This window comes from Enhydra lutris, unplaced genomic scaffold (assembly GCF_002288905.1).
Source record: "Enhydra lutris kenyoni isolate GAN:26980312 unplaced genomic scaffold, ASM228890v2 scaffoldscaffold46, whole genome shotgun sequence".
Lineage (NCBI taxonomy): Eukaryota > Metazoa > Chordata > Mammalia > Carnivora > Mustelidae > Enhydra > Enhydra lutris.
In genome coordinates, this window is record NW_019154130.1 from 9,973,658 (window position 1) to 10,044,495 (window position 70,838).

General features: G+C 50.8%; 1 protein-coding gene across 2 annotated transcripts; it reads right to left on the reverse strand.

The window, feature by feature from the left end:
* Positions 1-10,297: 10,297 nt before the first annotated feature.
* Positions 10,298-55,180, reverse strand: LOC111156507 (T-box 5). Of its 2 annotated transcripts, XM_022517447.1 has the most exons (9): positions 54,713-55,180; positions 52,829-53,013; positions 51,109-51,203; positions 48,800-48,919; positions 47,877-48,024; positions 44,292-44,444; positions 36,023-36,114; positions 20,164-20,390; positions 10,298-10,923 (listed from the first exon to the last, which is right to left on the reverse strand). In XM_022517447.1, exons 2-9 carry the CDS (start codon positions 52,973-52,975, stop codon positions 10,349-10,351), a joined length of 1,557 nt encoding a protein of 518 aa, XP_022373155.1. In that variant the 5' UTR covers positions 52,976-53,013; positions 54,713-55,180; the 3' UTR covers positions 10,298-10,348. The 2 variants fall into 2 exon arrangements, with proteins under 2 accessions (XP_022373155.1, XP_022373154.1); XM_022517446.1 differs by lacking the exon at positions 54,713-55,180 and having other exon boundaries at positions 52,829-53,124.
* Positions 55,181-70,838: the final 15,658 nt, after the last annotated feature.

The window sequence follows — 70,838 nt, forward strand, 5'->3', positions numbered from 1 at the left end:
TCCTGCCAGGCCCTGAGCTAACTCTCAGGAATCCAGACACGAGACATTTAATGTCACACGGGCCCGAGATACGTTTGAAGGCAGGGACCTTGCCGTTTTGGCTTTGAAGTTGGGCACTTGGCGAACACCTAGCATCATGAATGGAGAAGGTGGAAGGTTCAGCAATGAAGCCTTGGATGAGTGACCACCTCTCGGAGCCTCCACTGGCTCCCCTGTAACCAGGGCTGTGTTGGAAATCCTGTAACTTCTCAAAACCAAGTTTGGGGGCTGTGTCTGATCACCCCGTAGAAGGCTCAGCACACAATCAGCCCTCAACCCACAGGGCTCCGGGAGCTCTCTGGGGCTGGCTCTAAACTCAACTGAGTTTGATGGCAAGAGGAGGGAAAGAGTGGATAAGGTCATTGGTCTTCTGGCTTTCCCACCTCTACAAGGGGCAGCCTTGATGCAATGGGATGCAAGTCGGGGGACCCAGTGCAATGACCGCAGAGGCTGCAGCCCCATTGGTGGGTGCCTGGTGGAGGGGTGCCCGGCGAGAAGGTAGAACAGCAGGCCTATTTGAAGGATCCGAGACATTAGCTCAACAGACCGGGCATTGCTTGTTCTCTGTCGGCCCAATTAGCAGCAACTTCAACTTGTATTTTCCATGTAGAATGCGGCTGGTGAGTCAGGAAGAAAGGCGAGCTTCATTATTCGCTTTTTGCTAGCTCTTGGAAATATCAAGAATACTTGGCCCTCCAGACAAACCCCAGCTCCAGGCCCAAAAGCTAAGTCCAGATATGTTATATATTTATTCAAGGCAGCAATTGGCCAGGAAAAGACTATAAAACACACATTTTGAATAAAAGAGGGAGATTTATGGTACATTTGTAAATCTGAGTCATATCTCTCTGCCTCCCCCAGGCCAGGATCCCTTAATCACTAACATACCCCCAGCTTGTACACTCGGTGGGCATGGAATTGCTTCCTTCTGGTCCCGTCCCAGTTAAAGATGTGATGGGGATCGTGCTACTTTATCTGACAGTCAGTAAATGAATTGCCAATTCATTCTGAGCTGCGATGGGGGCTGGTTTTTGCTTTGGGAAGAAAAAAAGTGGGGTCCTTTCATATGTATCTTTGATCAGTCGGGACTTGACAAATTATTTTCATAGGAATTTCTCTGTCCTTAATGCCACAGGGAAAAAATGAATTTACTCTAAAAGAATAGCTTTTATGTTTCAGAAATTAGAGCAATGTAAAAGTTTTCCTGACCTCTCTTTCTTTCCCCTTTTCCTTCCACTGCATTTTTCTCTAGGGAAAGGAGGCAGGTAGCCGAGAGAGCTGGAGAAGGACACTGCCAATGGCTGGGCTTCCAGCAGGTTGAGTTACTTCAAGCCTATAAACATAACAGGAAAATAAGCCTCACCCCTGTATACAATTGGTACTGAGAAAACCAACTCAGCTCTTTTGCCCCAAGCTTCCCTAGTGATAGCTGACTTTTTTCTTCTCTGGATTTTTGTTTTAGGGACAAAGGTCAACCTGAAAATACCTGAATTGTGTTTCAGTAGGAGTCAACTATATTGCAACTATCTCATGACTTATCTGAAGGGAGGGGGCTGAAACAGAAGATCTCTAAGTGATTTTCATATCAAGATTTTTATCAGTTATGGCACAATCTTAAAGAAAAGAATGTATTGAGAGTATTAACGGTACAGAGCTGCCATGAACAGTTGGGCAGGTTGTGCACTGCCACAACTCTGAGAGGCACCATTCAGGTAGACTGTCATTGGGAAGGCTATGCTCTGAGGATTGTGCCATGCTCAGCCTATACAACTGTGGGTGACAGCTTTGAAAGGGAACTCACAGAAGTGACAGGAAAATTGGAGAACCACAATTATAAGAAAGGAACAATCTTGGGGACCAAGGTGGAAGGAACTAAAAGAGAGTTTAGTCAGGGCCTAGAGGGAGTAAGTACTAGCAGTATCAGTCTATTTAATTCTCCACTCAAGATTCTCTCTCTGGTGGGGCATCTGGGTGGCTCAGTAAGTTAAGTGTCCAGCTTTTTTTTTTTTTTTTTAGATTTTATTTATTTATTTGACAAAGAGAGAGATCAAAGTAGGCAGAGAGGCAGGTGGGGGGGGGGCGGGGAGCAGGCTCCCTGCTGAGCAGAGAGCCCAATGCGGGCTCTATCCCAAGACCCTGAGCTCATGACCTGAGCAGAAGGCAGAGGCCTAACTCATCGAGCCTCCCAGGAGCCCCAAGTGTCCAACTCTTGATCTCAGCTCCAGTCTTGATCTCAGAGTTGTGAGTTCAAGCCCCATGTTTAAAAAATAGAAATAATGAAATAGATAGAAATAGAAATAATAAAATAAAATAAAATAAAATAAAATAAAATAATTCTCTCTCTGGGAAAGATAGAGACAGAGACAGAGAAAGAGACAATGAGTCTTTCTTGGGCCAAGCACTCCTCCTCTCTGGTCTAAGGGAATGGGGCGCTATTGGATTAGCAGCTCTACTCTCTTACTTTAGGGTTTCCTCAATGTAGAGCCTGGAACAAGGATTCGGGAGTGGTGGTCTGTTTGGGTGAGAGAGAGAGTGCTCAAGGCTGCGGGGCTACTGAATGGCAGAAGTGGGGCCAACATCCATGCAGAACTGTATTCTGGATTCCTTGTGTGATGGGTATTCAATATTTTTCGACCTCCTTGCATCCATTTCTCCTTTTCTTGGGTTTATCTCTCCCTCATGGTGAGTGGTTTTGGTGGGTGTAAGTAGCGGCTGTGAGTGCCCAGGCCTGACTCCTGAGCCTCGTCCAGTAGGGCTGGTGTCCTTATAAGACAGAAAGACACCAGAGCTCACTCTCCCTCTCTTTCCCTCCCTCCTTGAATGTGCACAGAAGAAAGGCCAGGTGAGGACACAGCAGGAAGGTGGCCATCCACAAGCCAGAAAGAGAGCTCTCCTCAGAAACCACCTTGATCTTGGACTTCCCCGCTGCCGGCACTGTGAGGAAATAAATTTCTGTTGGTTAGTTGTCCCATCTGTGGGGTTTTGTTCCCGCAGCCAAGCAGACTGCGAGGCACTGCCCTTCCTAATGGTCTGCCCTCCAGAATTTCAGACTCACCTACCGGCCCCCACAACCACATGAGCCAATCCCCTGCAGTAAATCTCACACTATATTTCTCCATATCTCTTACTTGCTCAGCTGTAAGCCGGGCTGAGAAAACCCCTTAAGGAAAGACGTGTCTATGACTTCCCTACCCACCATTCTCAGCCTGGTCTTAACATCAGTGTGATACAGGGCCCCAGGGAGGATGAGAAGCCACGTGGGGCAGAACTAAGTTCCATGCAAAGGCCTCCTAGATCCACCTGCCCGCAGCCCATCACCAGCCGATCGCCGGCCCCGGAGCCCAACCGAGCTCAGCTGAACTTGGCGCGGTGCGCAGAACCACTAGGTGGATTCAACTGCAAGACCACCTAGCGGCTAGTTTTGCGCATGCGCGACACTAAACGGTGATTGACACCTGCCTCGGAGGCTTTGCGGCGGACCATTTCGGAGCGCTCGCTGTGGCTCCAGACCAGGGCTGGATGCTTGAGGTCCGGGGCTGCCAGCGCGCACTGAAATGTCCCCCTTTACGCCTCAAATTTGAGGCGGCCAAAGAGGATGCAAATGGTGTAAGTCACCTGGCCACGGAGTGCTTCACTTCTCGTGGAGCCCTGCTCTCCAAGGAGAGCATCTCTTGGGCTACTTATTTACTCATTCACCACATCTTTGGGGAACAGCTTCGAAATGAAAATACAAGCAGGCAACACTGGAACATTCCCGCTCTCATGACCCCAGGAGAGGATGCGCAGTTCCGCCAGTAAGAAGGGTGAACCACGGTGAATGTTCCGGAAGGAGGAAGGCTCTCCTGACTCATCTCGGGTACAGCAAAGCCCTCCTGGCAGACATAAGGGCTGAGCTGAGATCCGTCTTTAGGCCTCTGTTTATTAAATGTGCAGACGGCCAGCTGCCCTGCAGAGCACATCCCATTACGGCTCTCATGTAATCCCTGTCCCAGGCCTGAGAGGCAGATTTTATCACCTCCATTTCTCAGATGTGGAGACAGAGGCTTGGGGAAGTGAGTAAGTAGCTCGTGCACCAGGGGTTAGCGGGGCGTCCGAGATCAGGAAGGCAACAGGCCTTGCCCAGCTTCCAGTCGCAAAATCGCACAACCTCCTGAAGGCCCAGATGTTTCCCTGGCACACACCAGCTACCCTGTCCCTCCTTCTCTTCTCGGGCCCACGGGGAAGGGCAGAGATGACACGGATCTCTCCCTCACATTCAGGAGCCGGCAGCACATAACGGTGGCCAAGCCACTCACAAGCAGAGCGACCTTGGACATGACAGAGACACTCTCTGCTTGGGTGCTTGCTCATCTACAAAGCAGGAATAAGACTGGTTCCTACCTCCCAAGAAAGGGACTGTGTAGGTATGCTGCTTGGCATGGGGGCCAGCAAATGGTGTACAGTCAGGGAATGAAAGATGCTCTTTATCACTTTTGCTGCTTTGTAATGACAAAAGTAGGGGACGTTGGCCAGACATTAAAGCTCGGCCAAGAAGCGCCTCCACCTGCTCTCTGGGCTGCTCCCAGCGCGCAGAGCATGCCACTCCAGGAATGTAAAGTCATACATTTGTCAGGATTCACATGCATGACTGCTTTTTTAAGAGGTAGAAGAAGGCATTCTGAGGTCAGAAAAGAGACAGTGCTGGATTGTCAGCCTTTTGGGGATGTAGAAATTTCTGATCCCTCTTGGTTGCCACAGAGGATCCACGGCTGGTACTCACTTACAAAGCTAGCTATTGTAATCATCCTTGAGATAGTGCCTGTGTGGAAAAGCTGTGTTTTAATTATTGTTCAAAGTGACAAGGATGGTGATGACGATGATGGGGATGTTTTCCTAACCCTCGCTGAGCTGAGGTCCATTATAAAAATAATAGGGGCCAATTTCCCAACCAGCAAAGGAGGGAGGGGAAAAAGGGGGACCAGGGGAGAGATGAATAACAATAATAATTAATACTGGGGCGCCTGAGTGGCGGTGGGTTAAGCCTCTGCCTTCGGCTCAGGTCATGATCTCAGGGTCCTGGGATCGAGTCCCGCATTGGGCTCTCTGCTCAGAGGGGAGCCTGCTTCCCTTCCTCTCTCTCTGCCTGTGACTTTTCTCTGTCAAATAAATAAATAAAATCTTTTAAGAAATAATTAATACTAATTCATCATCTTATTGACCAACAGTTACTGCCCTAGACCGGGCACTGTGTTCAGAAATTTACAGTCACTCTCTCACTCTGTGCCCACTAGAACATCCCCCTGCCCCGGCGCGGGGAGGGGGAGGTACTCTTATTATCCTCTTTCAATAGATGAATTCATGGAGGGTCCAAGAGGGTAAGTGACTTGCCAAAGGTCACTGAAGCTGTAAGTGACAAAGTGAATTTCATAAGCTGGGTCAGGTAGAGAACAAAGGGGAGATTCTTAAAACCACCTGAGCCAGCAAGTATGTGTGTATGTGCGTTTGTTGTGTGTATGTTTGCACGTGGGTGTGTCTCTGTGTGATTATATATGTGTACATTGTGTGTGTGTCTGTGTGTTGAGTGTCTGTGTGTGACTGTATTTGTGTATTTGTGAGTCCGTGTGCATGTGCACGTATCTGTGTATGCTGGATTTGTTAACAGGAGAATCAGAGTCCACCCCAGGATGATAGCTTAACCCACCAAGAGGAGCAAGCCAGCAAGGGGCAATCCCAAAAGTGAAAACAGAGAAGCAGCTGGTGTCTCCTTGTTTCGGATGGAGAATGTTCCACAATTAGCAGTCGGCTGACTGGTGCCGGTACCCAGCTCTGTCACTCTCCCGGGCCAATGGCCCTCCTGATTGGATCTGAACCCCTTCATTCTCAAAGTTGACCCAGGGGACCCCACCTTCCTCACAAACTCAATTTGACAATGGCCAAGGCATACACTAGTTTTTATTTGACTAATTCTACTCCTAATTATAAAGATAACTCATCTTCATTTAAAAACATTGAGAAATACCCCAAAACACAAAGAACATGTAAACACTCACAGTCCTGCCACCTTTATGATTATGTTCCACAAACTAACTGGGGTTTTTTTGCCCTGCAAGCTGGAATAAACAGCAGTTGCATTCAGTAAGACTGAGGAGCTGCCATGCACGTGACTTGTAATCAGCTTCTTTTAGCTACAATGTATCTTAAATATCCTTTTCCAATTGTCTTCACAAATGTATTTTTTAATAAGCCACGTGGTATTCCATTGCATGGATCGACACTAATTTATTTAACTGGCACCATATTAGTGGATAGTAAGGCTGTCTCCAGTTTTGTATGATTTTAAAAATCATGATGAACTTCCCAGAAAATTAGTATGATGCACATCCCTGATTATTTCCTTAGGGCCGATTCCTCCAAGTGAAATTACCAAATGAACCGATGATCACAATTTTGAGGCTTCTGGTATCTTTTGCCAAATTCTCCTCTTGAAAGGTGTATCTATTTTCATTCCAGGAAGCATTTTCTGGGGCTAATTTTCTCATTAGCAATAGGCATCATGATTACTTGACTATACATTTGCTAAGTTAATGCATACAAGTTAGGCTTAACTTGTTTTTCATTGATAAGTCTGTCTTTCCAGGCATTCATGGAACATGTACTGTGGTAGGTCCTTTATGGTACATTTCTACAGATATTATTCACTTAAACTTCAAAGGACAACAGTCCTTTGAAGCAGGCACACTATCTCCTTTGAATGGACAAGGAAGCTAAATCTTGGGCAAACTGAGGTTCCATGCTGAGCTCTGCCGCACACCAGCTGTGTGATGTTGGGGGTGCTCCCAACCTCTCTGACCTCCAGAATACTAATGATCTGAGTCTCTGAAAGTTCCAGTCATCCTTCTGGTGATCCCCTAAGTTTGAGTCCCAGTTGCTCCAAGTTGCACAAGGAAGCCAGGAGAAGCTGTAACTCTCCTCTCTCAGGTACAAAGAAGCCTACCAGCTCACAGATCCAGACTGTACTCTGCAGTCATGGGAACTAACTGGAAAAGAGCCTACACAATTAGTAGGTGCTCAGCAAGTCAGGGTGTCTACCACACAGGGTGGGACCTTAACACATGCTTCTTGAATAAATGAGTGAATGCAAAGTAGGTCATTACTGCCCATTCATGAACCCTACAGCTCGTTCCTTCATCACCATTTCTGCCTCAGGACCTTTGCACAGGCTATCCCCTCTGCCTGAAATGCTTTTCCTTCCAACTTTTCATCTGGCTAATTCCTACCCAACTTTCAGGGCTCAATTCAGAAGATGCCTCCTCCAGATCAAGTTAGGACTCCTTGTCTTATCCCTTTATGACATCATGCATGTTGCCTTCATAGGTCTTCTTGCCTTTGCAATCCACTGATGACACAGGTTACCTAAAGGCTGTTTCTCTCACTAAACCATACACTCCAGAAGGATACAACCTCTATCACCTTGTTCACTACTGTGTCCTCAGCATTTACACATGTCTAGTCCAGAAGAAACATTCACTAAATATACTACAGGAATATAACAATTTACACCATGTCTTTTGACACCTAAACAGTAATAAACTACATGAATATTTGCATGTGACATCCTTAAACCTTCCAATTCAGTGAAAAGATCCTTTGTAACCATTGTTTGAAACCCAAAGAAGTGAACTTCCATCTGTGATGGAACAAGATGTCCCTTCTCAAAAAAAAAAAAAAATGTCCCTTCTCTGGCTTATGAAACTTGCCGTGAGCACGTTTTTAGTGATTTTCCATTGGTAACAACTGTTTGATCGCTGTGCCTGAGGGGTGCTAACTCAGTATTCTTCTGATGTTCTTGTGAAAAAATAAGACTGGCTACCTTGTATCATTGGTAAATGAGTTTTGGAAGGTAATTTTTTCAAGCGCAACCTTTTTTCCCCTTAATCCATCAGAACAAATGCTTACTTAGGGTACAGTCAGCATTTATTCAGTGAAATTTTATTAATTCATTCTCTGTGGGAACAAGGATGCCATTGACCTAGTTTCTCCACTGTACCTACAAGAAGTTGAATTGTCATTTCTTGATCATTAACTCACATGTCTTGGGAGTTCTTTGCCTAGGAAAGCTTCCAGGAAGACCTGATTCAATGAATAATTTGTAATCAACTATCCAGTTGTTCCTGTTTCAAGGGGATGTGTCATATCTGATGGTTCTTGATCATTTCAAAGGTGCGGGCATTGAAATCACAAAAACTTTTCAAAACTGCAGTATGAATTTACTTACAAATCTGCTGCTGTGCCCTGCCTTACGTGTATCGTACAGGACAAACTCACAAATCTTAAATTTGGGGGTTTTAAATAAATAGCCATCGAAGGTCCCAAAGGTTGCTTCATGGGGACCTCCAAAACACTTGATTCCTGCAACCAATTTAAAGAAACAGATGCTTCAGGAAATCAAGTACTAGGTGTTACAGAAAATCTGACCAATATTTTTGGTCAGTTGAGATTCCTGATGATCTTGCTTTTTTAACGCTGTCATAAATCCAATGAAAGAATATAATTCCATCCCAGGGATATAAGCCAGGAGAGAAACATATTCAGCTCCATTCTACTCACGTACGGGATTCCAAATATTCCCTGAAACCAACAGGAGAAAGAAGATGGGGTCAAAATTACACCCGCAAGACAACTTCTTCCCATGTCCTGCAACTAACTTCCCCTCTATTCGGTCGGTAAAAAGAACAGGGGGGGAAAGAAGGGTATTCAAGTCCCTTGTACTTTTTTAAGCACATGGTATTTATTAGGAATTAATTGGCACACAAATATACGAAACGAGTACTTAATTCTCACCCCACCCCTTAGCAACATAAAAGACATAATCGCATGAAAACACTCACGTACAAACATACTTACACACTCACACATACTGGGACATACTTAGCCTCACAAATTACCCTGTTCTCTTTATTAGGGTCGGTTTAAAAAAAAATTCTTGTTTTTTAATCAAGAAAGCAAAGCACATTCGAAAGAAAAAGAAAACGCAAACTTGGTTTTGAGTATTCATAAAATTAAAAGCTCTTGGCCAGCTCCCATGCTGGATTTCATTTCATGTTATTACTTAATTAGAACTCCTATTTATAAATAAATAGTACCAGTAAAATATTACCTCTGAAGAACCCTGCAATAATGTTTTACTTACACACTTATTTTTTTTATACTGTTTTCTGCTTTCAATAACGACAGTTTGGTGTTGGCATCTGGTGTCGATGTGACTTCTCTGGGGAGAACCAATCGGCGAGCAGGTCTGGCCTCTTCTGTAGGAACATTGGGCTTTGCCTGGCATCCGGGGCGGGTCGCCGGTGATGGAAGTCTGGAAGCTTAGGCTGGCTTTGTGTTTTATCAGGACCAATATTTATTTTGGCCTCTTCGCAATGCTTGTCAGCACAGAGGTTGCTCCTTGCTTTATCACAGTTCTGCCCACATGTAAACCAGGGCTTTTCAAGTTTTTCAAAGCAAGCTTTCCGGTCGGGAAGCTATAGGCCACGTTTTAGCGACAGACGGCTGGAAAGACACAGAGCTGGGAAGACGGGAGGGCCAAGGGAGATAGGAGGCCAGAGGGAGGCCAGCGTTAGAAGGAGAGGGCCACGCTGGGCCTGGTGATCATGGGCAACGGAGGAAAAAATCGGACAAATGCCGGGACCTAGGGAACCTTTTCAGGAACGTAACATGGTAGAGGTAGTCATTTCTTAGTCAAGGGCAGGGTGGCAAAATTTAGGTTTCATGGGTGGTATATTTGGGGGGGGATCCCCACAAGTACATATTTTGAAACACACTTGCCTAAGACCTCCCCCAAAATAAGGGACTGGGTCCCATTAAGAAAATTGAAAGGAAAAAAAATATATTATTATTTATTATATAACAATGTCAACATTAACACCAAGACAGGGAAGACTCCAACTACACCATTCGGCTAAAACACTCGATAAGGCAAGGCTTTCTGGAGACCGAAAGAAGGAATCACGGAGGACATCTGGAGGTGGTGTGAGCATGGCCGGCCAATGAGGGGGGGGGTCGGGGGGGGGGGGGGGGGGGGGCAGTGGTGGGGGCTCATCTTGTGTCGGTTGGTTTTGCGACGGAACAACAAAGTCACATTTTTTGAATTGTGGTTTCCAGCGGCTGATTAGATCAGCGCTCGGGGCTCTCATGGGTCAAGACTTGAACAAGGAAATGAAAACTGTCATCCGTGGGGTTCTCTTTGCTACTGTCTCTCCCTTCCTCCCTCTCTCTCTCTTTCTCTTCTCTCTCTCTAGCCACTGTCTGCGAGGAAGCAGGTCTCGCTTTAGCTGTTCTCACTCCACTCCGGCACCATGCCAACCCCATGCACTGAGTGATACTGGTGCGGGGACAGGGTCCGTGGCACGCTGTGAGAATAGAGAAACTCGGAGGGCTGCAGGCCGCCGGGCGACGGCAGGCCAGTCTGCGGCCCACACTGCCTGACCACAGGCTGGTGGGCCACGGAGGTCTGGTGCTGGAACATCCCCTCTCCGAGCTGCGGGGAGCCGTGGTTGGCCATACCAGCCAGCCGGGGGACCAGGGGCCCCGAGGCGAAGTGGGCCGAGAAGTGCTGGTAGGGGAGCCTGTCCATGGGCTGCACCGTGGCCACCGTGCAGCTGCTGTAGGAAGGCACGCTGGGCCATGTGTTGCAGCTGAGGTCCTCCAGGCTGGGCACCGGCTCGCTGGGGGGCGGGGCGCTGGCGTACATGCAGGCCTGCCGCTGTGCTGACTCTGTCCTGTAGGAGGCGCTCAGGCCCTGCTGCTGGGGGTAGCCGGCCCGGTAGAAGGGGTCCTCCTCGCTGGGCGACGTCTCCATGTAGGGCTTCTTGTAGGGATGGTCTGTGGTGGAACATTCTTCATCTGCGGAGGCGGGAGGAAAGAGACCAGTGAGGCCGGGGCTAGAGGCGGACGCAGCCACGGGACTCGAGGACCCCTTCCCCAGTTGGGGGTGGGGGGGAATAGCCCCCATTCTGATCAGTAACGGTGGAGACTTTGAGTGAAGACTTTGACCTTCCTGAGCTCGGTTTTATCTCTAGCACGAAAAGGAGGCTACAGAGGGACATGCTGACAAAGGGATGCCAGAACACAGACTGAGCACTGAGGCCAGGGCTTGGGAGCAGACAACACCGAGTACGTAAAGATGCCTGATCTCTTCCCTCTGCCCTGGTGTGCACATTCAACGAAGGCGGGACATGGTCTATGCTCCTCACCACCGTATCCCCCAGAATCCAGAACATACCTAGGAACCAAAGTAAGAACAATACCGTCCACGATTACAGTACGAAGGCACACAAACGGCGTTTACTCCGCCTGGTACTGTCCTAAGCACTCTCCGGAAGGGACCCCAGGCAGCGGGCCCAGCAACCCCATGGGGTGGGCTCTGTGAGGGTCCCCACTTTGCAGATCAGAAAACGGAAGACCAGAGAGGTCAAGCAACTTGCCCAAGGTCTGAGTTACGCAGCTGCTAAACAATGGAATGGGGTGGGGGGTCAGAATTCAAGTCATTGAATTAGGCAGGAGTCCCTGCTCTTCGTGACCAGGCTACACACAAGGGCACGCACTGAGTATCTGTGCAACAGACGGAAGGACAGAGGGACAAGTGCACAGATGGACGGGAGCTCGGGCGAGTCCCCAGATCCTTCCCCGATGCCTGTGTTGGCAAGTCCCGGTTAATATCTCTTAAAGCTGGTACAACTTAATGGGTCACCGTTTCCTTATTGAAAAAGTCACTTCCCTTCCCCCAGACTCCATCGAGTCCCCGGTGTAGGGCCGTGGAGATCATTCCATCTCTGAAAGACGGTCTTCCCTAACTGGTCGGAGTCACCGCCTCCTTCGGGAATGATCACAAGGGCTGGGCTCTCTCCAAAATAACACACTGAAACACAACGTTTTAAAAACCATCCATGTGCCCAGCACAGCTTCACATGCACTTTTGGAAGCTCAGGGATCCCCTCAAATCCAGACCCTAAGTTAAGAAGTGTAGACGCATCTGGGTTTCAGTCTGGTTCTCCTACTTCCTAACTGTGCGCCGGCCGCAGGCGTCCGCCCTGAGACCTGCGCTCGGCATGTCTGAATCCAAGTCAATAATACTTACCTCACCGGGCCGCTAAGAATTCAATAAATCAAGCCCGTAAATCTCCTGATATCTGTCAACAAAAGCAGCTCTTGCTGCAAGGAAAACACCACCAGTCAGTCTCTTGGCAGACCTGATACAGAGTAACACGCCTCCAGGTGTTTCCTTCGGGGAAGCCATCTTAAGAGTTTCCAGCAAGGTGTAAACGTCCCACAGATTCATTCCTTTGCTGGAATTTTATCCCCCAACCTGGAGATTTTTCTGTCCTTCTCTTTCAGTCTCTTTTGAATCAATACATGCAAAGAAATCAGGTCTGTCTTTGGGGGGCGGTGTGTGAGAAAAAGGAAACACTAGGGCGCTCCTGCACCTCTGCAGTGATGGTCAGTGGCCTGGGGGCAGGATGTGGGACTAACTAATGGGAGAAGATGATCCTTATTCTGTATTAAGCTCCTGCTGAGCCAGAATTCAAGTCATCGAATTAGGTAGGAGTCTCTGCTCTTGGAGACCAGGCTACACACAAGGGCACGCACTGAGTATCTGTGCAACAGACAGAAGGACAGAGGGACAAGTGCACAGATGGACGGGAGCTTGGGCGAGTCCCTAGATCCTTCCCCAATGCCTGATCTCACAGTAATTCCTCCAGGTGGCCTGTCACAGAGGCAGAAACTGAACTCAGAGAAGTGACCTTCCCAAGGTCACGGAACTAGAAAGGAACATGAACTGGAATCCAAGCCAAGTCTGCCTTCCTTGCCAATGGCACCTTGCTTCTAGCTCTCTCGATTTCTCACACCAAATGCCACTCACCTAGTTCTCCAACAGAGATGTACTGAGCCGCTCCCAAGTGCCAGGTACTGGGCCCAGAGCAGCCAATAATGAGGTCCGGCTCAGTGCACTTGGAGGTGGGAAGGGGGGACCCTCTCCATCCCACCCTGAGCAGTGACGCGGCAGGAGGCTGACAGGTGGTGAATGGGAGGTGGGCCTTGCATATAAAGCTTCGCCCCACAGTGAGTCCTTTGGTTTTGCACCAGATTTTAAAACAGCTCCCCAACTCAAGTAGTAGAGCTTGGGTTTGGGTTCCGCCGAATCCTTCCATGGGCATCACGCCCAGAGTGACACCCACAGGTGGGTGAAAACTCTGCCCCCATGTAAACCCATCTAGGCTGGGACTGTACCCACCTCCCAGCAAGCGTGTTTATTTTCAGCAAGACTCTTTCTGGGACACATCTGGGCCCCATAGGACGCCCAAACATTTGTCCAGAATAAAAGCCAAAAATGCGGCCTCTCTTCCAGGTGCTTTAAACACATCATGCCAACCGTCCAGATGTGTGAAGATAGCCAGATGAGCTGGTGGCCACTTTTTCCACCTTTCAACGGGGCATTTGTCTTTGGTGTCCTGAAGACGTTGCTACGCTCGACTTTTTCTGTCCTCCCCCCCTCCTCCCTCAGTCACCTCGTGCTTCCATGCTTGCTTCCAACCCATCCACCCCCACCACACACAACACCCCCCCCCACGCCCTGGATCCATAAATCTGAATGTTTCCATTGTTGCTAGAATCATAACCTTTGGGTTTTCCATTTAACCAGGGCGTTTCCCCTTTTCAATAATCAAGAGTACAGCTGCAGGGTACCCTTGGCAAGAGAAAAAAAACAAGGCAAATGAACCATTCCCGAGTTTCTGATCCCCTTCCAGATTTGTTACAAGCGAAAAAAGGAAGAATAATATGAAAAAGGCCGGAGCACATTTTGGAAAATCGTAAAATTACACATTCCAGTCTTTAATAACCCAAAGATCTGATGCAGAGTCCTAAGAAAAGCAAAAGGCCAGCTTATTCATGAAAGCGGGTCCCGAGTGTTCTCAAATTCCTCTTGGACCTCATCACGTTATAAAGAAATTCCAAAGCATGGATCCAAATTTCAGGTTGGTGGTGATCAATGGTTGGGATGGAATCCCTGTGTTTGTTTTGGTCACGGTTTTAGTTCCTTTCTCTTTACTGGGAGCCCGATAACCGGTCAACAGCAAAGCCCTCTTTCCCAGCCGAGTCGTGTTTACCTTCCAGGTCGGGAAACGGGTAGTCAAGCATCAAGCCTTCCATAGACGGGCCCACAGTTTAGTCTTGGAAAGGTGTGTAGTAAGAGTGGTCCATTACATTCCACCTGTCCTGAACCCAACTGAGTCCGCTGAATACCAGGAAAGCTCTTCCCGATTCTGAGCACCGCGTAGCACTGAGAAATATCCCGGCCCCTTGCATTTTTCTAGTGGTTTCTGATTCTGGATAAATGGCTTCAGTGATCAATCCAGAGCACAGATTTGAGGGCCTGTCTCTGATTCTCCCTGGCCATGTGGCCTTGGGCAGATCACTGCACCACATCCCGATCTTAGTTCTTGACTACGTAGGGGGATAATGCTTTAATTTCTTGCAGGAATGGAGATGATAAGTGTGCAGATCTTATCTGTCCGAGTCACATGGGTCTCCTCTTTGTTCCCTCTTAGAAGATCGGACAGATGGCTCTGGGGACTGTCCAATGCTTGAAGGTGCCTGGGGAGATCCCAGAGCAGGAAAACTCACAAGGCTGCTTTTATATTGCTCATCCCATTAAGCAAATATTGTCACTTTTCCCAAATGGGTCATTTCGCTTGCCGACCGGGTTCATTCGGATAAAAAATCCTGTTGAGGGGCACCTGGGTGGCTCAGTGGGTTAAGCCTCTGCCTTCGGCTCAGGTCATGATCCCAGGGTCCTGGGATCGAGCCCCGCGTCAGGCTCTCTGCTCAGCGGGGAGCCTGCTTCCCTTCCTCTCTCTCTGCCTGCCTCTCTGCCTACTTGTGATCTCTGTCTGTCAGGTAGGTGAATAAAATCTTAAAAAAGAAAAAAAAGAAAAAAAATCCTGTTGAACTACCATTCCTTGGTTGGATGACCTTTGGCAAAGTCAGAAGTGGAACTATGATTCGGGCCTTGTGGGTCACAGCACAGTGCTCTTTCTGACGGACAGTCTAGCCTTTCGGCTTTCGTGAAACTCACTTTCCAGAAAAGAGGAGAAGATGGTAACCTTGACCTGATGGTTGGATGGATGGTTAGATGGATGAATGGACAGAAGGATGGATGAAGGTTGTGTGTATCTCTGTAGTGTTAGATTTTAGCTCAAAGTGGGACAGACTGAATCAGTATTGTGAGAAGATCCTGAATTGGGAATCAAAAGACTCGGGTCCAACTCTCACTGAACCACCAACTGAAAATCATGACATTTCTTTATTTCCTTATTATCTGTCCCCTCAATGAGAACACAAGTTTTGGGAGAGCAAGAGCCTTCACCCCCTTGCTGTCCCTTTATCCCATGTACTTGGGACAGTGTCTGGGACAAAGGAAATGCTCAACCAATATTTATTCCACAAAGGCATCCCAGATCTGTCACTCACCAGCCACACGACCTTGGGAAGCCAATCCAACCTCTTGGTCCCCCGTTATACGCCCACAAAATGGGGATGGAAGACACCCCCGCCCCAGCTCAGGGGCTGGAATGAGGATCCAATGAAGAAAACAACGTGAAATTGCTCTAAAAAGCACCCAGCACTGACAAAACGCACCCCACAGAACCCCCTTCCTCTCCTACTCCCCTGACTTCCTTTTGAATAGCCAGGGCAGTAGATGGCTTTGTTCAAATCTTTATTTGGGTTGCCTCTGGATTTCTAAGGTTGGGGGGGTGTGGGCCGGTTATCAGGGTGGGAGGAGGAAAGAAAGACAGATGAGTGCTCTCCCAGGGCCCGGGGTCCTGGATCTGATTGAGTGGCATTGATAAAAGACCTTCCCGGCTCTTTGGGTTCCCTCCATCGGGAGAGATAGTTTGGAGACAGCCGGGTCCAAACACGAGAATCTCTCCGGCTTGCCTGGCCCTTTGACATTTCACTGGGCCTGCCTCCTGGGCTCGTTGGAAAGGAGACAGACAATGAGGGGAAGTCAGATAGTGGGGCAGGCAGGGGCCCCAAGAGGGGGCGGGGGGAGGAGGTAAGCCACCCATGGAGCCATCACTTCACGGGAATCCCAAACTGGAAGGAAATCTTGCTGATTCTTTATCACCTTACAATGGAGGCTGATGATGAATTGCTTTTTGTCGTCTCTGAGGCACTCGGGACAGACAGAGCTCGGCTGGAACGTTCCCTGTCCCTGGGAGCGCCTTTTTGGGGGTGGAGGGAGGTGGGAAGGACAGAGGTTTGTGGCGAGGTGAAAGGGTTCCTGCACGGTGCACACCCCAGGCACCCCGAATGCACGGACCGTGGCTTGAACCCGGGGCAGGACCACTCAGGACAAATCACTCAGTCCCTTTGAGCCTCAGTTTCTGCCCCTGTGGAAAAGGGCCATCCTTCACCTTGTTCCGGGCAACGGGTCCCGGGGACTGACTGTACCCACACCGCCAGCTCCTGGCACCGCACCCAGGGCTGAGCGCCATCATTTCCCACCTCGCAGCCTGCGACAGCCTCTCCGCAGAGCTCTGGAACCCATCCTCGTCCCCCCTACCCGCCACGTGCACCTCCCCACCCCCCAGCACAGCAAAATGCCTGCTTCAAAACAGAAACCTCATCATGTCCCTCATGGGTTGAAACCCCTCCGAGGGCTGCCTGTTGGTGTTAGGATAAAATCTAACTGGGTAGCTCAGTCGTTTGACTCTCCGATGCTTGGTTTTGGCTCAGGTCATGATCTCGGGGTCCTAGGATCGAGCCCCACATCGGGCTCCCTGCTCAGCACGGCGTCTGCTGGTCCTTCTCCCTCTGCTCCTCCCCCAGCTCATGTGTACTTTCTCTCTCTCTCTCTCTCTCTCTCTAATAAATAATCTTTTTTTTTTTTATCTAAAGTCCTTAAAATGGCTTACAAGGGCTAGCAGCGTGCTGGCTCCTGCCTTTCTCTGTAGCTCATCTGCCTCCCCTTCCCTTCATTACCTTCCAGCCACACTGGCCTTGTGTCTGCTCCCCTGTGGGGGGCTGGCTCCCCATCTTCTCAGGGGCTGCACCCATACCCTTCTCTCTGCCTGGATCCCCAGCCATCTCCCCTCTTTTTCCATCCAGCTCCCACTCTGCAGATCCTGGCTTAAATCCTCCCTGACCCCCCGTTCCTGCCTCCCACCCCCACAACATATGCATCGGCAGGTTCCCTATCTCCTCCATACCATCAGATCACCCTTGTAATCAAGCAGTCGCATCACAATATGTAATTATACATCTGACCTGCCTGCAACCATGAGCTTCCTAAGGGCAGAGCAGTGGCCGGATAACATGTGCTGGGCACTTCTGGGTCGGACACTGTTCCGGGGGCTTTGCATGGACCCCCTCATTCCATCTCATCATGACCCTACAGGGGAGGTGCTACTGAGATCCTCATTTTACAGCAAAGAGAACTGAGGACGAGAACGCGAGCAGCTTGCCCGTGGCCACATTTCTGGAAAGCCTCAGCTGCCGGGATGTCCCGCGGGAGACCGGCCACTGAGTCCGGTTTCCCCAGTGGCCGCCTCAAGCTGACCCTGTGTTCACCTGAGGATCCTGCCATCCGAAGAGTTCACCCCCTAAAGCCACCTCACACCACCCTCTAGGAGAAAACCTTTGCAAAGATGCTGCTGTAAACGCTGAGTCTTAAAAAGCACTTGGATGCTTTTTAACTTCTTCCTTCCCTTCTTTTGGGCTGGCATGCATTTAACTGATGGAACTCCTTAATTCAAACCTGGTGAGCTCTTAAGCAGTACATTTGACTCAGTCTCCAGACCGATCTCTAGTGAAAGATGGTGTTTTGGGGATTATGGCTGATAAGCAAAGGTAATGAGGACCGTCTACAATGGGACTCGGAGCTCAGGCAGAGCCTGCAGACAAGGCATGGGTTCAAATTCTACCTTCGGGAACCAACAGCACGTGATTTTTGTTTTCTGAGCCTAAGTTTCCCTTTGTAAAGTGGGTGAATAACAGCACCTACTCAGTAGTGTTGTCGAAAGGCTTAGGGCACAGAACCTGTGCAGGGCTTCCCTTCAACAGGACATAGACCAGAAACTTCGTGCAGGTACCTGTGCCCCAGGGGACATCCTTAACCCCTGGCTCCTGCCTGAAGAGACGGGCATGTTTGCAGGCCTCTGGTCTCCAGCCCAGGCAGCAGTAGACACGCTGGGAGCTGGGCCAGGGGGCCTGTGGGGGTGATAATATTGTATAGAACTTCAAGATTCAAGGAGCTTGGACAGGCTTCAGGTTAGGTCTGGAAACTCAGCCTCACCTGGGTCAGCTCCCCAGTCCCAGGCTTGAACCAAGGACAGTCCTTCCCTGCTTCAAAATGGGAGATCGGTAAATGTCAAATAGTCAGACTGTGTTACTTCCTGTGTTACTTTCCTGTGTTACTTTCAGCTCAGAGAAGACTGCCGCAGGATTCGTGTCCATCAGTTCTTATGAGCTGACTTAGAAAATAAAGACAAAGATGAAGAAGAAGAGGGAGAAGGAGGAGGAGGAAGAGGAGGAAGAAGAAGGGGAAGACGAGGGCTAGGAGGGAAAGGAGGGATGAAGGGAGGGGAGAGGGGAGGAGAAGAGGAGGGAGAGAAGGAAGAAATGGACACTGTTTCAGACACTGGGCACAGGACTTCTAAAGGCATCGAGCTGGCCACAGAGGCTGGAAGGTATGACAGGCCACTCTTAAAGACTAAGATTTGGGCCTGCCGGAGCAAACCAGTAACTGATTATTGGGTCAACCCTGTGCTAACTACGGCAAGCACACTTTCATGACATCTTCACACCACACCTAAGGCACAGGTCCAATCATGAGACCAAATCTACAGATTAAAAAAAAAAAAAAAAGGCTTAGAGCAGTTAAGGAATTTGCCCCTAATCATAAAAATCTGCAAATGGCAAAGGTGGGATTCATCCCCATTGTACTTGGTCCCTGCCCCCCACCTCCATATCTGCTTTCTCAAAACTTCACTCAGAAACAGCTCTCTCTTCCTCTGTGGATGCTCTTCCTGGAGCCGTACCTGCCCCTCCCACAATCAGACCTGACAAACGCTGGGCGCTTACTGGGTATCAGGTGCTCTCGGGAACTCAAGCACTGTTGACAAGGCGGGAAACTGAGGCACAGAGAGGCCAGGACGACTGGCTGAGGTCACCCAAGAAGCTGGTGGCAGAGTTGAGACCTGAGCCTGTGTCGTTGGGCCCTGTCGCCCATGCTGTCCTCCCCATGCCGGTCTGCTGTTCACACAAGTGACTGTTCTATCAAGCTGAACTCAACTGCACCTGCTTCGACTCTGGCTCAAAAAATGTGCCACCAGAAATTTCCTTTGGTGTTACAGTCCTCGACTCAGATGACCTGGGAAAAGCCATCCATATCTCATTTGGCAAAGAAGACAACGAAGGGTCTCAGACGGAATTTAAACCAAACTTAAAGACAAAATGCAAGAGAGAGAAGATCAGCTGAGATTTTCTTTTCCTTTTCTTTTTCTTTGATTTTGATTTTGATCTGGAAAGGAGAGAAGAGCTCAGAATCCACCCACCTAAGAGAAACCCTAGCACATAAACCAAAGCACATCCAACTACAAGAAGGCTTCCTGCAGCCTGGCTTATAATACACCCAGAAATTCGAGAATCAGCCACCTTTGCCCACTCGTGGGAGTGAACACAAACTCTGCTTTCTCTTCAGCAGCTAAAAAAAAGCACGAGGCAGCTGGACGTTCATGAAAAGATCATCTATAACGTATTCTTGAGCTTCAGAACCCAAGTTGCAAAACAGTCCAATATCAACTGTTAAAAGTAGAAACAACTATTTTTATGTGTCTTTGCACACGTGCACACATGTGCATATGTGTGAACGCATTAAACAGGACTGAACGGTTTTCCCCAAGGAAGGGGCCCCAGAACTGAAGGAGACATGTCAAAGGAAGATCCTTTACTTTTACTGAACAGTTTGAATTTCTTACAATTTCCATGTATTTTTATATTGCTTACATTTTTCAAATACATAAGTGTACTTTTTCCCCCCAAGGAAAGGAAGGAAACACAGAAAAGGGTCGTCACACTCACCTTTCCTCTTGGTGCAATGGTAAATCTGACCGTGCTCCTGGGGCAGTGGGTATGGGTTGGGTGGGGGCAGGAGGTCCTGGGAGGGGCCAGACACACCATTCTCGCACTGGTACTGGGATCCCAAGTTGGATGAGGCAGAGAGAGCTCGAGGCTCATTGCTGAAAGGACTGTGGTTGGAGGCTACTTTTTGTCTTACTGTGCTCCTGGGAACCACGGGATATTCTTTACTGAAAGAGAGAAGATTGGAAAAAACATTGATCAGTGCCCTGATAGAGATCCCCCCTGCTGGCGGAACCAAAGTGTCAAAGAATCCACCAGAAATGCATCACAGAATAAGAAACAAAGGAGTCTTTGATGAGCACCGTGATCCAATTATACCCAAATGCACCGACTGTGACAGACACACATATTCACGCACTAATTTTTCATGCCTTATACATTAGGCAAGTAGGCTTATGAACAGTTCTATGTGCATGCCGAAAACCAAATGATCATCTCCCATGAGGAACCCCTCTTCACATGGCATTTTGAAATACTTCAACCTAATGTATATGTCTTTGACTTCCCTAATTCAAAAGCTAGAAGAGCTGAGTAGTCACTTAGACTGAACTTCTGGGTTTCCATCTTTAAAACAGGGCTGAGGTCTTTATCCAACCTTAGTGAAGAAGTCAGTGACCACCTAGGATACTCAGGTATGATCTCCCGTTACCTTAATCTGGGGAGTTTGCTGCCTGTGCCTTCGAATTTCCTTTTGAGTGGCTGTATTTGTCACCACAGACATTAATATTTAACTTCTCCTCCATGCCTTGGTTTTCCCATCTGTGGAATAGGCCTAGTAAAAATCCCCAGTTCAAAGCGTTGCTGAGAGAAGAAATGAATTAATACGTGTCAAAGACTGAACACAGCAAGTGCTCCACAAATGGGAAGCGTCCTCATTACACCATTGTTTTGAGAGAGTAGGGGCAGAGAGAAAGAGAGGGCGAGAGAGGAAGGAAGGGAGAAGGAAGGGAGAAGGAAGGGCAAGGACAAAGGAAACAGAGCACAGAGCATGGGATCTAAGATTAGGCAGATCCAGATTACGTCCCATCTCCATCACTTACAGACTGTGTGCCCTTCAGAGCCTCAGTGGTCTGAGTAGGTGAACCAAGCAGAATAAAACCCAGTCATGTCTTATGAATAACATCCTCCCAAGGGCTGAAAATGTGGTTCCTCACCCTCTTAGGAGACACCACCCACATGTCCTTGCATTCAGCTTTCAGACCAGTATTCCCATTCTCTTCCTCAAGAGGGCTAGGGGTCTGCAACAGAAACCTTCCCCAGGAAGGAGGGAGGGGTGCTCAGCAGCCCCAGGACCCCCACTGGAAGCCAGGTGGGTGGGAGGGTCAGAGTGGGAGTCTGCAGAGGACCTGGGAGGAGGGGTGGCTCCAAGACCAAAGGGAGAACGGAGAAAAGCTTTTGTACACACACCTAAGAGGAGAATGGTCTGGCCTAGAACACGCGCTCATCCAGGCAGGGGAGGGGGCTGCCAATGTGGAAATTGTGGGCAGGAGAATCACAGTTACACATGCAGGTGGTCGGAGGGGTGACCCAGCTCTTTTCTGGAAGGCAACAGGATAGCAGCCCTTTTCTTAAAAACACACAATATACAGATGCAGCAATCCAATTACTATACGTTTTCCTAAGAAGTTGTTCAAGTCAGGGGCACCTGGGTGGCTCAGTTGGTTAATTGTCTGCCTTCAGCTCGGGTCATGGTCCCAGGGTCCTGGGATCGAGCCCCACATCGGGCTCCTGCTCAGTGAGGAGCCTGCTTCTCCCTCTCCCTCTGCTCCTCCCCCACTCTCACGCTCTTGTTCTCTCTCTCTCACTCTTGCTCTATCTCAAAAAAAAAAAAAAAATCTTGAAAAAAAAAAAAAAGTTGTCCAAGTCTGTGTGCAAAGACGTAAGCATGAGGCTTCTCTCTGCAGCACTGTCTGTAATAGGGGAAAAAACAAGAAACAGCCTAAATGCCTTCATGAATGAGTGGTTAAGTCAACTCTGACAGTGTGGAGAATGGAATATTATACAAGGTTCAAAAAGAATCTGAAGACTGTCCGTACAGGGATGCAGAAAGCCATGCAAGACAAACCAAGGCAGGAGGACACGGAACAGTGTCTAACTTATGAAAATTACCAGGGCTCCCCTCAGGAACTGGGGATATGGGAAAACTTTAAGGGCACTTACGATTTTGTGCAAAGTGGAGCCCTGTTTGGATGAAAAGCAAAACAGAGATGAAGACGAAAATACTGGATGCCTGGGTGGCTCAGTTCGTTAAGCTACTGCCTTCAGCTCAGGTCATGATCCTGGAGTCCCAGGATCGAGTCCCGCATTGGGCTCCCAGCTCCATGGGGAGTCTGCTTCTCCCTCTGAACTTCTCCCCTCTCGTGCTCTCTCTCTCATTCTCTCTCTCAAATAAATAAATAGATAAAATCTTAAAAAAAAAAAAAGAGGAAGATATTCAAAGCCCTCCTCATGCTTCTCCCAAGAAGACTACTTGCAGGTGGGTGGGGGAGAACAGGACTTGAATCTGATCCCAAGTCACCTGGAAATGCAGAGAACCTGCTACTTCCAGGAAATGCTCAGTCTTCATAAAACGCCCCAGAAATGAGTCCTCTACCCACCCCCCTACACCTGAAGCTGTAGCACACCCAACCCAACGTTCTCGCTAACCCAGTGAGCTCAGATAAAGCAGGTCGCCTCGCTAAGCCTTTGTTTCTCCATCTGTGAAATGAGGAAAATGCTGAGATGATGCGGAGAAACCGCAGCCTTCTACCCCGAGGGCCCCCCTCCCCACCAATACCTTCCTATCCCTGAAGAACCCACTGGACCCTGATTTCTATTCATATAGTTAATAATCTGGATGTAGTGGAAAGAAGGAAGGTGCTGGATTTGGGAAGACATGGGTTCTTTAAAATATCCGCCATCTAACGCTGTGTGGCCTTGGATGAGGCACTCAACCTCTCTGAGCCTGATGAGACTGTTGAAAAGATCCCACCAGATGCCCTAGAAAATACCTGGCACTTGGTAGAAACTTCTGTCACGCCCTCACTAAAATGACTCATGCTTTCAGCCCACAGAATTTCTCAGGGCGAAGCAGTCCCATAAACCTGTCTCCTTGACTTGGGAGGCCTTTACTCAGGGGAAAACTGAAGGGTCTAAATTTGGATTTTTAAAATGACGTCTTTATTTTCACTAATCTTGAACTGAATTGAGCATTCCTTTCTGTTACAAACGTAGGCAACAAGCCACGGCTTTATTAGCAGTGGTAGCGACTGCCATCAACAGAAACGAAGTAATTTCATTTCCACCCAGCTGCTGTACATGCTTCAAGATACCATTTGTGCTTATCACGGCTTCAAAATTACAGTCTTTTAGGACCTGCTACTGGATCCCGTTATTTAAGGCATGTAGGAAGCACGTGTAACTCCACATCGCTGTCGAAGAACATTTTGACGACTACGTTTCAGAATCACTGGTTTGCTTTTGGCCATCTATGCATTTAATAGGTTGCCTTTCATCATATTATTCTGAGACGGGTGACCCACAAGGTCCACCGCACCACCAGAGAGGCTCGTGGCACCAAACCACCTAAGAACTTCTCCCTAGAAGAAATAATGTATCAGCAAATCCCCAACTTCGTTGTGACTTTTGCCATAAATCTACTTTTCTTTTATGCCTTTAAAGTCCTCCTGAAATCAAGTCAGGTACCAAGAACACGACATCTAACATGGCATGAGGGCTGCTTCATTGGCCCTTTCCGTCCTTTCTGAGACCCTATGAAGTAGGTTTTGTCCCCACATTCTGGGATGAGGCTACCAAGGTCTTGGGAGGTCAAGCAGCTCGCCCATGGTCCCAGAGCTAGAAAGAGACACAATCAGGATTCTAACTGCTACTCCTAGGAAGGCTCCTGATGATTTTTTTCCATTTCTAGGACACAAATAAGCCTGTAGAGGAGCAGGGGGCTCAGGGCCCACGATTCCTCTCCCAATTCTCCCACCCCTCGGGGGGCAACCATCTCCAGCCAGGCCCCTGACTCTGTTTGTCATGTGAAAGCACATCAGAGTAGCCAAGTAGCGCACATGGAGCGTCTGCCAAGTTTCCATGAGGCTACAGGGCCCTCACGACACCCAGGGGTCCCCCGGCCAAGCTTTCCCGTGGCATGTGCCACCTCTGAACCAAAGCTGGAACCATCCTGAGCAGCCACACTACTCCAAATCTCCCCCCGGGGTCCGAAGTCTGAAAGGAATGAAGTTCACTTTACAGTCCTCTCTTTGCGGCTCCAGCTACGTAATGGAAAAAAGAAGAAGAAGAAGAAGAAGGAGGAGGAGGAGGAGGAGGAGGAGGAGGAGGAGGAGGAGGAAAATTATAATAATAATAAAACATTATAAAAGTTGTCAAATCTCGCTGGCAATTCCATTTAGGTCTGCTTCGTTCCAGAACCAAGCTGCCGGAGCTCCAACAGGAAAGGGGAAATCTCTTTTAGTTTTATATTCTTAATGGGGACAGTTATTTATTTTTTTTAATTAAAGAAAACAACTCGCCCCCACCACAGGGGGGAAAAAAAATTGGCTGAGGGATTTTACAAGAGAATGTATCAATGGACTCCGCGGAATTCTCCCTTCCAAGGCTGCCAAATTGCAAAATTACTCTCTGGAAAGGCCAAATCCTGCTTTTGATTAGTAACACTCACAGAAGTGGGAAAGCCGTATTATCCCAATAACCACTCGTCCCTCACAGCTTGTTTTTCCCCAGGACGCTTGCAATGCCCTCCCCGCTGTCAATCAGGAGCACGTCCCCAGGTCCATCAGACAGGTGTCAAAATGGGTGCGTGCAAGGGTGAAGTGTGTTCTCCACCAGCGCGGGGTTACAGAGGCAGAGGGAGGGAAACACGGCAATCACACAGGCTGTGGGCATCTTCCGGGCTCCCCGACCCGAGGAACACGACCCGTGGCCGTGCGACCCTCTGTCGACCGTCCTTGCGAAGACAGAATCTGGCCCTGCAGCTCACGAGCATTAGCGAGGAATCCAGGGCACAAGGGAAGCAAAGGAAAAGCGGAGAAGCTCCTGCGTGTCTGGGAAGAGAGGCGGCAACAGAGAGCTCTTTTTCTCAGACTAATTCTCATCCTTGTCCCCCACCTCCCAACTCCTCCTCAGCCTTGGTCTCTGGTGCTTTCTTAACGCTCCAGCCGCTCTACTGGTTGACTCACGTGCGTTCCCTCCGGGCAACAAGCACACTTCGTTGGTAGGATTAGCAACACCTTTGAGGTAAAGACATTGAGGCTCAGAGAGGTTAAGCACCTGGCCCCAGATAGCACAGCTAAGAAAAGGATAAAACCGAGCTTGGCCCTGGGTCAGCGCTATTCCCAAGTTCTTGCCAGCGAACTTCTGCTCGATCATAGGAACAGCGCCTTCATACCGACTAGGAACACAGAGCAACAGGGAGACAGAGCCACCCTGTTCTATAAGGTCGCCTGGTGCTGACGGCAGGACACGGGCTGCATGGGCAACGTCAAGGGCTACTGGTCAATCTGTCCGTCCTACCATCTGAGCCACTTTTAGGATACCAGGATGTCCAAAGCCACCGCTGTCTCTGCCGTTGGCCGCATCCCTGCCGATGCTAGCCAGGTTCCCCAGCACCTCGGCTCTGCCTGGGGTGTCGCAGCCCGCAGACTAGCTTCTCCCCGTCTCGGGCCCCCTCTCACGTTCTGTTCCACGTGAACGAGTGCAGTGAATGACGCCATTGTCGCCGGGTCTGGGTTGTAAAACATTACAAGGGAACACTGAGATCCACGGCCAAACTGCTCGCCGCCAGCTAACGAACGCCCCCGAGAACGTTTTCCACCGTGGCCAACTGAATCAGTCTTTTCATGGGAGCAGGTGGCAGGGGCGCCGGGGTGCTGGGGTGAGGGGTGCGGGGCAGGAGGGGCGGTGGCTCACTCAAATGCGGGCAGCCTCTCTCAAACGACTGGCCGGCCCGAGGGAGCAGCGTGCCGGGGCAGGGCTGGGACTCAGGATCGCCGTCCTCCCGGAGCGAGTTCCTCCTCTGGCTAGTACCCTGATTTGCGACTAAAATTCAGAAAGGGGCCCCATCATCCCACAAGAGCGCTCACGACTAACTTTCTAATTCGCTCGGGGGCCTATGTTCTGATCTAACGTGCGGAGATGCCTGGGCGGGACTGAGCTTGGGGCAGATCCTCACCGCTTTTACGGTCACTCTAGGACTCAGTTCCCGGCAGCCCGCAAAGCTGGAGAAGGGCGTGGTGAGAACGGGGCGCACAGAGAAGCTGTACGCCTTTCCCCACGCTGATCCCACCAGGGCAGTAGGATTCGAGGAGCGCCAAGAAATTCCAGGGTGCCTCCCTCTCCACGCTTGAGCAGCCCCCCACTTACTGCAACTTTGGTCCGAGAGCCCGGGCTCCCTTGTTAAATCTCTAGGTAATTTACCATCCGGGTGGTTGTGTGGAGTGGGGGGTTTGAAGTCAGGCTGTGTGGACGTGCCTCACTTCGGTACCTGGCATCAAACCTGGCCACGGGGGAGCCGGCTAGGTTCCACCTTTCTCTGAGCCTCAGTCTTCTGTCTGTAAAATGGGAATGATAAGACTCACTGCCTCCCAGGATTGTAAAACAATACGATGCGGGGAAAGGCTTAGCATATTGGGACACACGGCTCAGTGTGACACCAGCTTACAGATCGCCCAGGATTCTATTCGGAAGCAGAAGTTCTTACATCGCAAGGTCTCCAGATGGCCTATGAACCCCCTTTTCCCCTCCCAAAATATTAGATAGTTAGAACTTGTAAATTTCTCTAGGGAGAAGTCCATACTCGTATCACCTACTCAATAAAGCTTTGAGCAACACGACAGCGGCAGCTCCAGAACCACGGAGAAAGCCCTGGGTCGTTGCACGGACCATGGATGAGGTCAGCCTTGGCCTCAGTCTCTCCACTCACAGAATGGGAATCATGAGGCCCACGTCTCACATCCTTGTCGTGAGCCCCCAGAGCAAGAACTACAATGGGAAACTACAGACAGGAACTCGACATTTTGGTTCTGTCTCCTAAAAGTAGCAATTTTAACAAGTTTAACCATGCCTCTGTCTTAGTAGTTTCTTTTTTGTTTGTTTGTTTTCATGATTTTGGAGGGAGGGTGGGAAGGTGGAGAGGACTTTCCGAGGTTTGGCTGGGGTCTTTCTGGAAGCCAGAAGACTGAAAGGGTCCAGATTAACAGACCTTTCTCGAATTGCTTCCTGTACCGAAGAGGATGGTCTTGAGGCCTTGGTTCTGATGAGGGTCATCCCCTGGGGGCTCCTCCGTCACACACAAGAAAATCAAGCAGCTCCTGGTGACCTCTAGTTCAAATCATGACCTTGGCAAAGTCACCCCAAAGCAACCACCCCTGCAGGAAAGCTAAGCGGCCCCCATGCTAACGTAAAAATCGGTCTCTCCCCCTAAAAACAGGCATAGACATCAATGAGGGAAGGGGTCTTCAGGACAAAGCTTCTAATGTGAGAACATTACTGGGACAGGGTAACTGAGATACCGGGCCGAGGGTAGAGACGGGTAGAGAGATGCGAGTGGGTTTCAAGCTTGGCTGTAGAGAGCATTCATGTGGGGGATTCAAGAACAAAATGCTGACTCCTGTGAAATCTGTAGAAGGGGTTATGCGTACAAGTGTTCTGATGAGCCCTGAGCAACATCCGGAAGTGCTGGATCCTAATACGTACCCCTGAACCTAATGTAACACTGTACATTAACTATATTTCAATTTAAAAAAAAAAGGTTCTGCAAAGAAAAAAAAATACTGGGGCACCTGGGTGGCTCAGTCAGTTAAGCATCTGCCTTGGGCTCAGGTCATGATCCCAGGGTCCTGGGACTGAGTCCTGCATCGGGCTCCTTGTTCAGTGGGGAGCCTGCTTCTCTCTCTGTCCCCCACCCTGCTTGTGTTCCCCCTCTTGCTGTATCTCTCTGTCAAATAAATAAGTAAAAGTAAATAATAATAATAATTAATAATAATAATAAATAATAATAAAGGATATCATTATAATATTCATAAAATATTTATAAATATTATAAAATACTTATTAAAATATAAAAATAATATAGAATATAAAATAATAAATAAAATAAAATAATAAAAAGATACATTATTTTATAATATTTATAAAATATTTATAGATGTTTATATATAATATGTCATATATTATATAATATATAAATATTTTAAAATATATTACATAAATATATACTTATAAAATATATTATATGTAAATATGTAAATATACACATACTTATAAAATATTTATAAATATTTATAAAAATATAAATTATAGAATGTAAAGATGATAATAATAATAATAATAAATAAAACCTTGAAAAAATAAATCTCCCCAGGAGAAAGAGGACTCACTGCAAGAGTTCATTTACACAAAATTCTGAACAGACAAAACTAACTTACAGTCAAAAGAAAAAAGGTTGAAACACGGATTGCTTCTGGTGGGGGGTGTGGAGGCAGGAATTAACTGGGGTGGGGCATAAGGGAAATGTCTGGGGTGAGGGAATGTTCTATATTATGACAGGGGCTTGGATTTCGTAGGCATGTGCATTTGTTAAAAAGTGAACTGTGCACTTAAGATTTGTGCATTTCACCATATGTAATTTTACCTAAAGCAGAGATTTGTGAGGAAAAATTGAATCTTAGTTAATGATACACATGCAGAAGTACAGAGGAGTGGAATGTACTTATGTCTGCCACTCAGTATGAAACGCTTTAAAAAAATAAGATGGATCAATGGATTAGAGAATGTCTGGTTGGATGGACAGACAAATGGATGGATGGGTCAGTGTTTGGATGGATGGACTGGGGGATGGATGGATGGATGGATGGATGGATGGATAGATGGATGGTAGATGGATGGATGGATGGTGGATGGATGGTGGATGGATGGATGGATGGATGGATGGATGACAGGGCAAATATACAGCAAAATATTAATTACAGAACCTAAGCAGTGGGTATGTGGGTGTTCACTGTACAATTCTTCCATGTTTTCTACAGGTCTTCCATTTTTCATAATAAAGCATTGGGGGAGCACCGTAGATACTTCTCATATTCAGCCAGAGTTGAGCACTTAGAGCCAAGGGTTATTTTTTATAAAACAGTCCAGCACATGGGATCTATTTCCAGATCTGTTTCACGCATTTACCTGAATGCCCTTGCGCATTCTGCAGAGCCAAGGGACTACCCAGGGGCAAGCAGGGGACCCTCCATCAGAAAACCTGTCAAAGGGTAGTTTCTGAGCCCTCCCTAGAGCCACCAATTCAGAACCTCTGAGAATGAAACCCAGAAATCTGCTTTTCTTAACAAGCTCCCCCTTCCCCCAGGTAATTTCAATGTCTGCCAAAGTCTGAGAAACACTGCTTAAACGTGAATGAGTGATTTGCCCACAGACACAGTCCCTGAAGAGCAGGTATGCTGGGGCAGCGGGTAGGGGAGGGGAGGGGAGGGTGGGGACAGTGTTGCAGACGAACGGGGATCGGGGTGGGGGGGGAGTCGGGGCAGAGGAGGGGGTGTGGGAGGGCTGTTCTGAGCCTCCATATCCTCAACAGACAACCTCGAGCCAAGGTGAGACCCCTTGGGACAAACCTCAATTTTGCAACGTAGGCTGGCTCAGCTTCCCAAACACAACCCCCTCTTGTTTTCCGTAAATTCACACTTCTCTGGGGGAAGCCGTGTGGCTAGCCAAAAGCACGACAAGAAGCAGGGAGTTAATGCCATCTCCAGAATGTTGTCTTGGAAATCACTGCTCATTAACCGGGCATTCCGATTACCTTTAACCGCAAGCATGGGGATACAAGAGTGCAAAGCCCTTTGAGAAGTGACCATTTGAGGTTAAGGAGCTGAACATTAATTTAGAATCAGGAAGCCGGGCCTGGAGAAGGAGGGAAGGTGCCAATGGAAGGCTTTTAACCTTTCGGGAGCCCCAGAACCCTGAATTCCTTAAAATGGTTTGAAATTTTTGTCTATTTATATCTTGTGAGTTTTTCAGACAGTCCTTGGCTTTCACTGGACTTTCAATAGGGACCCTGATTAGGAAACCCAGCCCTTCTTGGAGGAAGAAGATAGAGGTCAATAAAAATCACTTAGAGGGGCACCTGGGTGGCTCAGTGGGTTAAGCCTCTGCCTTCGACTCAGGTCATGATCCCAGGATCCTGGGATCGAGCCCCACATTAGGTTCTCTGCTCAGCAGGGAGCCTGTATCCCCCTCTCTCCCTGCCTGCCTCTTTGCCTACTTGTGATCTCTCTGTCAAATAAATAAATAAAATCTTTTTAAAAATATTTTTAAAAATCACTTAGAGGCAGGTGAGTCTCTCCTCCTAAGAAACCAAGCTCACGGCCAGGATTCTTCCCCTTGACCAGCTGCGTGGCCCTGGGCACGTCACCCTGGCCTTTGGCTTCCCGAGGGCATGGACCCCGTCTCAGTGCCTGACATCAACCCGTCTGGGCCCAATGCTGGGCCAAGTGCTTCCATGCCTATGCGGATGGTGTTAAAATACGGGGACACACTCTGACTCTCTTTCTGTCTAGAGGAGGGATCCCTGCCCCTGGAATTGGGTCCCCCCTTGGTTGAGTCCCATTCATCCACCAGAATGCAGCAGAAGGGACACTACAGTTTCCAAGGGCGGGTGAACAGAGCCTCGCCATTTCTTCCTGGTTGTCTTGGGGGCAGCCCACAGCCGTGGAAGGAGTTTGACTCCCCAGGGCTGGCAGTGTTGGCTAGGCCGGATGCACATGCTCCAGGGGACAGCCCCACTGACAGCCCAGCAGAAAGCCAGCATGGAGCATGGATGACAGCAGTGTCCCAGTCCGGACATCCGGCCTGGTGCCATCAGCTACCTGCCGCCCCAGACAACACCGGAAGGCAAGCAGGGATGGCCCAGATGATCCCTTTCTAAGCTCCTGACCCACAAACCATGAACCAAATAAAAGTGTTTCGTGTTACCTCGTGCTTTGCCTTGCATACAGTGGCGACCAGTCAGAACTGAGGTCGTCTGCACTTCCGCATCCCTTGAACTAGCTGTGGAGGCGCAGAGCAAGTGGTTTCTGGAGCTTTGGCTCTTCCCGGATCTACCCTCACATACAGAGAGAGGATGGCCTAGCTTGCGGCCCAGGGCTTCCCAGCCAGCCCCAGTGAGACCCGGGAATACTCTGTTACGTAGCAACAGTCATCAGGACACACGCATTACCTCCTCCACCCGTGCAACAGCTCTGGAGGTAGGTTTTGTAATTATCTCCCATTTTACCGATGAGGAAGTAGAGGCTGGGTGGAGTTGAGGGAGCCCAACCGCAGAGCTTTCCAGCCGGGGACACTGCCCCTCTGGGGGGCTGATTCACCTCTGCTGCCTCAAGAGCTGCTCCAGCGTGAGCACTTAATAAGTATGTCTTCCCCGAATAACAGACTGACAGATCCGACACTGGAAAAGTAAGTGATTCTCCAGTCCTCAGTTTCTCCTTCTGCAAAATTGGAAGAGATGCTGTCTTCTCTAGTCCCTTTTGTCTCTAGAATGTCCTGTTCTTGGAGCAACTGTCCCCCTTTCCCCCTCCACTGTGCCATCCCAGGGGGCTTTCAGAGAGCTTTCTGACCCTTACTCCAGACTTGCAGATCCCTGCCCACTTCTACCCTGACCCAACCCAGAAAACACTTCTTCCCAGCACACGCAAACCCCTCTTCCCACAAGGCCTACCTCCCACCCTCTTCTCTCCTCCTTCCTCCATCTCCCTTCCCCCCATCATTCCCACCCCCTCCCCCAAGGCTGGCCTCCAGCACCTTCCACTCTTAGGAAGTTCACAGCTTGCCTGAACACATCTTAAAGACTAAAGCAAAGGTCAAAGAAAGCAACATTTCATGGAAAACCAGGGCCTAGGTCATTTCAAACAGCAAAAGCTCCCACGCCTTTCTTGTTGGGATGAGCATTTAGGGATATTTCTCAAATTTCTGTTACTTGCATATCACCTTGACAAGTCCACCAAAATTTTATACCAGTTCTACTCTCATTTAATTACCATTTTCCCTTAAATAATCAACCTTACCTCTCCCCCGCCCTCCTCTCTCCTTCCTTCTTTAGAACTTACTCTCATTCCAAGCAACGTTGTCTCTAAAATCTGCCTGGTGTTCCCATGTCTGTATACCTTCTAAAATCTTCCCATCTGTCACCAGGCTAGAGGTCCTGCAATTTGGGAAATATTATTTGTTTAGGGTAACATGTTTTCTTAAGCCGTGGATTAACCTTTCGAAATGACCTTGGCACATATTCTAATCGGTCAGCTGGAGACAGGATTTTAAAATAATTTCATCTTCTTTTTTGTGCCTTTTCCACAGCTCACCCGTTTTTATAACAAGCGGTTCTTGCTTCTGCAACCAGAGCCCATAAATGAGCGGTGGAAAACAACTAAGACACCATCTGCATTTTCCAAACGCAGAGAGTGGGGCTCGGAGAGATAGGATGAGTGTCCAGACGTTTGCCAAGCTAATCCAGACGTTATTTATGTGGGCTACGCGCGGATCCGTGTCCGGCCCTCTCCCCTTCTTCCAACTGTTGGAATTAGAGGAAATGTCATTCCTCCTGCTTTTCCCCCCCGCGGGCCAGCTGTCACCGGGTGTGTGGGGGACAGGAAACAGGATTACAAGATGAACAGGGAACCTGCCGTTCTGGCCTGGCTGTTATCACGGCCGACTCTGGACAGCCATCTTCCCCACTTGTCACTGGGAGCTGGGACCATAGCCCAGAATAAATGCCGAGTGAGGGCAGAACTGGGAGTAATGGGGAGTCTTCCCTCAAATCAGATACACTGACTAGGAGCCAGGCACCCTATAGACATTTTCTCATATAATTCTTATAAGAATCGTGGAAAGTGGAGGCTGTCATTTATGCCCATTTTACAGATGAAGATACTGAGGCTCTGTGAGGTTAAGTCACTTGCCCAAGGTCACATGCTCACAAATGCAGAGCAAGGATGAAAGCCAGGTTCATCTGAGTCCCAAAGCCTTCTGTTGGAGACACTCTGCCTTACTCCTTCTCCTTCCTGGGGGCCATGTGCACAGGACTGGGCAGATGACCCTGTCTGTTCTTCCGGCCTGGTCAGTGCTTCGGTCAGCCCTCTGGCTCCCCAGCGCAACTCCTAACACAGCCACAAAGACACACATGGTTCTTTGGCTGCAGGTTTGCACCCAATATGTCAATTAGTGCCTACTGACTACCAGCCACCCTGTCCCACCTTTTTCTGCAAGTGCCTACCCAAAGAGGACACGTAGACAACCCCTCAGCCAACCTGCGCTGACAGGGGAATGATCGGGACAGCCAGTTCGGACCAAAGTAGAGCCATCCACCTAAATATATAACCAGCTGTGTTTAGAACCTCAGGGGAGAATCTCTGGGGTGACCGACATTTCATCTCTCAGACACCTGCCCTCCCCACCTGTCTCTCCTCCATGCCTATCATCTATCCCGTCAGCTTCCAAAATGCAGGGCCCCGGCCTGACACAGGAAAGCGCCAAGGGGTCGTGGGGATAGACATCCACAGTCTGTGGCCAGGGGGTGCCTCTTGGAAGAAGGGACAGCTCCAAGGACACCTAATGATGAACAGGAGAAGGCTGAGCAAAGAGGAAGGGTGAAAGCTTGCAGAAGACCAGACATGCTGTTCCAAGGGCCAAACACGGTGGGAAGGATACAAGCGTGAAGCATCTCCTTTAGTGTGATGGAGAGAGAGAGAGGACACAGGCTGGGGGCAAAGCGAGGGAGTGGCTGGGTCCGACGGGAAGGGCATGGCCCACCACAGGGAGGAGTCTGGGCCTTATCCTGAGGGCAACAGGAAGCCTGGGTGTGTTCTACGCTGTGGAGTAACCTTCACTGATCTGTGTTTTACAAAGATGTCTTTGGCAGATGCCTGGAGAAAGTCCTGGAAGGGTTTAAATAACTTAGGAGGCTGTGGTGAGCAAGAAAATATGAACAGCGCAGCAGGAAAAAGGGGGTGAATTCAGGCATACATTAGGAAGGCAGAATCAACAGGACCTGGTGACTGGTTACACGTGAGGGGGCGATTTACAACACCTCAAGTCCACGATCTCACCTGCTCTTGACCTTGTGGAAAGGAAGGAAGACCCCTGGTTTGCGGGCTGGAGCGGGGTGCCTTGCTTCCAGTCCCTACCTGCACGGCCTCGACCCTCACCGGCTGGAGGACAGAGGTGAGAATCTGTCAAAGCCTAAAATCCCTTAGTGACAACTAGAAGGTTGGCCCCTCTCCCTTTCTAGGATACCTTGTTGTCAACTTTTCCACGGACCATAGATTCAATCCAACTCCACTTTCAAAATGCAGACATTCAAAAAGCCAGTTGTTATTTTTTAACGATGAAAATTTAAGAACTTGGTTCTTGTAGTCACAAAAGGCATCTTACTGATCTGTGATTGGGAAGAAACCCGATTCTAAATGCAGAAATGCAGACGAGTGCGGCAGAGATAGGCACACCTGAAGGTCAGGGTGTAGTTCTTCTTTAAAATCATACAAAATCTGGGATGCCTGGGTGGCTCAGTCGGTTAAGAGTCTGCTTGCAGCTCCGGTCATGATCTCAGGGTCCTGGGATCGAGTCCCGTATTGAGCTCCTTGCTCAGCAGGGAGCCTGCTTCTCCCCTTGCCTACAGCTCACCCTGCTTGTGCTCTTGCTCTATCTCTGACAAATAAATAAGTAAAATCTTTATTTTTTAAAGTGCTTTAAAAAATAATAAATAAATAAAAGCACGCAAACTTAGATCAGGAAAGCCCGCTCACTAGAAACAATTTCCAAGGCATGAATTTCCAAACCAGTGTGAAAACGACAACACTATGGCCTTTCTCTGTTCCTCTCTTACTTAGATCCCTTATCTTTCTTTGAATGAGTATGTCTGTCCCATCTGCCTGACTCACCCTTCTCATGTCTTCCAGAAAGGATAAAGAAAAGCTTCCTATGTGACCTCATTTTATTTTGAAACACTAAACCCACCAAAAGAAGAGGGGGGGAGGCGAGGAACCCTTTCTTGGTCAAAGGAATCAAGATGTATTTCTAATTCTCTTACCATATGGTAAGTTATTTTGGAAGCATATGAAGAGGTACAGAGAATGTTTGACAAAATTGGCAATGCTCGTACAATCCTTTCAAATCAGACCAAATTCCCACTATGTACATTTGCTACAACCCCTTCTATTCATCATATCAGCGACTGTGACCACAGGATATGTAAAAATACCGAGCAATTTTTATCACCAGCTTCCAATCCCCCAGTGCCCCGGACCACCACGTGGTGTCAAATTTGTCTGCATTTCACCCCCAGGAAATCGAGTCATTAACTTCCCTTTCATTTACCAAGAGTTGTTGCCAAAAAGAAAATCATTCATCGGCTGTGACTTATGGGAAGAAAGAGAGAAAGGACAGATTTCACGAGAAGAAAAGAGAAGGCAAAGAAAAGGGAGAGAAAGCTGGAGCTTTTGTTGCCCTGCGCAGATAAAGAAGGCCAAGTTCCCTGGTGCCTTCTCCCCCTTCCCATCCCTGGAGGACACATTCCCCCCAACACCACCGCCCAGGACTGTCCCATAGGGTGAGCCACATGGGAGCATGTGGGGGTCATCAGACGGTGGGACCGAAGGTGGCTGTCTCTCCTTTTTCTTGATGGTCAACATGCCTGGGCGTCTGTGGGGAGGAAGGCGGGAGGAGGGAGGCGGCTGCGGGCTCTCCGGGGTTCCTTGCGGGGGTGAGAGGGAACATGGAGAGACAGGAGCCCAGCACTCCACCTTCTTACCTTTGCATCCTTGACATTCTGTGTAGTTCCATGTCATCACTGCCCCGGAATCCTTTGGCGAAGGGATTATTCTCAATCTTTAATTGGGTGATCTGCAGGAAGGGGGAGAGAGAGAGAGAGAGTCGGTTTTCACTCGATGGCTGGAAACGCAGCCTCTGGCGACCAAAAGAAGCAAATTAAGCCAGTCACGTCAGTGGGACCCACCACTTCATTCTAGAGGAGGCTTTGAAAAACACCCTAGATCAGACCGCTTTTAAAAAGGGAAAAAACCTGGTTTCGGTTTGCCCCTTAATTGGAGTCATATTCTGCATCACTCCAGCCGGGCTGGTTTGTTTTTTAATCCCAGCATGTTGTGTTTCAAACACAATCTTGGAGTCCCCCTCCCCCTCAGAAAGTTGGGCACGGTGACATGGTGTCCCTTGTCCCGCAGCCTGGTGACCGCCATTTGGAGAAACTTGGTTGCTTTCAAGATTCTGCTATGCCTCATGCCTTGTTCATTTCAGCTTCGCAGAGCTAGTTAGCACAGGTGAAAGCTGGTGCCGAATTAAATAAACACCCAGAGAGAGGACTGTAACATGCACGATAGCTGTCTGTCAGCTCCAAAGCCCTTCAATTTTCCAGATAAAGAAGAGAGAGCCCTGTTCTTGGAAGTGTTTGCTGCAATGCACAGAGGTTTGCAGTAGAACAGGATCTTGGGTTCAATGGTCAGAACTTTCACGGAAACCATCAACACGTAGTCTATAAGCGTGAGCGTACAAGACAGATTCTGGTGAAAGAGTACATCCGTACGGAGTCTGCTAAAATATTTCCTAAAAGCTACGTGTGAATTGAATTTTTATTTATCGAATCTCTTGAGAGCCTCCGAGGCAGCATTCGTGAGGTTCAATCACGAAAGCTTCACCATCACCATCGTTATTATATCTATAATCTTCTTATTATATAATAACATTATATAATATGTATTATTTATACTTACAATATAAAATTATATCTACAACATTGTATCTACCTGTACACTGGTCTCTGCTTAGTATTTTGATTTAAATCTCACCACTTTTTGTTTACATCTATTTTATTTTATTTAGATTTTATTTACTTATTTGACAGAGACAGTGAGAGAGAGAACACAAGCAGGGGAAGCGGGAGAGGACGAAGCAGGCTCCCCACTGATGCAGGGCTCGATCTCAGGATCCTGGAATCATGACCTGAACCGAAGGCAGCCGCTTAACCGACTGAGCTACACAGGTGTCCCCATATATATTTTATTAAAAAATATGATATCACTTCTCTCCACCTCAAAGTAGAATCATGAGCTATTCGATAAAAGGAAAACTACTATATCAAATTCTCTCTGCTGGCCCCCGCAGAAAGTTCCAAACCCAAGGCCTGCCCTCACTTTGTTGCAAGGGGAAACGAGACACTTTAAGAAATGCATTTAACACACACTGGGACTGAACTCTCTTCCTGATAGATGAGTAGAAAGATAATCAAAACGAGAACAATTTTCTGTGTTCCTGTCCTATGCAAGGACCCACAAAAACCATGTCAGCTACCCACAGTAGTAGAGTTACAGACTTTGAGAAAGTCTCTTTGAAAAGCCAGGAGTAGTAACCAGTGAATGCACCCATAATTCATCCATTTGGGGGCAGGCATTCTGGTACGTTCTGTTTTCTAGAAGAGATGGCCTTATAAGGTTTCCTTCTAACTCCAAGACTCTATAATGAACATGAAATTACTATGTGACACCCGTGGATGTGTGTATGCCTGCAATAAAAAATAAAAAACCGTGGTGCCTGGGTGACTCAGTGGGTTAAGCCTCTGCCTTGGGCTCAGGTCATGATCCCAAGGTCCTGGGATGGAGCCCCGCATCGGGGGAAAATCTCTGCTCAGCAGGGAGCCTGCTTCTCCCACCCCCCACCGCCTGCCTCTCTGCTTATTTGTGATCTCTGTCAAATAAATAAATAAAATATTTAAAATATATATATAAAATTAATGTTTTAAAAATATGTTGATTCCAAACAGACAACATTTTGGAAAAGGCAAAACTAAAGAGACAGCAAAAAGGGATCCGTGGTTTGCCAGAGATGGTGCTGGGAAGGAGGGATGGATAGGCAGAGCCCAGAGGACTTTAAATAAAACTATTCTGGTGAAAATGTAACGGTCCATACATGTCCATGATTGTACACGTGTCCACCCCCACAGAATCTACGACCCCAAGAGTGAGTCCTCATGCAGATTCTGGATGATAACGATGTCTCAGTATAGATTCATCAATTGTAATAAATGTCCCACCCGGTGGGCGATGTTGATGGTGGGGGAGCCTTTGTGGAGGTTCTCCCCCTTCGGAGACAGGAGGTCCAAGAGAACTCTGTATTTCCCACTTAACCTTGCTGTCATCTTAAAGTGACTCTAAGAATATAAGACCTATTTTAAAACTTCTAAAACAGGGGTGGTTCTTTATGGGTACACACATTCCCTCTTTCCTCATTTTTTTTTCAACTGGATCCATTCCTACAACTTTCTGATTTTGACTTGACCCTTCCAAATGAGTAGAAAGGTCTGTAAAAGTCTCTTAGGATGAGGCACCTGGGGGGCTCAGTGGATTAAGTCACTGCCTTCAGCTCAGGGTCCTGAGATCGAGTGGGAAGCCTGCTTCCCCCCCTTCTCTCTCTGCCTGCCTCTCTGCCTACTTGTGATCTCTGTCAAATAAATAAACAAAATCTTTAAAAAATAAAGTCTCTTAGGAAAACAGCCTTTAAAATGGGCACTCCTGAATATGCTTCTGTTCCAAGTCACTTAAATGGAGCTTTCTCTCCCACTCAGGTTTTGTCATTAAAAAAAAAAAAAAAAATGCCACCCCTGTCCATAAATCATGCTTTTTTTTTTTTTAAAAGGTGGCGGGGAGAGGGTTTCTCAAAATGTGAAGTAAAAATCAGGTCATTCCAAAAGGGGTGGAGGGAATCCTCGCTGCACCCCCCGCGAGTTTCATAGGCAACACGGGTGTGGTATGGGGCTGAATTAATGCCTGATCCATGACGTCACTGTTCCATCAATAGCTCAGGACAAACAATTACCGCGAGGGGGAAAAAAAAAGAAAGAAAGAAAGAAAGAAAAGGAGGGAAGGCGGGTTTTGGTATTTTTAACAGCAAAAATCTTTCACTCGAAACCATTCCTTGCACCCCAGATACGTCCTACTCCTACCTAATGTTTGAGCTTCCAAAAATATGATTGCACAGGACGAGCCTGGTTCGCTACACAGACACTTAGGTATGTGGATCCTTACGTATGTCTTGTTTGTAGACCAAGTGAGGAGGTCCCCAGGACCTAAGAATTATTACCCTGGAGAACCGTTAATACTCAAGCTCTGCAGCAGGTGAAAACATCAGCCTGATTCTGTACACCCCCGTCTCTGAAATTCCCTTCCAAACACATTGCCTGTTGGCTGGCTCGCTCACGGGCACATGACACAGTCGGATGTCTGAGTTCTACTAAAAGGCTCCCCTGAACCGACTTGCGCTAGTCACCAAATGCACTGCCTCTCCAAGATCAGCACAAAACCGGATATCCGGGGGGAGGGGGGGGGGGGGAAGGGGGGGCTAGAACAAATATAAATGCCAGCTCCAACCAGTGAGACAGAGGTTGTAAAAATTAATGAGAATAATTGTTGTGAATTCTTGCTTTTGGAAAAAAAAAAAAAAACCCTCACGAGAGCCAAAAATCTTAATTATGTCTCTTTATTAGAGGTTCATTTCCTGGTCCCAACCAGAAAGCTCATACCTCATAAATACAGATTCCTTACACAATGATTTAAGCAGGAGGAAAAATGCCTTTTAATGGCAAAGTAAGTTAATATCGGGGGACAGACATGCTTGCATACACGGCCATTGTTGCAAGAGCAGAGAAATGAAATGGCCACGTGACCTTTTTTTAACACCTAAATATTTCTAGGGCTCGTTCTGGGCGCTGCTGACAGCCTCAGTGAAAACCTCACAGAAACGTGTTTCACAGAGCAAACATCGTTGCTGCGGAAGAGTCGAGATTTTTAAATATCTTTTTCAAGCTGTCAGCCATCTGGGGAAATAATTCCCAAATCCAGCTTGGGATCACAGCTGGGCTGAGGAAACATGTCGTGTCATTAGGAGCCCCCGCGGACCCCAGTCTCACAAATGAAGGTCGCCATGTACCTGCCTCCGCCTGGAACAGCGGCATCCCAGCTGAGAAAGAGCATTCGGGAGGCATCGGTTCACTTACACTAAAACTGAGTGCCTCCTATGGTCCCAGATTGTCCTGGCAATTAAATTCCATGGATTGCTGTCCTGTCCTCGCTCGTGTAGTCAAAGCATCTTTGCAAAGAGTCCTCAAATTGATGGCATGTTCAGCGCGTGAACGCCTTCAACCACAAAGACGGACACTTGTCGTTGTTTTTCAAACATGATGAGAAGAACTTATTTAAAGGTTCAGCTCTGGGGCGCCTGGGTAGCTTAGTGGTTAAAGCCTCTGCCTTCGGCTCGGGTCATGATCTCAGGATCTCAGGGTCCTGGGGTCCTGGGATCGAGCCCCGCATCGGGCTCTCTGCTCAGCAGGGAACCTGCTTCCCCCCTCTCTCTCTACCTGCCTCTCTGCCTACATGTGATCTCTCTCTGTGTGTCAAATAAGTAAATAAAATCTTTTTTTTTTAAAGATAATTGTATTTAAAAATTTAAAATAAAATAAAATAAAAAATAAAAGTTCAGTTCTTCTGATTCTAGAATAATCGGGGAAGGCAAAGAGTTTCCCAGGGCCTGCGTTTTGGATGGAGTTGTCTTGTTATGAAGGAATTCGTCGAGCAGTCAATCCATGGGATCATCGCTCTCCCTTTGGGTGAGAATGTGTGTAATGAACGCCCCGTACTACACATTTTCCAAGGACTACCTCATTTAGTCCTCGCGATGATGAACACAAGCGATTCTCGTCTCATCCCCATTTCACAGATGAGGAAAACTGAGTAACCTGCGCAAGTCAAATGTATTTAAACCCAGGCAGCCTGCCTCCAGAGTCCCCCCTGGTCCCCAGGCAAGGGTAAGACAGCAGGTGGCCTCTGCCCACGAAGTCAAGAGTCTCCACACCTGGCCCATGTGGGACAAAGAAGGAACAAGACGGAGTCCACAAACCACACTCAGCTTGGCCTGAGTGTTTAAGTCACGTGTCCTACATCCACGCGGGGAACGCCTGCACAGGCCCTGGACTGGGCTGGAAAAACGTATGACTTTAGACTACCTCCTGACAAGGAACAGAGATGCCTTTGGTAGTCCACAACTAAAAAGTTGGGGGGCGGGGAAAGAAGAATGATGGAAAGTTGTCTCCTATGAAATCCCTCTTCCGAGGGGTGCCTGGGTGGCTCAGTGGGTTGAAGCCTCTGCCTTCGCCTCAGGTCGTGAGCCCGGGGTCCTGGGATCGAGCCCCCCATCAGGCTCTCTGCTCAGCGGGGAGCCTGCTTCTATCTCTCTCTCTTTGCCTGCCTCTCTGTCTGCTTGTGATCTCTTGTCTGTCAAGTAAATAAATAAAATCTTTTTAAAAAAAAAATCCCTCTTCCGGATGTCAGGCTAAAAAAACCTTTATGGACCCAACCAATTAAAAACAAACCAAACCAATACCCCAATTCCCATCTGTGAACGCTTTGTGTGGTTATCAGACACACATCGATCCAAATGGATATTTGGAGACACACATTTTTAGACCCGTGAGCATTTAGACACACAATCCCCTAGATTGTGCTCAAATCTCACACGTACGCACCCTACTGGGCAGACACTCCTTCAAGCGAATGGATCACTAAATATATTCACTGGGGAGGGCATTTTTTTTAAAAAAAGGAGAAATGGGGGCCGTGGGGTATATTCACAAGTGGTCGCAATGACAGCTTCATGGCTACCTACATGCCAAACTCACCAAATGGTATATTTCAAATATTGCAATTTATTGTATGACAGTTATGCCTCAAAAAGCAAAGACAGAGGGGCACCTGGGTGGCTCAGTGGGTTGGGCAGCTGCCTTCAGCTCAGGTCATGATCCCAGTGTTCTGGGATCGAGTCCCCCTACTTGTGCACTCTCTCTCTCTCTCTCAAATAAAATAAGAAAGAAAGAAGGAAAGAAGGAAGGAAGGAAGAAAGAAAGAATACACTCTCCCAGATCTAGCCTTGTTTGATGGACCCTAAGACCCTCCGCATAACTACACAGAGCTTAAGGATTCCCCCCAAAGGACCTGAGCACTCACATCTTTCTTTAGCAGGTCACTTTCAGGAATCTACTATTTCCTGTCCTTTCTGTATGAGTCTGGACTTTCTTAGTTGAAAAGAAAGAAGAAAAAAAAGAAAAGAAAAGAGAAGAAAACTAAAGAAAAGAAAAGAAAATCTGATAGATCTTTGGATCTTCTGTCAGGTCTAAGCGTGTATGTGCGCGTGTGTGTGTGTATATATATATTAATACACAGACATACATGTGTGTATATATATACACACATATGAGAGGGAGGGAAGGAGAGAGGCGTGGTAAGACTGAGTGTCCTTGTTGCTATTTTCTTCCAAATTTTTCCCCTGTGACTGTCACCACAAAGTTAAACATAGATTTACAATAGCCATAGAGGAAGCAGGTCTCTCGTAGCCAGACCCAAATTAGCCTGAAATAGTTTTGCAATTTTCAGAGTATTTGACCTTAATGTTTTTGCTCTTGTTGGTTTGACAAGTCAGGGGTGGAATTCAGAAAAATTCTTCTTCCCCTTTAAAAAGTAATTGCATTTTGGAAAGAGTGAGTTTCCTTCTGGAGGGAAGCTCTCTCAAGACTTGGGTCCCCAGACAGGACTTGTGGCCTTGAAGGGACCATCCATCACCTCTTGGCCTGCTGACTGAAAGCCCGAATTTGGAGATTACCATCTTGGAACCACCCCGGCTTTGCTGGGAGGTAAGGAGGGGTGTTATTTGACACTCAGTGTGTAGGCGGGAGGCTTTAGGGTGCTAAACCCACCCCTCACCCCTGCCCCGGCCTCTCCCACCTGGCTTCAAGGCCCCTGTAACTTCCTGCCACCCTACCCTGATCTTGCTGATGGGGACAGGAGCTGTGAAGGAAGAAGGGCGTCACCATCCCCACGTCCATCTCCTTATGGTGCCCCAGTGATCTGCCCTCACTGATCCCATATGGAAACCCCTACATTCCCCTTGAACAGTCCTCCAACCCAGACCACAGTACTTAATGCTAACAGCCTGCACCCCCATGGTGCTCCCCCCCACCCTGTATCTTGCCTTGCCAGATTCTATGTCTTTTCAGAACTCGGCTTGAGAATCACTCAATCCTGTCCTCCCACCAAGAAAATGAATCCAGGGGCACTCACGTTTCCAAAGAACAGAAGCGAACCATGACAAGTCAAGCAGACCCCTTTCTCCTGGGAAAGAAGAAAAGATCCCCCACCCCCAACCTGCAGTGATGGGATACCCTCTTCCAGCACCATTGTCCAGCTTGGAAATGCCCAAATCGGGGTGTGGATTTTGAACAGCGTGGGGTCTGCTGTTGACAGGATCGAACTGTACCCTCCTATGTCTATACCAGCCTCCAGCCTCCTTCTGGAAGACAAGGCTTCCCTCGCCTCCCTCCGCAAGCTCTGGTTTTACTGTGGTCTCATCTAACTCCGGGGAGCTGCTGGAGGGCGGGGGAAAGGGCAGGGCACAGGTCGCTGGGGTTTTTGTTCTTATTTTCTACGATGCCAACTCTGCCTCACTCTGGTCCAGGATCAGTAACCGTGGAGACAAGGAGAGAAGCACCTTGCAAACCCAAGCCCAGAGCTTCTTGGCAACTGTCACCTGCCCCAGGTCAAGCTGAAATGCATCCAAAAGGCAGAGTGGGGGAGAGACCCTCACGCACAAAAAGACGTTCCACGAAGCTGGCCCCAGGCCTCCACCCAAGAGCATGGACCCCTGCAGTAAAGTGACCTTTCTTCCTGGCCATCACTTAGTGAGTGCAGAGAGATGCGTTCCTGTATGTCACCTACAGTCTGACTAGTGTGTTGAGAGACAGAGAGAATGTCCCGCAAAACCCGTGAGTACAGTACAAACAGCTTCAACTTCCAGGCCATAGCTTGGTGCCTACTCCAGCCCCCCCCAGGAGGTCACAGCTGGTGCCCGCTGTGAGGGAATAAAGAAGCCCTTAAAGCTTAAAAGTTTCCACAAGCAGCGACCCCTGCATTCTCCTGCAATGGCACGGGCAGCAGCCCCAGCACATGGTTCCCGGGCCTCGGGCTTACCTTGTGGTTCTGGTAGGAAGTCACTGCGATAAAGGCCGTCTCAGGAAAGACGTGGGTGCAGAATGCAGTATTTTTTGAGCCAAATCCATTATTTTCATCCGCCTTCACGATGTGTAATCTGGGTTGGTATTTGTGCATGGAATTTAGAATAATCTAAAAATAATAAGGAAAATGAGATTGTAAGAAAAATCAAAACTCCTTTGTTTCCCGATAAATCCCCTCTCTCCACCCCTAAAATTCACCTCCTTACACAGACTCTCAAAAAAAGGTCTGATTTTTTTTTCCTCCTGTTTTGAAAAGGGGCCAGTGATTTCATTAAAAAGAAACATTTCAAAAATGACAATTTCCAACCCAAAAAGCCAGGGTAATATTCCAGGAATCTACCCAAAGCACACACGGCAGTAAATCAGAATTCTTAATAAAGTTTGCTTAATAAATTAACTCCTGCATAGGGCACACACACCCCCCCACGCAGCCCACCACCACCACCACAGGAGAAACAAGTCTGGAGCAAGGAACTCGTGACCCAGGGGCAAGTTTAAGCATCAATTTTGGAACGACAGGGGAGAAGACACAAACAAATAAACAAACATCCTCCCCCCCCTGACAAAAAAAAAAAAATTCCCTCACATAGATGGCAAAGGAAAAGATCAGTGTTTGCAGAACTGGAATAAAAATCACAAGCTTGGTCCTTCATTAGAAGGTGCAAAGTAGAGTCAATGAAAAAAAGACGATAGTGGGATGGGGAGTGGGCCTCCAAGGATGATGAGACTGGGGGGAAGAAGCACCCCCCCCATCCTACTGCCACCAAAGGAGGGCCTGCTTCTCTCCTGGTTCCCTTTCTACGACTTTATCAACATTTCAGGATCCACAGTCGGAATTATCTCCAGACTTGGCCCCAGACAGAACCATTACATCTGCTTTCTTGGGAAAGTGCTCTTTCTCCTTCCTTTCCACCATCTCCATGTTTGGGGGTGCTCCCAGGGACAAGCAGGGTCTTACTGTTCCGGCTGCACCTCTAATAGGACTACTATGATCAGTATTAAGAGGGAGGGGGGCTCCAGACTCCCTCTCTGCTGGAGCAGGACTAGTCCTAGGAGACGAGCATCTTTGCTAATAAAACTAGCTTTGGGGTTTTGAAGACGCCTGGCTTTTGATGATTTCAGGAGGCTGAGAACGCGAATTTATCAAATCGCTCGGATACAGACCCACCGAATGGGCCAATAGCCGCGCTGAATGGGCTGAAAAACTGGCCTGCTTTTTCCCCAGCGCGGGGGGCGGGGGGGGGGTGCTGTCCCGGTGTCTTTGATTATTTGCGTTGATGACCCTGGGGCAGGGTCCTTGGGCCAACCCTTGAGACCCGCCCAGAGGTGGGGGAGGGGATGCGGGGAGGACCCGGGGCCCCGCGGCTCCCGACGACCCCGGCTCTAATCTCTGGCCGCGCGGCCGGGCCGCCTCCCTGGCCGATAGCGACGCCGGCCGGGGCGGCGTGGCGACAGAGAGACGCAGCAGGGCCGCCGCAGCCCCCGGCCGGCGCGGCCATCGTCCCGGCTTAGCCAAATTGCTTTGACGGCCGGGGACAGTGTGGAGACATCAGCGCGAGGGCGATCTAATGGCTCCTAATTTCATTAGAGCGGCTCTGGACTCCGAGTTCGGAGCTGGGGGGGCAGGGCTGCGTGGCAACGAGGGAGGCCAGGGGGCCACCCCGAGCACCCTCGCTCTCCCGCGGGCTCGGGGGGACTGGAAACTCGCAAGGGTGCCGGGGCCTGGTTGCCTGGCCGCGCGCCTTTCCCAGGCGCCCACCCCAAAGGGCACCGCCGGGCCCGCAGAGGGAAAGCCAGGCGCCCGAGTCCCACTGCCCGGCACCAAGGTTGCACGGAGTCCCCCCGACACACACAAAAGCGTCCTATCGAGCCTCCACAGGGCTTCCAGCCAGACGGGGAAACCATCCCGATTCTTCCCGGAGCTTCACCCAGATAGTCCCGGTTCTGCGCCCGCAGGTACGCGTTACCCCCGCCAGCCAACGCCCCTGAAGCTCGAGGGCATTTTGGCGCAGGAATGGTCCCGCCCGCGGGAAGCGGCAGTCCGTCGAACTGCCTAGTTGAAACCGGAAGGAGGCCCGCCGTTTTGCACTGAAACGGCCCTTGGCACCCTCTGCTCCTTCCCCAGCGCGCAGGAAGGCAATGGGCCTTCCCTTCTCTCTTTCCCAGAGGCCAGCAGTTCAAGCTCGCACCGACCACGTGCAGAGAGACAGCGGCTGCCTGCATCAGTCCCAACCCCACCACTGACCCTGGCGGTTCAGCCCTAAGGCCCCACAGGAGCAGAAGAGGTGTGGTGGGGACCTTCACACACTGTCCCTCTACGGAATCAAATCCATTCAACCCCAGTTCCCTCAACTGAGGACCATGTGTTTGTTGATTCTTCCCTCTAATTTCCACTCTTGGAATTAGAAAGATCAAGCCTCAAATCCCTGCTCCAAATTACAAGCTGTGTGACCTTGGGCGGGTCCCCTCCCTTCCCCTGGACTCCCATTTATAAAGGCTGCATATTTGTGTCCTCATTTCTAAGTTGCTATGAAGGCCAAATGCCCAAAGACCCCCTTGATGGTGGAATCATCAAGCCAAGGGTTCTGGACACACTGAATTCAGTCAGAGACGGTGTCCTGTCCTGGCGATCAATCACTGCCAATGAAAAGATCTAGAGACATTTTCCTCCAAATCAGTGTTTTGTTCTTCATTTGTTTTTTGTTGAGGAAGAGAATCTAGGTTAAGCGAGAGAATCTGCTAAAAGCTACACATTCTCTTGGAAGGTGGGGGGCAGCACACTCAATGCTCCCCATGCAGATTCGGGGGCTCACCAGGCTGCTCTGAGGGAGGGGGGCCCCTGCGGACTCCAGGTTTGGGACTCTGGTCCAAGCTGACTTGCTCTGGGCATGGTGGGGGCAGGGAGAGAGGCTGGAAGTTGTTGGGAGGAGAAAAACGGATAAACCCAATATATCAGCTAAAAGGGGGCGCCAGGGTTGGCCTCTGGCAGGTTGGTTTCCCCATCTGTAAAAGAGGGAGCAGGTGGCCCGGGATCTCCCTGTCAGTTGGAACATCTCAATAATAAGACAGGATTTGGAAGTGAGTAGGGAAGGCGTCCATGGCTCCCACCATGGTCCTGTCTCTGGGCAGACTATGCCAAGTCCCCACTGGGCTAGAAGGACTGGGTTTTCTGAGGTCTGAAATACACAGCCCACCACACCTCATCACTGGTGAGCCTGAGGTCCGGACCAGGGATGTGCGCTTCAGTCTCCCCCAGGGCCCTGGTCTCCTGCTCCCTGGGAAAGGCAGCCCCAGAGCATGGGACGGTGGGCCACAGAGAGGACTGCACAGGAGAGCACTGGAACCAGAAGGGAAGAAGACCGGATCAGGGAGACTGAGAGAGGAAAAGACCCAGATGCGTAGAGTGGGGCAAGGAAAAGAGAAAGGTGAGTGTAAGGAGGCAAGAAGAGAGCGCAAACTGAGGGAGCCCGCAGAGGGAAAGGAGAGAGGGCAAGACCCACTGACTGGACAGACAGACTTGAGAGCTGCACCAGGTACTTACATGCCCGAATGGGTCCAGGTGGTTGTTGGTGAGCTTGAGTTTCTGGAAGGAGACCAGCTGCCGCATCCAATGCGCTCCCGTGGCCGGCGAGTCCGGGTGCACATAAAGACGGCCGGGCATGGCAGGCTCCGCTTTGCCCGTCACAGACCTGGAGCAAGGAGGGGCGGAACCCGCCCAGACTTAGCATCCTGGCATGCTGGCCTGCTGGCCGGGGTCCTGGGCCCGGCCAGGCAAGAGCTGCTGAATAGGAGAGTGATCTGGAAATGGCATAACCCTTGGGCCTCCCCTGGGCCTCTGCAAGCCAGCGTCCAGGCAGGGCCCCCATCCGGCTCATTCTTCTTTGGTCTCACTCCTCCCCCTGCACCAGGGGTGCCACTGCCAGCCTCGCAGCCTCTTGCTGACCAGGGACCACCAGGAGGTTCTGGAAGTCTGGACAAAAAAGTCTAAGCAAAGTCCTTGAGGGCTTTCAAACGGGCCTTGCCATTCGAGCCTCTCTGCATGCTTGGCAGCCAAGGAATGGACCTCTCCTCTCGTCCTGTTTAATTCAAATACCATGGCCGAACCTTGCAATTTCATAAAAAGACATGTTCGAAGCAGGTAACTCATAAAAAATAACTGTAAATGGTTTTATGCCCCCAGAAATACTTCCAGCACTTGGAAACAATACCCTTTTCTAAAAATCCACAACCCGCGGGTGCAGCCACAGATATAGGCCCTTGACTTACTCCGAGCCTCAGTTTCTTGTCTATAAAATGGGGACTAATGGCTGCTGTTTCTTCCTCTCAGGGTGGTCTGGGATAGCACCAAAAGCCGCTGGCACACAGTAGGACGTTCAAAAACTGTTTCTTGGTTCAATGAGGGGAGTAGGGAGTCTGGCTTTCCACTCCCCCTCTTCCCACCTGCTCATGCCGGTAGGTGCCTACCATTTGTTATCTGCGAACTTGTATCTGTGGTCATCTGCTGGAACGATGTCCATGAGGAGAATATATTTCGTTTTGGGATTCAGGCCCGTCACCTTCACTTTGTAACTGGGAAACATCCGCCTGGGAGAGAAGGGAAGGAAGACGGAGAAAGGGAAGGGGGGAGAGAGAGAGAGAGAGATTGAGAGAGAGAGAATTTTACTGCCAATCCAGTAAAGAGCACGTCTACACATTTTCATGAAAGCAGCAGCTCTTCCAGAAGCGCGTGGGGAGAAAAGTGGCCCCCGCTCCGCTCTTGGCAAGATCCATTCCAGGTTTCCCTTGAAGTTTTGGGGAGGAGATAGGCCCCGAGGTGAGCAGGAGGCTGGTGACTATTTGTAACCAGGAGGAAAATAGAAAGCTGGAGGCCAAGGCTTCTAGAAAGAAACACTTGTGTAGAAGGCTCTGCTTGGAACCTCCATTTCTGCTCTTTGTAAATGCTCTTTTCAGAGCCAGAGACCTACTTACTAATTTAGGGGTAGAAGGAGCCCTTTTAGGGGAAACGCTGGCGTTCTGCGTCCAGACAGGTGGTCCGGTCGCTGAGCCCACGGCTCCCACCTCATGAGGACACAGGGCTGTGTGCGCCCTCGGGACTGCACACCCGTGGGTGCCCATACAGCTCCCGCCCTCGCTATGGTCCTCAGCCGTTCCCAGAGTAGAGGTCAGTGGGTGACCTCTGCCACGAGGCTCTAGCCTAGCCGAAATTTATTTCTAAATGCCCCCCAACTTCTCCGACGTGCCTGGCACTCTTCCTCGGAGAGTCTAAACACTTTGGCCCTCTGCAAAGGAACTCCAAACCCATCCAGGTCTAGTTTCGGAAAGGCCAGAGCTGGAACCGGGATGGGGTCACGGGCGGGTGGGTGCTGCGTACCCTGTCCTTCTGGGTTCTGGGACGTGCGCTCCAAATTCCCAGTCCTCCTGTGGAGGGAAAGGGAGGTGTGCGTGCCCGGGAAAGCCAGCAAGGACAAGCTGCTGGATCCTGGCTCACCCAGGGATGGTGGGAAGGGGTGAGTGAAGGGAGGCCTTGGAGCCGGGGCCAGGGGGTGTTTACTGGGGGTATTTATCTGGCAGAGCACGTGCGCCTGCCCATGGGCGCAGGAGAGGCTTCCCAGGCCTTTTATAGTTAAAGCCCCTCAGCTAAGGCTGAGGGCAGAGGGGGCCCGGCTGTGTGTGTCCTTCCTGGGCAGAATGGGAAGAAGAGCTTAGTTTTTCAGTATAAACAGAATGCGCCTCCTGGTTCACTCGGGCCGACCGGGGGAGAAGACGTTGTTTAATTTCAAATAATAATAAATGTCACTGTTGTCAGTTTATTGCGGGAGGCTTCAGCTGGAGAACGGGGGTGGGGGGGTCGTCTGCCCTAGCGGCTCCTGCCTCCCCCTTCACACGCTCAGCAGCTCGGGCCTACTGGCCTCTCCGGCTTCACGCGCCGGCTTCACACGCCCGGTCGGGGCTGACTCTGGGCTTTCTGCCCTTCGGGACGCAGAGGGTCGGTCCAGCATGGGGAGGCCTATGGTGAGGCTGTCCCCAGGCCTGGGCAAACTGGCACTCGGAAATACAGAGCTGCAGGACCCTCCCCCCAGCCTCCCCATCTAGCACTTCTAGCAGAAAAACTGCGAGCCTTTAAGAGGAACTCTGGGGTGAGTGTCTTGGCGAAACTGCTGAAACGGCCGTGCCGTGTTTATCGGTGTCTGTATATAGAGCCCGGCCGAGCCCCAGTTCAGTTTCAAAGGCTTCGCCTGCTTTCTATAAACAATGAAAGAGGTAGCTAATACATTCAGCGATTCCGAGTTTGGCAATCGCGTGGGACTCTGGACCCGCTCCAAGGTCAGGGAGGGCGGGAAGGAGGGTGGGGGCCGGGAGTCGAGGCTGGAAGTGGGTCTCATCTCTGAGCCGACTCCGCAACTCTCTGGTTTCCCGTTCTCTCTCCACTCTGGTCCTACTGTCTCCCATTACCAATCCGTCCTCCAAAAGCGTAGCCCCCCCGCCAAGCTCTCGATTCTTCTGTATCAGGCGGAAGACGTGCCCTGCTTTGGAGGTGAATCTTGAAGGCGTTTTCCCCCACCAGGGGTGGAAGTCACTGGAGAAGTTCTCCAAGCAACATTAACCCAAATCGGGTCACACAAAAACACATTCATTCTCTCTCTCTGCTCTCTTCTGTTCTCTTGCCTTTTTCTCTGCCCCTCTGGCTTCTCCAGGTCTCCCTCTCTTGGGTCTCCGAGACACCTCTCCTTCTCCGTATCCCCCTTGATTTTCCCAGGCCCTCCACAGCTCACCTCCCAGCTTTGGTTATGATCATTTCCGTGCCTACTTCGTGAAATTTCAGCCACAGTTCTCTTTCGTGGAGAAACACCTTGATCCCTTCCATGCCCTTTAAGAAAGAGAGAAAAGTCACACAGACAAGCCCCAGGAGCAGGGGCCTTTCCTTCCCAAACGCCCCCAAACACGGACGTCTTCTTCCCTCCGGAGCCTCTGGGCGGCCCCCAGACCACGGCAGGGCTGCGTGGACTCTGGGGCGTAGGGTAGGAATCCCTGTGCAGGCCCCGTGCGCCACCGCACCCCATGGTGCACTGCTGTCTCCTAATGCCACCAACACAAGGCCGGAGAAGAGTCCCCACACATCAGGGTGCTCTAGCATGCCCGTGGGAGGACAGACTGAGACCAAAAGAAAAAGGGGGGGGAACCAATCTCAATTCCTTTCAGCCAAGATGCGGCTAAAAAAAACAAAAGCAAAAACAAAAATGCTCGATCTCAAAAAGCCCACTCAGAACATCTTTCCACAGACACCCACACGGGCACACACAAACACACAGATGTGCAAATCCCGTACAGCGGGGCAAACATAGACACACGTCAAAATCTCAATTTAAAAAATGTTTCCATAGGATGATAGGTTCCCACAGTCCAAAAAATTAGTCTGCAAATGTCTCTATTAACAAACCTTCCAGGTTCTCCACACATCCAGCTTTGTTCACTTTGAGCTGTTCTGATTCCGGGCACAGCCGAAACTGCTCAACATTTTCACTTTCAACTAAAAGCTATTTTACAAAACCGGTGCAAAAAATATACAGACACGAAAACCTCTGTTCTGCCATAATCTGTAACTGTCTCCTGAGCGGATTTGCTTTTCCGAAAACAAAAACGATCTGAGTTTCCCAAACTCTGTGCCCACTGCCCTCGGCTTCTCTATAACCCTACACGCATTTTCCCGAGATGGGAAGGGCCGAGAAACAGGTGATAAAGTAGGCAGGAAAGACATCAATCGATCGAAATCCCAAAGAAAGGTTTTGGCTACATCCAAGTTTCTGTGCTGGTCAAGTCACCCTCCTTTGCACCATCTGACGCCTTATGTAAATTATCAAGAGCTGCACGGGCCGCCTTGACATCCAGGGCGCCCGGGGAAGAGGGTACAGAGAGTGCGCGGAAGCCTCACCCTCTACTGGGGCCCAGCTTCCAGCCAGGGGAGCCTGTGGCTCCCAACAGCCTCCCAGCACACCCCTGCGCTCCCAGCCCCCAGCCAGGGCAAGCCAGCCCTCCAGAGCCTGACCCAACACAAACAGTGCAACTCCCGGGTCTGGGCGGTGGCGTGGAGGAGGCCCGTGGAGGCGAAGGCTAGAGCAGATCTGAAGAGGGGTCAAGCCATCGCTCACGCCGGCCTGAAGCGGCCGCTGACCCAGCCCTTAATGAGGTGCTCAGGGCTGAGTCTACACCTAGTGCAGCAGCGAAGCCACGATCTGGGCTATTGTTAGCCAGCCCCAAATAGCCAGATAATTAAGCCCTCTTTAACAACCTAAATGTATTTCCAAAATCCTCTAGCCGTAAAGATTATTGTCACAATATACTGGTATTTGGGGATGCAAGGCGTGGAAAGGTGGAAAGAGTGCGGATGGAAAGGAAAGGGGACAATTGGGGGCGATGAGTAACCCACCCCCACCCCCTCCCCCACAGGAGGGCCTCTGGTTCTGCAAAAGGCCGGGAGGCTAGAGGTCTCCTTACCTGCTGGGTGAAGGCGGCCTGCGGGGACGCTGGCGACTTGCTGGGGGCCCCCAGCGCGCTCTCGGGTTTGGAGTCACAGGGTAGCTCTTTTGAGTCAGGTTCCAAGGGTGTGTGCGCCAGGCCAAAGCCCTCGTCTGCATCAGCCATGGTGTGTCCGGCGCCCTGTGCCCGCGCAGGGTCCTGCTCTGAGGACAGGAAGCAGAGAGACAGAGACAGAGGCAGAGAGACAGAAGAGACAATTGGAAACTCTGTTCTAATGACAGGAGGGGGCAGACAGGCCCCCAGTTTCCAGCTCCCAGCACTTTGGTTCCCAGCTGAAGGAGGCTGCAGGAGGTCCCCTTATTATTATCATTATTACTCCTTTCTGAGCGCACACAACCTCTTGCGAAAGAGCGGGGTCAGAACGGGAGGAGGCGAGGCCCGCATCTCCCCTGCGCAGGCTCCCCACGATAAGCCAGCTGCCCGTCAAATTTGTCTGGACTTCTGGAAGAGCCAATAAAGATAAGGCCTGGGTATTTTTGGAAGCCATTGGGTACGAACCAAAAACAAAACAAAAACCTAGTGTCCTTTTAGAATTGTTTTTCTTCCTCAAATTTACAGAAGGACATCACAGCTCTGTTTATTAAAACTCGAACGAGGCATATTCTTGGGCAGCAGGCAAAATGTCTGCAACATCCCGCCTCTTGCAAAACCAAAAACAGAGGAGGGAAAAGATCTGCAGATCGAGAGACCAGGTCCGCGGGAGAATTCACGTTCATCCTTTATCAGTTACAGGCTTTAAAATTAAAAGTCCTTCAACAGTAAGAGTCCTCCCCCCTTTCCCCAACTTTTAGCAACGGTTAAAAAAAAAAAAAAATGAAAAGTAGCCCAACGGAAAGGGCAGGAAAGCAGCAGCGGCGGGGCCGTGCGGAGGGAGACGCGCTCCGGGGCGCCGGCGGCCCGCACCCCACCGCCTGCTTCGGAGGCGCGTTCTCCCGGGTTTCTCGGTTCTCCAGCCCGGGACGGGCATTTTTGACGAGCGGCCAGGCCGAGGGGAGTTTCTCTGAGCTTCAGCCGGGCCTGGCTCGCTGAAACTGCAGGCCCAAGCTCGGGGGACAGACGAGGGTCTAATGGGTCCCAGATAAATTCTGGGCTTCCGGCGTTGGATCGGCCTCCTAGGTCGGGCGCAAGGGGTAGAATGGCCCAGGTTGCAGGCTTATGAGGTTGGAACACGAAAAGTAACAGCTGCAGAACTGTTCAAGCCCAGAGGAGCCTGCCTCTTGCTCTGATCGCTTTCCAATCTCCTCCACATTTCCAAGTAAGGATTTCCTCCCTCAAAACCCGGTTAGACTGGGAAGGGAGCGCCGAGGATGGCCCCCCAAAGCTTAGCGGCCGCTCCAGCAAGGGGCTGGATCCCACCCAGGGCTGCGGGGGCCCGACACCCAGAGCCAGACTGAGGAGGACGGCTTCCGAGGCCCAACTCCCCAAGCAGCTTCCCTCACCACACCCTCGGGGTTCGGGAGAGGCGGTGACGGGAGCCCCCAGCAGCCAGCTTGCAACAAAAGAACCCGGAGCAGCCGTTCCCCCACGTGCGCTCGCCTCCGCCGCCGGCCGCAGGGACAATCGCAACCAGCTCGCCCCGGTCAGGGTCGGGCGGCAGCTCCGGGACTGGCGGGGGCGAGCTAGATGCGGTTTGACAGAACCAGGCCGCGCGTCCTGCAAACCTCCACGCTGCTCCTGGGCCGCGCGCCTCCCCGGCTGACCATGCGCCAGGAGCTCTCTGCAAGCCGGGTTCTGCCGCATCCCGGGCAGGGCTGGAGTCCCACCGACCGCGCCTTCCCGGAGCCGATTCGGCTGGAGGGGCTCCCTCCCCGAGCCTCCCCTGCCATCTGCGGGTACGGTTACCTCGCTGGGCGAAGCCGGTGCATTCACCAAATCCCTTCTTGCTCCTAGCAGGGAAGCCAGCGGCGAGGCGGGGGCGCGGGCATGGTGGCTCCGGGGGGGTTTATGCCCGGGACTGTTCGCCCAGACTAGCGGCTACCGCTGCGTACAAAGGATCACCCACCGCTGGAGCCTCGGCAGGGACTGCCCACCTCCAACACACACCTCCTCCGCTTTGCGTTAGCTCACTCGCTCTCCCTAAAGACTTCCAAGTTGTCAGGCGCCAGAAGAGCTCCAAGGAACGCAAGCAGCAGCCTCCAGGAGCACCCTCAACGTTAAAACCTCAGCGCCCTGCTTCTAACTTGCACACTCCGGAGGAGAAGCTGGGGAGACAGGAGGGAGCTGTGGGAATGGGCAAAGTCCTTTCTGGGCGCCGCTTTCAGGGTTAAAGTTCTGGAATCCAAGGAAAGAGAGTGTCTCTCTCTCTCTCTCTCTCTCTCTCTCTGTCTCAGAAATACAAGCCGACTCAGCTGAGCTCAGTGACGTTGGGCTGCCTTGATGCTTACAAAATACTGAAATTGCCTATCCAACTAGCTCCCACTGCACACAGCCTGCCTCTGCCTCTTTCCCGCCCCCCTCCCTCCCTCTCTCGCTCGCTCCCTCTCTCCCTCCCTCTCTCCCTCTTCTCACTCCCTCCCCCAACCACCTTTTCCTTTAGATTTCCCGAACACTCAAATCACAGCACTACTCTCAAACCCAGACCTCGAGATCACCCCTCCTCTCCACCCCCTTCCCAACCTCCATCCATCTCCGCTGCTCTGAGCTCGGCTCGGTGGCTGCAAAAAAAATCCTGCACAAATCATCGCAAACCCACTCGGCTTCTGCCTGGGAAGTAATGTCGGGGACAGGGCTGTGCAGAGAACGCAGTCTGAGCACAGCACGCATCGTGCCCCCTCTGCAGCCTGGCCCACGTTCTCCTTCCAGCGCTGACCTCAAGACAGAGCTGCGTGACCCCGCCTGGCCCGGCTGGCCGCCGCCGGCCGTCCTGACATCTCTCCTCCTCCCCACTCACCACCCCAACTCCCAGTGACTCCAGGGTGAAGGCAGGGTGAAGGTGCACTGGGACTGGGACCCAGATCAAAGATGCCAAGAAACTGCCCCGGGGTTGGGGGGGGCTTCCACCCCCAGGGCCACCAGACCTCCCCGGGTGGAGGTGTACGCCAGGCGGTACCCGGTTTTATTAAAATAATCAAACAGTCATGGGAGACTGGCTGGGGTTTTCATCTCTACTGGGCCCCTCTCCCTGCCCTCCCGGCTCTCTGAAATGTATTATTCTGCGGGTTGAAGAGGTCAAAAGAAGCGTAAACACAGTGAGTAGGTCTTAGCCTGAGCAGACCCAGTTTGGAGCACCAAGTATCGGGGCTTGGAATAACTGTCAGGGTTCCCTTCGGTTTCCCACCCTTGCCTCCTGTACCCCCTCACCGTATTCTTTTCTGGGGCTCTGATTAGAGACTTGGGCCTGCAGGCCAAGGTCTGGGGAGAGGGATGGAGAGAGGAGAGACGCACTGGAAACCAGCGGCCAGATGGGTGTAACACACCCGTTTGCAAAATTGCAAAGCGGATTGTTCATCCCTAAAAGTCAGGCGACCAGGGGGAATAAGCAAGCCCAGCGTCTGTGGCAGTTCTCACTCCACCTTCCAGGTTTGTTTGCAAACAACCTTTCACCACAGCAGTTTATTTATTAATGTGAAGACACCCTCACCCTTCCAGAATGTCAGCTCAGAGGACTCACTCTGGGCTTGCTAAGGAGGAGACCCCGGGCCGAAGACTGGAAACAAATACGGCTTCAGGATGAACTTGGATCTCTGCATCTCTGGCAAAAGGAAGGGGAAATCCAGAAAGACTTCTCCAATCCCCTTAAACTCTCGGAGATTTGTGGATAAAATAAATTCCCATAAATAATTTGCAGCCCCCTCCCGGGAGGGCACATCTGAACTCCCCCAAGTAACTGCCTGGCCAGATTCACTTGGTCTGTGGAACACAGCCTGTGCTGGCCACCAAGCGAAACTGGGATTTTGAAACCTCCAGCGGGAATCTATTCCTGCCAGGTGACACTCCAAGGCGAAACGCAAGAGTGTGCATTCTTATTTCCATGGTGAAAAACAGCATCTCTGGGAGGGGGTATTCAGCAGGACCCGGCTGGGGCGCAAAGCCAGGGGGCCTTGGCCAGGCGAAGTGCTGAGGGATACCTCTCCCCACCAATAGTTGTCCAGGGGGACACTCACCTCCAAAAATCCCACCTCTTCTTTCCACGGCAGAAGCCAACAGTGGCGCCTTGCTGGAGAGTGGGGGTTCAAGTGAAGTTTGCAAAGGGCCCCCAAAAGAGACCCCTTTTAGGCCAAGCCTTCTTCCAGCCTCTGTCAAGCGTAGTATGTACCTCCCAGCTCGCGAAGCTGGTTTGTGGTCTTCGACAAATTAAATATTACTATTTATTACCAGGCATACCCCAATAAAATAAAGAGGCAACCAGGCGACACTGACTATCTCACCAGCCGCTGCACCTATAGGACTTGGAGACGTCACGAGTCACGCAACCGGCCCGCGCGCTGTCACGCTCGACTGGGGGGCAGCGGCGGGAGGTTAATTTCTGTCCTTCTTCGCCTATCAGCCCCTGGTCTGCGCGGCCACAAGTCCCAGACACCTCGGCCACGGGAATAAATAAGGAAATAAACAAACCCAGCGCTCTCTGGGGGAAATGGGGGCGGCGAACATCAGGCACAAATAGAGCCAAGATCGATTTCCTTAGGGAGGGGGAGGGGGCTCTTGGCAAAGGGAGGTGGGAGCCCCCGTGGCCCCGATTGGGAAGAAATCGTGTTTAAGGTGGAACGGGGTCCCTTGGAGGAGGCACGAGAGTCCTTTTATTCTTTAAAAATTATTTTTTTCCGAGGAGGAGCTCTCGGCAAACGAATATCATATGGAGGCGCCGCTCGAGCTGGTTCAGTTGGGGACGCGATAACTCAGCGCCGGCTTGCAGACCTGCATAGAAGTAATTACCGGGTTATCGCGCAGGGGAAATGAGATCGAGGCGTGGCGGGGAAGAAAGAGTCGTCCGCAACGTTTTTGCTGAGAAAAAACCCATTCTGCGCGAGCTCCCCTAGCTAGGTCCGGGGATGCAACTCGTCCCAGTTTGGCCCGGCGGGGGTGGGATGCGAGTGGGTGGTGGGGAGGGGGTAGAGAGAATGATTTCTGCAGAGAAAAATTACAGCGACCGGGCCTGCACTGGGTGAGACGCTCTATTTTGTTTTGTAATAAGGATTCGCAGTTTTGGGGGGCTCACCGATGGGCATAACGTCTAAGCGCCCCGTGGCGGATGCGCTCCAGCTTTTGCGCGCGGCTGGAAACGCGTTGGGTGCGGTTGGGAAACGTACAGCGTAGTTGTCCCCAGAAGAGCTAGAGGCCTGCCCGGGAGTGAGCAAGCGGCGCCGGGCCTTCCGCAAGGGTAAGCTCCCCGCCAAGGGGCCGAGAGGGAAGCAGACGTCGGAATCTGGCCTCGCACCCCAGCTTCGGGGTTCCATCCCGGGTTTCGCTCGCGCCTAACCCCCAGGGCTTTCCGAAGCAGGGCCTGGCTTCAGGCCCGGGCCGTCTGGGGCCAGAGCGGCCGCGAAAAGTCAGGAACGCAGCTGACAGAGCAGCCCCAGGAGCCAAGGTCAGGCCCGCGGGGAGAACGGGCAGTGGTTTCCAGCGCAGGACTCGGGAGCCCGGGCCAGCCGGGCCGCAGACTCTGCCGCTTCCAGCAAGCAGGACCCGCGTCCCTCCGCCCGGCCAGGCCGGACTGACTGACCCCAAATTCTCTTCCGTTTCCCAAGTTATTAACAATTATCTTTTCCTCCATCTGAGGTCCGTTGGGGGCAGCGTTTGCCCCCAGACGCCCAAAGTGCAAGCCGAAATCCTTCGCCGGGCATGGGTTCCCGCTTGACCTCGGGGCCGAGGTGGGCCGGAAACGGAGGCCTGGGTCCCGCCGGCGCTGGAAGGGGAAGGCGAAACTGCGAGCGGGGCCAGTTCCTTTCCGTTCTGCTCCCTTGTCTCGAATCCCTGGCGCGGACCCCGCCACCCCCCGACCAGCTCGCAGAGGATTCCGAAGCCTCAGCTTCCCAGGCCCTCTGTTCCAGACGCTCCGGAGGCCGGACCACGGGCCGAATAGGATAAATTAGAGACCTCAGCCTGTGCTGAGCCTTTCCATTCTTTCCCCCAGTCAGTGGGCAGTAAGTTCCAAAGCGAGGCGGCAACGTGCAGCCTTCGCTCCTTCTTCAGGAGGATCGCCCCTTTCCGCGACCTGCTCCCAGCCGGGTTTGCCCCCCCCAAAATGCATTTTCCTCATTTTGCAAAATTCCAGCCCCGATTTTAATATCACCGTGGGTAGAAGACTAGAGGTTCCCACTTAAAAGTCCAAAACAAAACCAGGCAAAAGCAAGAGGAAACCACTGTTGGATTTTCCCTCCTGCCTCTGTTTTTCAGACTCGAGTCCCAAACCACCTTCTTTCTTTCCTCCCCAAAAAGAAGTGGCTTAAAAAGACACCCTCTTTTCTGTTTCGTTTCCATTGCGTCCTCCCTGACTCAGGTCTCTCCTGGAAGCATCAAGCAAGGAGAAGAGCAGAAGGGCCTGGGAGAATGAGTAAGAATTGTAACAACAGATACGACCCAAGGAAACTTGGTCCAACTCCCTTTGCAAAAGAGGGAGTCAGACTAAGGGACAGAAATTCCCTCGTTTCTCAGGGGGTCACTTCCCCTCCTGCCTAGTTAAATCTGGCTCTGTTTTATATATATATATATATATATATATATATTTTTTTTTTTTTTTCCAGGACTGTGGTATCTCCCTTCCCAATGTTTGATTCTGTCCCTAGCTTCTTCCCTTCAGACCGGAAGCATCTGGGAAGAATACTGGCTATTGCTATTATTTTAATATCCCATATTCTTCTCCAGTATTTTCACCAGGATTTATTATTGCTACTATTTTTGTTCATGTTGGTGTTCTTCCCTGTGCTTTGGAAAAATTCCTCCCCGTTCCCCCAAGTTTGGCCCGTGAGGTACCCGCAGCCCCGATCAGGGTAATAAAATGAGAAAAGGAAGTGGGAGCATCATTCTAGAGGCCTGGCTGAGATCGCAAGGCTAGAGGTTTGCAATCGCCCGGAAGAGCAGAGAAGGTGGTAAAAACCAGGGTTGGGATGCAAAGGAGCATCTCTGTTCTTGCCCCCTCCAATTTAGGGAGTCCTCCGTGGAGGAGAAGGGTCTTGAACTGAGAAACTGAGCTGCCTCCTACCCCATGGGTTGCACTGAGCATTAACGCTCCAACCGTGTCTGCAGCCCAGGACCTTCAGAAAGGCCTCCCGTGTAGTCAGCCTGTCCCCGCAGCCCCCCAAAATGTGGGGGGAAATATGCTGAATTCCAGGGCTCTGACCCAATACGATAGAGCCCCGGGCTGATACCTCCAGGTCTGGCGGGGAGCCTGTCTGGGTACCCCCTCCTTCAACTGGAGGGTGCAGTGGAAATTTGGGAACCCACTGCTCTCCGGGGCTCTGGAAAGACAAATTTTCTTTGGCAAAGGGAACGGTGTCGCGCTGTCGACACGGCAGACTATTTTTCTTGTTTCCTCGCAAGGGCGGAGGAGGAGGGGTAGAAAAGAAAGCGAGAAAGAAAGGGAAATTAAATCCACACGTGTTAAGCTTGCTCAAAGGGCCGGATTCAAAACCAGAGATGAAACCGCGACTCCAGTTCTGGCTGCCCGTGGGCCTCCTTCCAGCCAGCCTGGGCCTCACAGAGCAAGACGTCCACACCAGAGAGAGCCCGATCTGATGTTTCATAAAGAGATTTCTTTAAGGGGCAAGGGACATGGTTCCTGTCTGTGCTGCAGGGAGTCCGAAAGCAGACTGTTTGCAGCAAAGCAAACAAAGAGGATGGGAGTGGTGACCGCCTCCCCACCCCACCAAACTTCAAGAAAGTTCAGCTTGATACCTCCTAGTCAATCCAATGAATCAGGTAGCATTAACTTTATAACCAAAATGAGCCAGGCCAGTGATTCTGGAAATTCCTAAGGTCTGACCAACCTCTGGGACTTGGAACTGCCTGGGTCAAGAGAAACTAAAAAGTCCCGCTTCAGAGGCTGGAACAGCCAATTTAATCTGCACAGCTCCTCCCGCATCCCTCGCTTCTCTCCCTCCTAGAGAAACTTGCTAGGACGGCTCCAGGCCCCAGCCATGGGAGGAGCCCTGCACGGGTGCCGGAGAAGTGGCGGTGGAGGAAGCATCGGCCTCCCCACCCGAAGCTGCGAGTGAAAACTGTACTAATGACCTTGAGGAGGTGAAGGGACGCGTGTGGGGGTGCGGCTGAGGAAGGCAGTCAGACCCCAAACTGGAAAGATCCGTCACCAAAACGATTGCTTGGTCAAGACCTCTAATTTTTCTTCCCTTTCAGCCCGGTCCTCGAGCGCCCGCAGCGGGTCCCCTCCCTCCCGACTCCACCCCACCTCAGACCCCCTGGCCTCCCACTGCCGGGTTTCTGTCCTTCGGGGGCAGCCCAATGGAAGGCTCCAGAAATGGGGACCCCAGATGCCCAGCTGCCGTGCACAATCACACGCGGGAAACCCTGGGGTGAAACTGACCGAGGCTTGTTCTGGGGTGCCCCTGACAGGTTGGTAGCAAAGAAAAGGTCCCTGGCGACCATTTCCGCAGGGGCCCTTGGTTTCCTGGTCACTATAGCAACCCAGGAATCCCATCGAACGCTGGCAACAATGCGGCGCTCAGCAGGACCATCGAGCTTTTGCCCAGAGTTCCAAGGCTCCATTTCCGCCGGTGGGTCTGGGCTTTCCCAAACCTCCTGCATGTGTTCAATGTGGCAGGGACTGACAAATTCCCCCCTTTTTGAAACAGAGGAGAAAAATCCAGATTTAGTGCCACGTCTGCAGGCTGGGTTCAGGTCTGGAGCAAAAGCCCCCACTTGGAACTGAAGGCCGGCCGTGACCTCAGAGGCACGCGCTCAGGGAGATGAGAGCATCCCACCGGAGCCACAACCCGAAATCCCAGCCAGGGAATGCTGGGTCTCTCCACCCAACTCCTTGCTTGCGAGGCTCCCTGCCTGGATCCCAGCAACACTTTTACTTGCCTGGATTAATGTCTAAATGGAACTAGGAAAGTCAGGAACTCGAAGTCATGGCTTTCCACGTCTGCAAGGCCTTGCAGAGAGAAAGAATACATTATCCGCCTTTTAGAGAAAACATTTTCCATTGTGGGTGTAATGAAAACAACATTCAAATAGTATGTTGGGGTTCCATGCTTTCTTCTTGAGCCTGCAGGGCGAAATGCCCCCTCTTATTATCTGCGGGTGGGCCGTGCACGATACAGGCTGACTTTTCTGTTCCATTCTGGAGGCAGCGAGCTCCCAGAAACAGCCAGGGCACAGACTAGCTCTGAGGCTGTGGAGGGAGCCAGAGAGAGAGCGCCTCAGAGGGAAGGGTGCAGACCTGTGTGCAGGAGGAGACCCATGGCTGCAGGTTTGGGGTTTGGCTCCCCGCCCCCTGTTTGTTTCACTCTCTGAAGGAGACACCATCCATCTCCAGGTTGGTCCGGAAAGACAAAACTCCCTCAGCTTCCACTGCGGGTATCTAATGTCCCCAAAACTCCCAGCTGGCTTGCACTGTCCCCATCCACTCCTTTCCAGTCTGAGCCCCAGCCCCCATGGTCTTTCCTTCCCAGCATTTCCCATTAATGTTTTTGAAAGAGTTCTGCTTGAGTCTCTACGGCCACAAAGAGAGAAATGTGGATATTCCAGGCTCAAAAGTCTGCTAGCATTTGAGGAGTGATAATAGCTGACATTTACAGCAGTCTAGGAGCTGTCGGAACACCGTTTCTCCCACTCCTTTAGTTCTCAGTAGCTCCATGAGGAGGTAGCTCCTGGGGCCCTGGCCACAGTCACCCACAGTGAGCACAATGGGCACATTTTAAGCATCTAAAAGCACACTTAGGGGCCCCTCGGTGTCTCAGTCGTTGAGTGTCTGCTTTCAGCTCAGGTCATGATCCGGGTCCTGGGATGGAGCCCCACATCCCTGCTCAGCAGGAAGCCTGCTGCTCCCCCTCCCCCTGCTTGTGTTCCCTCTCTCGCTAGCTCTCTCTCTATGTGTCAAATAAATAAATAAAATCTTTTAAAAAGTAAAAAATAAAAAGCACAGTCAGTCAAACGAGGGCAGTGGCCGGAGACTTAGCATTTGGAGTAAGGGCTCAGATCTCTCTGTCGGGTCTCCATGCCCTCTCCTCCTTCCCACTGAGGAAGCAGAAGAGGGCCGTAGTGAGCATGCAGACTCAATTAGCAGGATGGGAGAGAGGACACAGAGGTGCGGACATTCCCACTGTCAGCCTCAGTGTTCTGCTCTCAGTCCTGTTCTCTTCCCAAGCCTTGGCCCATATTCATCACAGCCTCAATCCCAGCACACACTGTCCCCTGACAGGAAGGAAATGGGGGTGGGTAAGATACAGGGGAGGTGGGGAGGAGATGCCCCTGGTTCTGTTTTTTAAAAACAAATAATTAGGTTCAGAGAGGGTGAAGACTTGCCTGGGTTACACAGCATCTACAGAAATGCACCCAGCTCCTTGCCATTCCCTAGCTTTGCACCTTTAGGGAGAGCTTGAAAGGGAACCCCAGCCACTTCCCACAGCTGGCTGTGGGCTCAGCCTGCTGAGGGTGCCCTCCCCTTGGAGGCACAGAGGCCGAAATCTGTGGGTCACCGGTGTTCCCCTCCCAGACGCTCAGCTCTAAGGGTGGCCCTTCTGTCTTTGCGCCACCCCAGACCCTCACGACTTCAGGATGTGCATGGATCCCGTGGCCTCAAGATCCCATTGGCAGGTCTCAGGAAGCTCCTGAGCCTTTTAGGAGCTCTAGAACCTGGGCCCAGAGGCCTGATGTCAGTCCTGAGGCTTCCCCACGTGTGGCCTTTTGCTTTCCCACTTCTAGACCCTTTTTCTTGCTCCCTGTTTGCCCTTGCCCATACTCTTCCCAGGCCAGCCCTGGTGCAGCACTGGCTGCTACTAGTTAGAAAGGGAAGGACTTCTTTAGAAGGTGAGGACTCGGATCCAAAGCCTGAGAACACCCCAAAGGGAGGCCCAAGGGGTCCCCACTCTCCAGCAGCCACTTTTCAGTTCCCTCCACCAGGGACCTGCCAGCCCCTCGGCCTTCCAGGGAATGATTCTTCTGGCCACCATGCAAAGTACACTCTCTGGGAGGCTGCCACCTCTCCAGACCCCCCTCCCCAATCTCCCAGACCCCTCTCCCTCGGGTTGCTGGCAGAGGACACCAAGCTGGGTTGTCCTGGGGTTCCTCCCAGACCTCTCCAATACCAGCTCCTCACCATCAACGGCTTCCCCTGAGGGCCCCACGTGCCTGCTCCTAGTACATCTTGGTGAGTCCCCAGGACTAACGAACTAACACACAAGCCCACCCCAGGACCCAGGAGTGAGTGCCTGACCCGGGAACACCTGAATCAGAGCACAGGCAAGGCTGGATCCAGCTGCAAGCCGGAGGGACCCCACTCCACCTGGACCCATGGGCCCATGACCCATGGGTCTCGTGTCTCCTCCTGTGTGACTGAGTATGACCTTATCCTTGGAGTCTCTCTGCATGACTGCGTGTCATTTGTGGAGAACCTGTGGGTCTCTCTGCCGTTGTGTTAGTTTCTGAGTGTGTGTGTATGTGTCATCATGTCCTTCTTTAATATATATATATATATATATATATTTTTTTTTTTTTCTGTGTTACCTCCTTTCGTGAAAACACGTGAGTCGGTGGTGCACTCGCCCGGATGTGTGGTTGTGGGTGTGGGCGTTTAAGGCTCCGTGTGGTAGGAGCGGTTGTGTAAGTGTGTAAGGCTTCCCGGCAGGGTGGCCACCAGCCAAACATCACCACAGGTCAAGTGGTGTCCCAGGCTCATAACCCAGCGTTCAGCTCCCCTCCATTTTTATTGACCACTTTTATGATTATTATTTTTACCTACAGCTTCAAGTGGAGGCCTGCAGGCTTGGGCCCCCTGGAAGGCAGCTGAAGTCCTGCCATTCACCTGGGAGGCCAGAGGGGCTGTCCGCAGACCCCTGGGCCACCAGAGTCTATATTTGGAAACAAATTCCACACTCACTTCCTGGGAACTGGGTGAGAGGTGCCTGGGAGCAGAGGCGGCCGTGTCCGTTAAGGAAGCCCCCTGCCGGCCCCCATGGGGCTCAGGGGAAGCCCCACGCCCTCGGCAGGTTGGAAACGTCAGGTGCAAGGGGACCCCGATACACACCTGGACGGTCGCCGGAGCCCAGTTGCTTCCTCCGCAGGCAGAGCTAAGCACATGGGGAGCAACACACAAGCCCACCCCACTCCTTTCCCCACCCCGTCATGCCGCCTGGACCCGGGCACACCCCCAGGACCCTCCCCAACCCCAGAGGAACAGAGTTAGCTCTAAATCTTAACCGTGTTTACTTGGAAGTCAGTTCCCAAGGGATCCAGTGCTACAGCAAGGCTGTCCCCAAGGGCCTCACTGCAGGCAGCATTCGACCTTGTCCCCCATGTCGGGGAGAGGGGGTGCTGGTGGGCTCCCTCCCTGATAGATCTGCTACTTCCTGTCTCTCCAAAGGCAGACACCAGGGAAGCTTGCAGAAATCCTCCTGAAGCCCCGGAGGGACACGGCGCTTACCTGGGCTGCCCAGCCAGGCCCTCTCCCAGCCCCTCGAGCCCCTAAACGTGGTCTTGGGCCTCAGCCACTTGTGTCCCCTGGTGCTGGGAGGAAGCCGACTCTCCTGGGCCCGCCCCTCTCGGATGCCGCTGGCAGGACACTCTGTCTACAAGAGGTCAAGCAGCAAGATGCCCCGGACCAGGCCATTTGGGAGTCACTTAGAGCACACACCGCCGTGCCCAGCCCACCACCGCTGGGCGCACACGCGCACACACACCTGTCCTCAGTCTCCCGCAACCTCACACAAGCCAATATCCAGAGATATGCTCCTGTTTCAGTCACACGCACGCGCACACACACACACACACACACACACACACACACACAGGTTCCTACTCACTGCCAACAAATACACAGCCGCATCACACAGACGCACCAAGCTAGACACACGCAGACACACAATCATGGTCACGCACACAGGTGGATACGAACTCAGCCACACATTCGATCACAAACTGTCACACCAGCCCCCGGTTGCGCATGGAAAGTCACATGATCACGATTACAATCCCTCTCCTCCATCCGTCCGCAGTCCACCCCACGTTCCCCCTCAGCCCGGACCCTCACATCTCCTCTGCTGTGGACACGCACGCAGGAGCTCTTGGACGCTGCCCCAGCCCAGGAGGAGCATTTGGATGGGCACTGCCAGCGATCATTCTCCAAGGCCTGGTGAGGTTCCTCAGGACAGACACCTCGATTCAACAGCCCCCCACCCCGGGCTGGACAGTACCAGCTCAGGAGAAAGAAGCCCGTGCAGGTTTTGTGGCAGGCAAGGGAGAAGCCCATCTCCAGACAAACCCTCAACCTCAGCCCACCTCGTTTCCAACTCCCCCCCAACCCCCACAGAGGCCCTGAAACTTTGACATAGACCCTGTAGTGGGCCCTGAGCTCTAACTAGTCCAGCTCTCATTTTACGTGTGGGGAGACTGAGGTCTAGAGGTGCTGCGATCTGAACGGGAATTGCCAAAGCTTCTCAGGATTTGGGAGCAGAGCTGGGACTAGGACCCCTGTCTTTTACCTCCAGTGCCATCCCATCCCTGCTTACAGTCCTCCAAATGGCATCTCAAAAGTTTTTTTTTTTTAATATTTTACTTATTTATTTGAGAGAGAGATAGTGAGAGAGAGCATGAGCGAGGAGAAGGTCAGAGGGAGAAGCAGACTCCCCGTGGAGCTGGGAGCCTGATGCGGGACTCGATCCTGGGACTCCAGGATCATGACCTGAGCTGAAGGTAGTCGCTTAACCAACTGAGCCACCCAGGCACCCTCAAAAGTTTTATGACAGAATCCCAACTCCTTCTCATATGTTGGCCTTGTATGAACTGGCCCCCACCCACTGCTCTCACTTCATCTCCTGGTCCCCTTTCCACCTCCACATTCCATCCACCTTCCTCTCTGTTTCTCATTTGCACCAACCTTTATTCCTACCCCAGGGCCTTTGCATGTTCCACTCCCTCTGCCCCTCCCCAGCTTTCCTCATGGCCGTGCCTCCTGTCATTTTTGTTATGTGCTTGTTTATTATATGTCTTCACTTTAGACTCTAAGCTGCTGAGGACAGAGATCATGGTGCCCATCCCATTCACATTGTCGATGCTAGATAAATACTTGTTGAATAAAGTATGTGAAGGTATTAAACAGAGGGACTCAAGAGTCAAAGATGTGGAGACGTAGAACATATAGAAGGAATACTGAAGGGCACAACACTACATGCTCCAGGCACTAAAATAAGGAGTGAAGTTTGAATGGTGGTAACTTTAGAGGGGAGATAAAACCCACGCCTAGTTCTGGGTTTCTGAGCCTTGAAGTCCTGAAATGCTTCCTCTCTCCCTGTCCCACGTGCCCCCCCACCCCGAATACCCCTCCCTTACTACCCCTCCCTTGTCCCTTGTCCTCTGGACCTTCCTTTTGTCCACCCTTCTATCTGGTCCCAGGAGCCTGGAGAAGGAGCCAGTAGATTAGTGAAAGTGGTATTTTTATAGACTGATAAAAACCATGCTTATCTAGAAAGCTTTGTCCCATTTCCCCCAAGTGTCCCTAATTGGTCATTTGCCCAATGTCCTCTCCACCCTCCCTGCCTTTTTGCCTCTGCTCCATTCCCTGCTGCCCTTCCCTCCAGTGAGTGCTGCCCCACAGGAAACCTTTGCCAAGAGGATTTGTGGGATGGGGTGGGGGTGGTGAGAGGAGATGGGGAAGAAGGGTGGTATTGGGGGAGGGGTCCAGCCTTTTCCAAGTGGGTTTGCTACACCACTCTTTAATGATGCCAAATATATTAAATTCTATACTCTAGCAGCCTCTTAAATCCGTTTATGGCCCATGCTAGACCCTGGGCTATAATAATAATAAAAATAAAAGAAAGGATTTATGTAGCCAGGGTGTGGACCCGTCACTGGCAGAAAAGAAAGAACTGTTTCTAGCTGATCTTGCTGGCCTGTCGCCCATCCTCTGACCTCCCGTTTCCCCGGGTGGAGGCTCCCGGGGACAGGAAGGGGGAGAACTGGGTTCCTCGCGGGACAGTTAGGAAGCTGAGGGAAATGTCCAGTTAAAAGGAGCATTTGCTGGGCTTTTCACAAACCAATGTTTCCAGACCAATCCCTCCATTTCTCTCTTGGGCTCCTGGAGAAGGACTTTCCTGTGTTACAGTATAAAGAGGAACAAGGACAGGGAATTGAAGAGAGAGCAGAGATCTAGGGTGGGAAAGGCCTCCAGAAGAAGAGAAGAAGCCCATAAAGTTGGTTCTTCAGTTCTGGACATTGTCACGGGCTCAGGCTCTGCCCCTGCCCCTTCCGAGTTGTGTGACCTGAGCAAGCCTCTTTGTCTCCCCTAGCCTCAGTGTGTCCATCTGTACAATGGGTCTCCTAAGAACACCAGCCTCAGTGGTTATTAAGAGGGAAAAAGAAATGATCTATTTAGATGTCTGGTGCTGGTTTAGAGTAACAAGTGCCCAGCTGAGGCACAACACATACGCCGAGAAACATGCCATGCTGAAGAAGGCTGACCCTCTCCCGGTGAGTGGGTGCAGTGTGGGGGTGCAGCCCGGGGCTGGAGGAGGACGGAGAGGAGGTCAGGGACTGCGTCGTTGAGAGCGGTAGACCAGCTTCCAGTGTCTGAAAGGAGGAGCCAGGTCTCCTCTGACCAAAGTTTCTGGGGCAGAGGAGGCAGGGCAAGGGCAGGTGAATGAAGCCAGAAGTGCCCAGCAAGCCCTGGCCTCTGTTCCAGGGGGAGGGGAGGAAGGTGAGAGCAGCCGTTCTCTTGTGACTTCAGTATTGTGGGACGGGGGCTATGGCAGTGCCCCATGCAGTGACTGCAGCTCCTGAACCTTGGCTAAGAACCTAAGCTGTAACCATTGACTTCCGGGCCCTGTTCCCCTAGGACACAGCACTTCTGATCATCCCGCAGCTCCCAGAACCTGAAGAAAGTTCACTGTGAATGGCTGAAAGACTGAACGGAGCCAGGCCCTCTGGCTTTGTGGTCCTGGGTCTGGGTGTCCACGAGGCCAGGTCTGGGGCTGGGAGTGAGAGGATCCTGTTTCTCTACTAGCTGGAGTACAATTCTCACTTCCTGGGTGTCCTCTTATCAGGAAAATTGAGAAATAGATTGGGGACCTATGGAAGCCTGATTGCATTTAATAACCGAATTTCTTCACACCTTTGCATGGCCGCCACCCACACTGACTCCAGACTTGGCCTCAGGAACCTGCTGTGGCCAATGGCACAGTAATACACCGAGCACCTTTTGGGTCTCTACTCTCTTGTCCTTCTGCCATCTCCGTGCAAAGGTAGGGCTAGCCCGATGGAGGATGGGACACAGAGTTGAGTCAACCAGTTGTCCCAGCCAAGGCCCCAGGTTAGTAAGACAACCCAGCCCAGACTAAGAAAGCCACCTCATTGGCTGCCAAGCCCCACCTGGCAGTCGCAGCTGGCTAACCCAGTCCCATAAGCAAAAATAAGCATGATTGCTACAGGAGCCAGTGTGGTGATGACTTGTTACATGGCATTACTGTGGCCGTAGCTAACTGATACAGAGCCCTGATCTGAATCCAGCCCTGACTATCCCTACTTTCCCATTTTTGCCAAGGAAAGGAGTTTTAAGGTTCCAGCTGCACATTTTCAAGCCCTGGGTTCCATTTCCAGGATTGGTTATTTAAAGCATCAGAGATAGATTGGGGTGGAATACTATTCAGCCATCAAAAATGATATCTTGCCATTTGCAACATCATGGATGGAACCAGAGGGGATCATTCTAAGCAAAATAAGTCAATGAGAGAAAGACAATCATATGATCTCGCTGTGGAATTTAAGAAACAAAACAGAGGAGTCTAGGGGAAGAGGGGAAAAAATAAAACAAGACAAAATCAGAGAGGGAGACAAGCCATAAGAGACTTAACCTAGGAAACACACTGACGGTTGCTGGAGGGAAGGATGGGTGAAGGGGGGACAAGGTAACTGGGGGATGGGCATTAAGGAGGGCATGTGATGTAATGAGCAGTGGGTGTTATGTAAGACTGATGAATCCCTGAAGCTCTGAAACCAAGAATACATTATACATTAACTAATAGAAATGAAAGTAAAAACATAAAATAAAATAGAATGGAATGGAATGGAATGGAACGAAATGAACAGAACAGAACTAGACTGGGGCTTCTATCTTCAACCTGGGGAAACTGGTGTGGACAAGTGAGGGAGAATTCCTATAAGGTCAGGTCTACACTGAACCAACTTCCTGGTTCACGGAAAACACACAGACATGGGTTTAGGGAGGCAGGATGCGTGGACTCTTGAGAACAATGGCAGGTTTTCCCTAGCGCAGGCTGCCATGCCACAGAGGAAGGCACCCGGTTCCTCCTTCAGCCACAGCGCCCCGGTGTGCTCTGGGAAATAACCCCTTCCTCACTCTTCCTACCCGGAGATGCCCAATTAGCATATTCCATCCCCCCAACCACAGTGATTGGTTCAACAATAGGCATGTGTCCAAATCCTATCCAATCAGAGGTTCTTGGGGAGACTTCCCCCGGAAATCTAGGAAGATGGAAGCCTATTGCCTAGCATTCACCGGGAGGGAAGAGCCTGCCCAAAAGGGCGAGTGTTCTGGCATCTCTCGGACTCTGTTTTTCTCGCGTGTGAAAAGAGGGTACTCATTGCACTCCCTTATAGAATTATGCCGAGGTCTTAATGAGATAATCGATGAAACGTACCAGCCGGGTGATCCTTCAGTGTTAGCTCTTGTGATTAATTGGGTGCCATCTTTGGGCTAGATCAGCGTTTTAACCAGTAACTAAAACTGAGCAGATATCTGGAAGTGTCCCTATGATGCTTTCCCGGTGCACGGGGACGCCGGTGAACACAGCCGGGGGTGTATGCTCCCAGATACGCCAGTAAAACCTGCAAGCTGGGCTTTCCA

Excerpts from the sequence above, each read along its gene's own strand:
- LOC111156507 (XM_022517447.1), bottom strand. The coding sequence starts at position 52,975 with ATGGCTGATGCAGACGAGGGCTTTGGCCTGGCGCACACACCCTTGGAA. Across the intron at positions 48,920-51,108 it reads ATCATAACCAAAGCTGGGAG|GCGGATGTTTCCCAGTTACA; the intron begins GTGAGCTGTGGA and ends CTTCTCTCCCAG. Across the intron at positions 44,445-47,876 it reads ACCTGGACCCATTCGGGCAT|ATTATTCTAAATTCCATGCA; the intron begins GTAAGTACCTGG and ends TATTATTTTTAG.